The sequence below is a fragment of the Callospermophilus lateralis genome, chromosome 5, assembly GCF_048772815.1.
Source record: "Callospermophilus lateralis isolate mCalLat2 chromosome 5, mCalLat2.hap1, whole genome shotgun sequence".
In the NCBI taxonomy this organism is placed as follows: domain Eukaryota; kingdom Metazoa; phylum Chordata; class Mammalia; order Rodentia; family Sciuridae; genus Callospermophilus; species Callospermophilus lateralis.
This window is the reverse complement of record NC_135309.1, coordinates 24,119,386-24,191,474: the sequence shown is the minus strand read 5'-3', so window position 1 is coordinate 24,191,474 and position 72,089 is coordinate 24,119,386. Positions and strand designations below refer to the sequence as shown.

The 72,089-nt window shown below is 35.4% G+C and overlaps 1 pseudogene; it reads left to right on the top strand.

Moving 5' to 3' along the window:
- The first annotated feature begins 1,278 nt into the window (after window positions 1-1,278).
- Window positions 1,279-1,737, top strand: LOC143400325 (peptidyl-prolyl cis-trans isomerase A pseudogene; annotated as a pseudogene).
- The last annotated feature ends 70,352 nt before the right edge of the window (window positions 1,738-72,089 follow it).

Sequence of the window (72,089 nt, the reverse complement as noted above, 5' to 3'; positions counted from 1 at the left end):
AGGAGAGGTCGCTGGGTTTATTTCACATGTTGCTCTTCTCTCCGTTGGGTAGAACCATGACTAGCGCTTCCCCTGTCTTCAGTAGGAAAATGCTGTAGTGTTCATTGAGGTAAAGCCCTAAGAGGGTAGGGACCTTTCCTCAGGCTGAAGTCTCAGAAATTTCTTGTTCTTATGCACGTCTACATGCAACCTCCACCAGTTTGTCAAAATTGCTTCTAAATGTTCTTTCCAGTTTATGAATCCAGCAGCTTTTCTCCTTGCAAGCAGAGCTCTGCTGTAGGAGGTCTATGGGTAAGACTTTCTCTACAGAGCTGGAGAGAGGTTTGTCTTGTAGTCTTCACGAAAAACACCGGCTTTCAGTTTGTCCAGCTGACTCTTGTTATTGCTAAGAGCCACAGCCAAGTAATATGATGCATGGCATTTTTGGTTGAAAGGTGACACCAGCAAGCCATTGAGATGATATGATTATGTTAAGATTTGCATTCATATGGATATTGGACTCTTGCTGTCCACCTCCGCCTGCTGCCTGCTACGGGACTCCTGGAGAGTTCCCATTGGTTGGGGAAGTGCGGTAGGAGGGAATTCCAGAGGAGGAACCACCTCTTGGGTTCCGGGAGAACGCCATGTGGAATCTTCCCGGGGCTCCTAGGCATTGGCGGCAGTTTCAAAAAATAAAGTTTGTTCCTGCTTGAGTGGCTCCTGATTTTGTGCCCAGCCAGACTGCGGCAATAATGACCCAGGGTCTTTGAATGCTAGAGCTGGAATCTTAAATCCACCACCTTTCATTAAATTTTTATTTTGAGTTAAAGGTAGTTTCATGTGTAGTTTTAAGAAATAATACATTCGGCTAAATTGCCTCCATTGCTAAAGTTGTGTAAAACATGTGGCACGGTACTTCAGGATGGGAATCCACGGGGCTATAACTAATACTTTTATTCAGAATTCTCCAAATTTTCTGCTGCTCATTCATATGTGCGTGTGTGTTTGTGAGTGTGTAGAAAACTCTATACAATTTTATCAACTGTACAAGTTTGTACATCTACCAAATTCAGGATCAACTATTTAAAAGGCTTCGTGAATAGAGGAAAATATTTTGTAGCTGTAAGAAGGTTTAAGATAGTTAGTGTTACTTAATTCTATGCCTGTTTTTATGTATTCTTATATTGGATTAAGAATAGCATAGAAGATTTCAAGAGGCCACTTTTGCCTGTGGTTGTTCTCTATTGGTCAACCCCACCTTGTTCTTTGACATCGCTGATGACCAATGACCAATGACTGATGACCCATGACCGTGAGGCCTTGGGCTGCATCTCCATTAAGCTGTTTGCAAAGTTCCAAAGACAACAGAAAATTTTCATGCTCTGAATACTGGAGAGAAAGGATTTGGTTATAAGGGTTCCTGCTTTAACAGAATTATTCCAGGATTTATGTGCCAAGGTGGTGACTTCACATGCAACAATGGCACTGGTGGCAAGTCCACCTATGATGAGAAGTTTGGTGATGAGAAATTCATCCTGAAGCATACAGGCCCTGGCATCTTGTCTATGGCAAATGCTGGGCCAAACACAAACAGTTCCTAGTTTTTCATCTGCACTGCCAAGACTGAGTGGTTGGATGGCAAGCATGTGGTCTTTGGGAAGGTGAAAGAGGGCATGAACACTGTGGAAGCCATGGAGCACTTTGAGTTCAGGAAAGGCAAGACCAGCAAAAAAGATCACCATTACCGACTGTGCGTAACTCTAATATGTTTGACTTGTATTTATCTTAACCACCAAACCATACCTTTTGTACCTCAGGAGAGCACCCCTCCACCCCATCAGCTCATGATATCCCATAATCTTTATGTTCTCACATTTCCCTTATTTCCCTCCCAACTGTAGCTGGATTGCAGAGCTAAGTTTATGATCATGAATAAAAATTAAATGACAAAAAATATTATAACGTCCATTACCGTCTGTTGTATTAGCTTGAAAATCCACCCTGTCTATATCAGTATGGCCACCTTTGCTATTTTGTTTGTTTTTAAGTGACTGATTTCTTAGAGTATTCCTTTAACTTTTATACATTTCTCCACTTTTTAATGTGTTCTCCTTATGAGGACTTATATCTGTTCTCGGTTTTTCAAGTATCTATCTCTTAATGGAAAAAATTGGGTACCCGGTTTTTAATATAATGACTACAATAGTCATTCTTATCCCTCAGGCTCACAATGTGGTTATTATTTCTCACCTTACTTGCCCTTATTCCATTTCTTACTTTGGCTTTTGTAATGAAGTTTTTGTCACCCTTCTTAACATACAGATTGTATTCTATTTTTCATTTTCAATAATATTTACATTCTCATTCCCCTTTCTCTTAATAAGACAGAAACAGTTTTCTTTCTATTCATGTACAAAATAGTGTTTTCAACTGAGAAGTTTTAATGGCTAATATTTAACTGAGTGAAAAGCTTAAACATTCCCTTAATATCTCAATAAGATAAGGTCCTGAGATGCTATATTTCCCATACCTCATCTTCTTCCTCCCCAAGATAAGACCTTTGTAACGAATGGCTCTACTCTCATTCCTTTTGCCAATCCTAATTCCTTTTTATCTTTTAAGAGAATTTAGATCTAACTAGGACTTCTCTTAAAATCTTTATGTCTTATTTCCAAGAGTCCTCACTGTGCATTGCATATATTTGTATAGTTTTGGTTTATGCTTTGGGATCTTATTTGTATCTTGAAGTTTGCTTCACCACAACTCTAATGTAATTCACATTTAATAGTTTCCTTTAATTAATTTTGCTAATAGTTAATATCCGGAAACATTTGAAAACTCCAGGAATCTGTATTTTTTTCTCTTTTCTATATTGAATCTTTTATTATTACTTTATTGTTATCATCCTTATCAGTTTGACTCAAGGGTTCATCTCATTCCTCCAAAGGTTGCCTTCCTGAGGATGTGTTTGGGATTGGTTTTTTTTTTTTTTTTTTTTTTTTTTTGATCCTCTTCCCTCCTGTACTTGGCACCTGTATAAGTATAGTTCTTCTAAGTTAGCTCATCAAGTTTGGTTGCTATGGTGGCTTCAATTGTGGGAATCCTTAGCTGGTGTCATGGTGTGAATTTACAAGACACTTTCTATGGCACCTGGAATAAGTTTCTCTACTCTCTGTTCTTTTAGTTTGATCTTAGCCTCAGGCCATTTCTTCAGCTGCTCTTGGCCTTGGGCACAGTGGGAATGACATAGCACATTATTATGCAATGACATACACCTGCCTCTGGAAGTTCACATACTCAGTATTAGTATGTTCACTGGGGACGCTCCACCTTTGGGTCCTGGCCCTGCACCCCAGGTTAGTGGCACAACTGGCTTCCCATGATAGGAAGAAGAATTGATACTTTTGAGTCCCTGGAAATTCCCTAACCTTTGTCACAAACAATTACCTTGAGGCTCAAGTAGCACTGTGTCTCAAAGGATGCAGAGGCTGTATGTGGCAGGAAGGGACCTAAATCCAAGCGCCAGGTTTTCAGGAACGCCCTGTGTTGACTATGGCACATAGATGTGTTGCATTCTACTCCATACTCTTACAAATGCTTCTTTCTGCTTCTGTTAACAAAATTACTTTATCTCTTCAAGTATATTTTTATGCTTATTTTAATTTATTGATTATTCTGTCCCATTGATTTTGCTTTCCTTAACATTATATAGACGTTCAGCTTGTTGTCTCTTTTGTTGTACTTGCTTTCCTCAAATGTCTGAATAGTTTTGCTTTGTCTGCATCTTATTTTCCCCCAAAGGCATCAACTATCTTGACTAGACAATTGTTTGAGGTGGCAAGGCCAAGGCCAAGGCTCTGGTGCATGCTATACTCTTAATAGTGCTTGGCTTACCATGCAGAAAAGAGCTCAAGGGACCCAGAGCTGGACTTGACCACTCTTGTGGATATGACTGACCCTTCATCTTCTGGAAGCTCTCTTCCTCCCTACCTTTATCCTCACTCTCTTCCCAAGTAGTTTTTTCCTTAGATTTTGTGTCTTGGAGTGAGATGGAGGAAGAGGCAGGAAGAAAGAGTGCTCCTGAGCCAGCAGATACAGATGCACCTGTTAGGATTTGTTCCACAGTCTAAATTAGACTCCTAAACCCCCTCAGGACACTCTGTAGATCCATGTAACACTGACCTGGAGGGGCTGCTTCACAGTCCTAAAATGGAAAAGAGGCAAGAAATAATTCAATCTGGGAATATCACAGAAAAGAGGGTAGAACTCATGTGCTCTGACACAGGCTAAAGCCAATAGTTACTGGGAAAACCCAGTAAATCATACAGACTGAGGATACCCAACCTCACCAATCAACCTTAACGTCACTAAGCTGAAATAACCAGAACTTATCTCTCTCCTGAAATAATGTAATAAAAGCCAAGACTGCCACAAAAAGTACTGTTTATCCAAAATAATTAAACTCAGTAAAACCATAAGACTTAATCATTGGTTTGTAAGTAATGCAGGAGATGGAGAGACAATTAACTATCATGTTTACCAGTCAGATGAACAAAACAGAATTTTTCATGGACAAATAATATGATTCTGCACCAAACATATGCATCGAAATCTGGGTAACTCTTATAGGTTTATGACCGCTTTTAATTTAACTAAAGGACCAAGTAAAGGGTAGCCTAGAAAGACAAAAAAACTTTTTGTTAATAATTGCTTTACTTCAGCCAAATATCAGAGGAAAAAGCAGTGGTTTCACCCCCATCCTGTTAAGAAGCTAAATCCTAGTCTTCTCCATTGCCAATATGGAATGAGGGAACCAATCTGCAGCCTGCAGGATGTCATAGAAGATCAACAGGTAGCTGGTGAGCAACAAAGACCTATTCATGTGAAACAAGGGACAAGACCTCAATCATTCTGTACTGGCACTGATGTTGAAGAAGGCCTAGGGGAACTGGGACATCTACCATCACTAGCACTAAGAGGAAAATCTCAAATCAGAAAAGTAAACTTCTTAGACAAAGAGCAGAATAAATTCAAAGTAAGAAGAAGGTACAAATAATACAAACAAAAGCAACAATCAATGAAATTATAAATAGAAAACAATAGTGAAAATCAACGAAACAAAGAGCTGTCTCTTTGCAAAGATCAGTAGCTTAAATGAATGTCTAACATAACTGACACAGGAAAAGGAAACAGAAGCTACCCATACCAGACATAAAAGAGGACACTGCTATAGACCACCACCAACAAGAGGGAAATTAGGGATACTGCACACAACTCTGTCTGGGAGTCTGACTAGTTTGGTGGAACGCACCAGTTTCTCCAGAAGGCACACCACCACTACTCATGCAACATGAAGCAGATAATTGGCACAGATATCAAAGTACTAAAGATTAAGTACTTACACAAAATCCGAACCAATCATTGATTGAATAATTCTATCAAACAATTAAAGAATTAGCACTAATTTTATAAAATAAAATCTTTACTAATGGAAGAAGTTTGGAGACTTCTCAATTTATATTATCAAGGTTATAATATCCTCTTAAAAAAGCAGAGAAAGACAAAAGAATGAAAGAAGAAAAGAGACAGCTATACATCAATATAAATACAGATGCAAAATCAAAAGAAATAATCAGCAAAATATAATTTATCAATATATAAAGACAATTAACATCATGACCAATTGGGTTTATTCTAAGGATGGAATATTCGTTCAAAATTCAAAATTTATTAATGGAATCTACCATGCTTACAGGCTAAAAAATTAATAATCATATTAATTGATGCAGGAAAACAAATTTGACCAAATGCAGCATTCATTCATGATAAATATTCTTTAAATGTAGGAATACTTTGGAAGTGTATTCTACTGATAGAGAAGATATACAATGTACTTTCAGCTAATCTTACACTTAATAGATTAAAACAGAATGTCCCTACTAAAATTAGAGACAAAGAAAAATGTCCCTTCTCACCACTCTTGTTTATCATGGTGTTAGAAGTTCTATACAGTGCCACAAGGCAAGGCAAGGTGGATGTAAAACCATCCCTGGGGAATGTCAGAGAAGAGTGCAAGGAATATACAAAACAAAATAGGAGCATAAATAAGTGAATTCAACAGGCTGCAAGATATAAAATGAGTATCTCCAAAGCAATTTTGTAAATACTTATTATTAAATCTACCAAAACACATATGCTAAAAAGTGCACAACTGATGAGATGTAAATAAGTAGAGGGACACATAGTGTTCATGGATTGGATATTTGACAAAATAAAGAATTAATTCTAACCAAATTTATGCACAGTTTCAACTCTAATCCGGCCAAAATCCTACTAGTGAATTTATAGACATAGACAAGATTATTCTAAAATTTATATAAAAGTCATATAAACCGTAATAGCTAAAGCCATCTTTAAAGGAAATATCAGAAATAATTCTGATTTTTAAGGTTTAATTGATGACTAATAATCAAGACTATAACATTTATGAAAGAATGAACATGTATCTCAATGGAGTAGAATTAGATACCAAGAAGTAGACCCAAAAATTAGGACCAAGGATTTTTTTTAAATACATAAACAATTAAATGAAAAGAGATAGACTTTTTAATAAAAGGTGGCAGAGCACTTAGGCATCCATAGGCAAAATATTGATACTTGACCTGAGACTCACATCTTGTACAAAATTTAGTTCAAAGTAGATCATAGAGTGAACTGTGAAATGTGAAACTATCTTTTATGAAAATATATATATATAAGAATCTAAAAACCTAAGGCCTGATAAAATGTTCTCTCTTTTTTTCTTATAAATTGTCTTTTTAAAAATTGGTTCCTTTTGGTTAATTTGTTTTTTTAGTTATACATGACCATAGAATCCATTTTGACATAATTAGAAAAGCATGGACTCTATTGTGTTTTAAATCAGTCCCCAGAACCTCTCCTTCTCCCCTTCTCTCTCCCAACCCTGTTCCCTTCCCTCTCTTGATCTTTCTGCCATCTACCAATAGTTATTAATTTTTTAATTTATTTCTCATGGATGTATATGATGATGTCTTGACACTAAATGCTCAATCCACAAAAGGAAAAAATTAGCATTGGACTTCATCTAATTAAAAACTTTTATGGTGCAAAAGTCCCTGTTAAGACAATAAAAGGACATGCTACAGACTGACATAAATGTGGTCACCCATTATGATGAGCCAAAAAGAAAACTTTAAACTATTTCTACTATTAAATTTATTTCCCTTTGTTTATATATTTTATAATATAAAAATAAATCTCTATGAAACCAGTCATTCCCTATATTTAATGAAGTTATACCTAAATTATGAAGATTTGGGGTAATATTGAGACTAGGATCTACAAGCCGGAAGGTGAGAATCCAACTCTTCTCTCCATGTTGGCTTTGCAGAAACATGCTTTATCTACCTAAGCCTTTTTTTTTTTTTTAAATGTCCCATTACTGTGTAATAGAGGTATTATGCAAGACACAAGTGTGAGCCACATGTACAATTTTAGATTTTCTACTGTCCATATTATCATTTTAAAATTTTTATCATATTTATTTCAAACTAACAATGGTAACCTTATGCCAATAGAGGGTACAGCATGACATTTCAATACATGTTTCAATCTGTGATAACCAAATCATCATAATTAGCATATCCATCACCTCAAACATTTATTATTTCTTTGTGTTTGGAATATTTCTTACATGTCAATCAAACATTTTTTAAATTGTAAGTTTTCTTTTTATTGATGTGGTTGAACATAATTTTATATTCACCGGCCATCTAATAATACTTATATATATTATATATTATATTATATATTATTATATCCAGTTAATCTGTCTTTCTTTTGAGTTGTTTTTGATTTGTAGTTATTTTTAATTCTGGATACTAATTTATTTCACTTTAATGATTTACAAGTATCTCCTCTTTGTGTGTGAATCAATATTTCAATGTGTTTTGACATATAGACATTTTCTTTCATGACTGACGATATTATTTATTTACAAGTGTTTTCTACACGGAGAACATAAAGATTAGCTACCATGTTTCTGGAAAGTAATCATTAAACAAATTTTCTGAAAGAAGGCCTCTTTTTAAGACTATATCAAGCAGCTATTCCTTAAAAAAAAAAAAAAAACTGCCTGAACAAGTAGGCTAAAATATTGTGTAATAGGAATATGAGTTGTTTCAATGAGAACTGAGAAAATGTTTTATTTATCAGAGGATATATCTCTTGCAACACATATTAAAATGGTAGGCATTTTAAATTTAAATAATAAATTAATAAACACTTTTCATGGTTTGAAGAAAGAATAACATTCAGTGAGCTACTCTTCAAAATCTATAAACTCCATATTACTGGACTCCAGATGTCAAACCTCAGTGAGTCCACATCTTGTAAATATTTTCTAGCTTGATAAGGTGCTATTGAAAAGGAATTGATATTAGCTTGTTTTGATTCACCTAAATTGTCCTCTTGACAACCCACAGATACTTTATTTGAGACATATTAAATCAGAATTCCAGTGGAAATTACTAAGGTCAGAAATCTATGTGAATGACTAAAGATGGAACTGATTTTTCTTACAGAAAGAAATTTTTAATCTCAATAATCTTGAAACGTCAGTCAAGGGACAGAAAAATGAAAACTCAGGAGGGGAGACTTGGAATGTAATGAGAGAAAACTTTCTCCTGTCTATGGGTAGGAGATAAGTTATTTTGCAAAGTATAGTGACTCTTAGGGCATTTCTAGTGGTGCAAGCAGACTTGAGATCCCCTTTGGGTCTGTGGAGATAGGTTGAAGATGTGGAGACGTAGTCCAGGCAGAGATCCTGGAGATTCTGGAATTTTGTCTGTGGTTTACCTCTTTGTCATGGGTTTTTGGTCAGTTCTCATGAGGAAGAAGAAATTGGATTCTTTCACAACATAATGGGTAGAAAGGAAGCAGACCTTCCATGCCTAGGATGAATAAGGAAAGCTTTAAAGTGGGTAGCTTCCATGGAGCTCATGGAGAGGAATCCTGGGTGGTTCCTACATGCTGCAGATCAGTTCTCTTCCTTTCTCTTTGATACCAGCTTGGGCATAGGACCAGGAGGTCAGAGGTAAATAAACCACCCCTACTGGAGATAAATGGGGACCAATTCCGGACAACACAGAAATGGTTCACATACATATAAAGAGAGTCTAAGTTTTGCCTTTAAGGCACAGGGAATGCAAATGCAGTGGGTATGAAAATGTGGGTGCCATTAGATTCTTCTGTACTGGGCTTTTCTCCAGACTGACTTATTTTTGTCGGAAGGGAGCTGGGCCTGGGCTAGAGTTTAGCAGCCTCATTATTTCTGAATTTCCTATAAGCACCATCTTCTCTCCAGAATCTTCACACTGCATCCTTCCAGTCTACACCTGCTATTTCTTTTCTTTCCATGACTTATAACAGCTCTCCAAGTGTGAGAGGCATCTTAACACACTGATAAGTGGCAGAAAGAGAAATTCCATGGTTGGGAATGGGGAGGAGGGAGGGAAGGAAAATGAGAGGGAGGAGATAATAGCATAGATTAGCCTCTCTTGCTAAAAATAAGACATGTGATGCTCTGAAAAGCAGATTTTTAACTGCTGAATCCAGATTTCTAAATGGACTACTTCTCTGTAGGACATCAGATTTTTGTAAGAGAAATGACTTAACTAATTACGAAGGATCTCATAAAACATGGGGCCATTTTATGCTCACCACACACTACAAAGGGAAATCTATGCTAATAAGAATGGGCAAATCATATTCTCAATTTTCATAAAAAGAAAAAAAAAACAACATGTAGGCTTCTAAAAGGAAAAGAGTTATGGTTTGTTCCTTTTCTCCTCCCTGGCTGTTTTCTGAAGGAACTTTTCTCTGGTGTCAGGTACTGTGTTAAGCAGTTCCACATTGAAGTGTGGTACTACGTGAATGACTCTGGTCCTTGGGTAAGCACAGAGGTCTGCTCTTTGATCACTTGATATAGGGACTTACTTTTCTTATCAAGTCATCACCTTACAAATAATCCCAATAATTTTACACAGAGATTCTACGTAAAAGTAAATTTTAAAACAAGGCAGATTTGGGGCTGAGGTTGTGACTCAGTGGTAGAATGTTTGCCTAGTGTGTGTGAGGTCCTGGGTTCGATTTGATTCTCAGCACCACATATAAATGAATAAAATAAAGGTCCATTGATAACTAACGAATATTTTTTAAAAAGGCAGATTTAAAATGTAGAAGAGAAGTTCACAACATAATTAAAGGATTTTATTCCAAATGGACAGAATATTTTCAGTCCTAAGAAGCTGTTCACTGTCCTTTCCTTCTTGGAGTAGTGGCCTTTGCTGTGTCCTAGTGTGAACTACAGGAGATAATGGCCCGCAGATTCTTGGAAACCCGGGTGACATTTTGTTCTTATAGAGTCAAAGCAGTGAGCAATGTGATGCCTCAGGGTTGCCTTGGAGGAGAACGTTTTAACCTATGTTTAAAAGAATCTCTAGAAACTGCTTCCCCACAGGTAAGAGGGAGAAGGGGGAATTGAATAATTTTTATTTTCCTAAAGTACATACATTTCAGAAAATTCAGGAAACAGTGGAGATATAGAACTGGGCCTACCAAATCAGCATCCCTATCTTTTAGATCCCAACTGGTCCAGCTTTGAAATTACAGAGGCACCCCGATTCTCTATCAGAACTATAACATCTTAGAACGAAAAAGACAAAATTAGTAGTGGTGCCCAAAAGCCACTGGCCAAACTAATGGCTTTAAACCTTCTTCACTGTGACAAACTACCAAAATTGTGTTTTATATACAACAATGACAACACACACACAAACACACACACACACACAGAAACCTATATTGTGTTTGCTGCACTCACATGTATCTTTTCAGTTCTATTTCATTAAAATTACTTATGATTCCATTAATCCCAAAGGACTTTAATATTATTTTTGGAAAACAATTTTAGTAGTAAAAGAAAAATCCCCAATAAGATACACTATAGGTCTGAGTATTTATAGGACATAAAGGGGGCACGCAGGAAGAGGGGAATGGGTTTGAAAGTGTTCGGACTTCCCTGCACATTGTACCCTTCTTTAATATTCAGCTTCTGTAGGCACTCAGAAATCGGACAGACTCTTTTAGCTAGCTTCACTGATAATAAAGCATGGTTTGATCCCAAGGAAGATCCCAAGGAAAAGGCTTACCTTCAAAAAAAGTGATTGCAAAAGGTATAGAAGAAAGAAAAAAAAAGTCTGGATCTATGGAAATTATGGGAAGTTCTCTAGGGAAATAAAGGAGGAAAAAAATAAATGTGCTTTTCTTATTCATCATGGTAAGGAAGGTCAGAAAATCTCTGATAGCACAGTAAAGGCACACATTACAAAAATACATCCATCCAGGCTACCGGGTCCAAGGATGGTAAAAGAGAAGAAAAAAGAGAAGGGGAAGAGGTAGAAAAGAGAACAGAGCTTCTCAGAGTGTTCTGCTAGTGAAGAGATATGAATTAATGAATCACGAGGTGGATTATAACGAAGAACAAGATGAGTTTAGGGAAACAAACAGAGGACAATATAGGAAATGGTAAAAAGAAAAAAATGAGATTTTCCTCTTAGTGAAGGGGGAAGCTTCTGGCAATGTACTTGAGTTTAGATGATTGTTTCATTTTTTTTCTCTAATTTAGAGATCACCAGCTACTTTTCAAGAGAATGATATAGAAGATATTGTTGGCTCTGTAACTAAAAGAATAGTGAAAAGTTGACATGGACTCATGTTAGAGCATCCAAGATGGTGAAAACCCTAGAATGAATGTCCAGTTAAAAACACCAAAGGACCTGGATGTATTCATCCCAGAGAAGTAAACGCTCGATACAAAGCCTCTAGCGACAAACAGAGATTACTTAAGTTCTTTGTGAAATGTAAAGATGAGAAAACTCATTTTTGCTGTTTGAAAGAGTCACACTCTAGCTGAGCGCAGTAGTGCCTGCCTGTAATCCCAGCAGCTCAGGAGGCTGAGACAGGAGGATGGCAAGTTCTAGGATAGCATTAGCAATTTAGCGAGGATCTGAGGAGTCAGCAAGACCCTGTCTCAAAACAAAAAGGCTAGAAATATGATTCTGTGGTTAAGTGCCTGTGGATTCAATTCCTGGCACAAAAAAGTAAAAAGAAAAAAAAAAGTCTTGGGCTGTGGTTGAAGCTCAGTGGTTAAGCGCTCGCCTAGCATGTGAGAGGCCCTGAGTTCGATCCTCAGCACCACATAAAAATAAAATAAAGATATTGTGTCTATCTACAATTAGAAAAAATGGAGATGTGAAGATTGCTGAAAGCACCTCAGACTCTAGAACTCAATGATTCCATATTTGGATGGAGGAAACATGGGAGATGAAAGACCAATATAGATTTTACATTTCTCCAAAAGTTATCACCTTAAGGTTTGCTCTTTGATGAGTGACAAAAACATGTGGGATGCCTTAGAGTTGTGATTCATCTAAACAAGCATGTCAAAGTAGTCCCAGCTTCGCTGCCAACCCAGATGTGTAGTTACTGGTCTACTGAAAGATCTGGGCATGGATTCCAAGGCCAGGCTTGCAGTGATAAAGAAGCCTGAGGTCTGTCAATGTGTATGGCAGTGAGAATGTGCTCTTTATGATGAAAATATCTCCTTGAGGGTGATTGAACTTTTTGCTCCTTTACTTAGCTCCCCATTTTGAAATATTAAAATCAAAATATTTTTCTCCTAAAACACAAAATGACAGAAATAAAACATACTTTTAGAATCTCAGGACATTTGTTTCCTAATGCTTTATATATAGCTGTTCTAATGAAGTGTGTCAGCAATTTTGAAAATCTATTTGAACTCTGCAAGAGTCATGATTCAAAGAGAGAAGAGCTTTATGTTTGGAGAGCTGATTCTGAACTTGACTACAAGCCAATAGATTAGTATTGGGTTCATTGTTCAACACCTGCTTCAACACAACCACTGTAACTCTCTTTCATATTGTTATGAGTCACCTAAAAGTATATGTTTTTTTGTAATTAAAAATAAAAGGGGAAATGAACCTTAAAGAGTAATTTCTAATTTACCCCTTATTGTTTTGTAAGACAGGAAACCTTTGTTATATTTTGTTTTCCATTTTTACTCAAGTATAATTGACAAATAGCAAGTGTATATATTCAGGATTTTCAAAATAATATTTTGATGTATGTATAAATTTTGAAATAAGTAGCCACAACCAAGTTATCTTGTTTTATGATGAGAAGACTTACACTTTACTTACTTAGCACATATTAAGTTTCTAATACATTATTATTATTGAGTCTGCATGCTGTACAGTAGTTGTTCAGAATTTATAACTGCAAGTTTATCTTTTAGTTCCAATATCTCCAATATTCCATAAATGTAGGTCCTTGGAGCGGTCCTCTTAATGCCTAAGACACAGCTGCATGATAAGTTGTTTACCTTTGCAAAACAAATGGGCTTCTAAATTATGATTTGATAAGAAATTTAACAGAGTAACTTAGTACCTTAAATAGTAGTCTAGATATAATTTATCTGTTTGCTAAAGGTTTATGCTAAGACCTGAGAACACAAAAGGTGAATTGCATTCAGAGTATTCTAGAAAATACAGTTAAGTATTTGGGGGAGAGAGTCAGTCTTATAGACACATGCTCTCTGACCAGATAGCAAGCGTAATTATCTAGTATAAAGGAAATTCCTTTTTTTTATGTGAAAATGATATACTAAACCTAAATTTCCTGTACCAGTAAATGTATTCTTTTCTTTTCTTTTTAAGTTTTATCTCAAGTAAAATTAATTACTAATGATCTATTAAATTATACACTATATTTTATTTTTGGAAGAGGTTCATTTGCAAAATAACTCTTTAGGCAGGGCAAAGATGCATAAATTATGTTAGCATATCAGGCACTACTGAGAGGATACCTGGATGAGTTTTTTTAAGACATTCATTATAAATAGTAAGTCATGAATTTGTGATAATCACAGTAAATTTATAAGAATCAAAGCTAGTTAACTTTTCTAGCATTTATATTTTAGAAACCTAAAACAGCATGCAAAAAACCCCCACATTATAATGTATTTGTAATTTATGTGTCTTCATATTCAGATGGTAAATTCATAAGAGTAGGCACCCGTTTATTATGTTGATCACTGAATCCTTTGGGTTTGGAAAAAAATACATTGGATCCTGAAGAACTACTTTTTAAGTAAGAAGATGACTGGCTATTCTAGAAATTAAAGCAAAGGAAAACAACCCAAAGAAACAACTCACATGTTGGCAATCCCAAGGAATATCCTAGGGTCTGGACAATCAATTTTAATTTTACAATTGTGGAAAATGAGACTATGGAAAATGAATATATTTAGGATAGTAGTAATTACTGGATAATTAGGCTATACTTTTTATGGTAGGAATACAAATATAAATTAACACAGATATTTATTATGGACCAAAGTTTTATGTTTAAGAACTCTGATTTTGGATGAGTCTTATCTGGCTTCAAATATCTGCTTATTTGCCTTCATAAAATGGCTAGCTCTGTAATATCAGGCAAATCATATATCCTTGAAAATCTCCATTCTCTCATATGTAAAATAAAAATAAGAGTATCTTCCTCTTAGTATATTTGAGAAAATGAAATGAAACACATACACACACGTGCACGCACACACACACACATATACATAAACAGGGTGAACGTATATGTGGTATATATGTACATATGTGTGTACATACACACACATAGTGATTAAACTTGGAAACAATAGGTAGTAGCTCTGATTAACATGACAAGAAAATTTAATTTACTAATAGATTATATATTCAAGTTTGTTGGAAATGTATTACTTTATATAAAGTACTTTATATAAGTCTAATGTATAGAGAAAATTAAGTTTGAAATATTAGATGCCAAAAGAAATAGAAGATTACTTAGAAACAAAGATTTTTAATTCCTGAGATCATGATGCCAATGAGAAAATAGAAATGTGTTAGTAAGACATAGTGTGCACATTTGCCAAAAAGTGAATAATCACTTTAGGTAACAGGTCCTAAAGTTTTTGAGAGGTGAATACTTTGTTTTCTTACTTCTAAATGAACACAATATTTTGTCCCCACCCTTCCCTGCATCCTCAGTGAATAGATATGTAGACACCGAAAACAAATAAAAAAAGAGATTGACATAGCAATTAGTACAATGCTCAGCACAACAGTGACAACAACAATAATGAGTGTGATAATAAGGCACTCCACAAACATGTTTATCCAATTAAGGTTAAATATATAAGGATATATTTAACAGTATATATATATATATATATATATATATATATATATATATATATATATCAGAGTTCAGATGAGACAGTTATAAATCCCACAGGGAAGCAACTACTACATGCAGAAACACTATTGATTATATTAATTTATCTTCAGGGACTCATTTTAATTTCAAGCTGATGAAATCTATTTCTCTGTAAAGCTAAATTGATGAAATATCACAAAATGAGAGTTAGAGCTGAGCATCACCTCAATTGTGTCAACAGAAATGGGTTTTATGGAGTACTCATGCAAGGACAATTTCTTCCTGCTTCTGTCTTCCTGTCACTTTGAGAATTATATCTGGGAGAAAATATTGATTGTGTAAATTTTCATCATTATTTTTTTTTCCCTGCCTGGGGATGGAACCCAAGCCTCACACATGCTAAGCAAGGGACTAGTAACCCCTGAGTCACACTCTCAGCCCTGACTGTGCAGGACAGCATGGAGGCAAACTTATCTAATGCACAATTTCCATTATTTACATGATGTACACCACACACCACAACACACAGTCAGGGAATAAAAGTTGCTTGGCTGTTATGATTGTGATACTGTACTTTGTTCGCTTTGGGTCTTGCTTAAGACAGAAACTGGCAGAAAACAAAGTGTGACAAGTTGCATATGCTTTGTTTTTATTTTATTTTCTATAATAAAGGAACCTATAAAATATGAAGTACTCCATACAAAGTTTCCTGAAAATGGAAGCCTGAAATAATAAAATATGAAGAGACATCTCATCTCTTCCTATCCTGGGAAACACATTAGACAGTGTGGGTCATGTTGGAACAGATGAAGTCTCAGTCTGAAATTGCTGGAAATTTTTCTAATATTTGTTTTTGCCCAAATAGGATTAAAAAAAAGTTTTTGACTTAATTTACATGACACTGCATTGCTTTGTCATGGTGAGAGCTCTGACATGGGGGCTCTTAGTAGACTGAGGGGTCTACTTGTTTGTGACTCAGAGCAGAGAAGGAAATTGAACAAACCTCCAGTAACTGATGACACCCATCATGTGTCTGTGTCTGCTGTCATTCTAAAACTGACACAGGATGTTGCAGTTTCACCATTTTCTTCCATCATTCAACAGAGGACGACTGATTTTTCTTAGTGCAACAAACTTTTCATTTTCCTTTATTACATGCATGCTAACAGCCTCACCACTTCCCTGTTTTTGTGAACTCCTTTTGGAAACTGCAAAGGCAATTGAGATTTTTGAAATGACAGAAAGTTTCTTTGCCAAGCAAAGTTTTGACTGTAAGAAAAGTATGGGCCATCTGTGATTTTGGCAACAAGTTTGCTTTGCTGATTTTGAAAAAGAAACTCTTCTTGTCGTAACCCATGGGTATCAACTGTCATGAAGGATATTGCCAGCAATCATCAAATAAGTCTTATTCACTGGCTTAAAAGTCACCAATTAAAGTTTTGGGAAGAATAAAGTTTTCTACAAGATAGAGGATCTATGGATTCATTGCAAAATTTTTATGGGTATTCAAATGAAATGCGAGCATAAGTTTTACTGTTTAGGACAAGACCAATATTTAATGTGCAGAGCAGTTTGACAATTAGAAGTTCACCAAGTACTTGGATTATTTACTAAACAATATGAGCCACACAAAGAGAAGACATGTTATTTTATTAATCAAAATCATCAAATCAGCTGCCTCAAGTGGTACCTGAGGTCATTACTTCATCAATCTGCTCTTTTACAATGGAGTATTGATGGCCACCGATACTAGATTTTCCTGTGTTATAGAAAATCATTTTTAGTAGCAAACCCTCTTGATTTCTCTGCAGTTAAAAATGAGGATATGGGATTAGTTTTAAACTTATCTGCAGATTATTGTTAGGTGACTTAAATTTGATTTGAATATTTCTCTTCCTTTAGTACATCTCAGAGTAATAATGACCTAAAAGTTGTTGAAAATAATCTTGTGAGCAAATGAGACACTGCAAGTCAAATTTCTTTAATGAGCCTTGTAAAATTCTGTTGATCCTTAATGCATGAACATCAATGACCAAGAAGGAAATTTTGCAAATTTTTTATGTGTATGTTATTTTTTAATTTATTTTGTCAGTAGAAAGAGGAATTTATAGCAAATGAATATAAAAAAAAATGCATTCTTGCTGAAGGAAATATTCTGCCGAAAATTCAGCTTATCTTTGAAACAAACACTATTGGCTTTTCAAAATAATGTAGTTTTTAGCAGGATTGAGGTTTAGGTTTTATTTTGCTTACTTTATTCAAGTTTATTTAAATGCTCTAAAAATGAGAGCAGTAGAATTGATGTTTGTGATGAGAGCTTTAAATCCATGTGAAAAAACTAAATCTGTAACACAGTGAAATAAACACATAGAGTATGCTCCCAGTCCTGGAAAATATTTTCTCTAATCTTCGCCTAGTTAATTATTTTATGTAAATTTTAAATAAATCATCCCCTTCTGGAGAAAGTGTTTCCTGCTTTTCCTATCCATGAAAATTCACCAAATTACATTTCCTCACGACCACAAACAAGTCATCAGAGCAAGTATTTATTTATTCATTTATTTTTGTGTTGCTGAGTATCTAACCCAAGGCCTTGTGCATGCTAAGCATTTACTCTACCGCTGAGCTGTACCTCCTGCCCAATAGCACTTAGCATAGTTACAACCTTACATATTTGTGTGAACTCGGTAAATAACTTCTTCTCTTGTGTTGACTTGCACTCCCATGAGAAAAAAGTCCTCTGCCTATTTTGCTTTGCAATTGTCTTTCCAGAAGTAAGTGTGCCTGCACACTGCAGGAAAGTGGCAAATTTTTGTTAAAGAATAAAGACAAATCAAACTGAAAGATCCTTGAGGTTAAGGAAAAAGTCATGGCTCTGTGATAGAGAAGACTTTCCATGTTTGAGGCCATCATCTGGCTCAGATTCTAGAAAGTTTTAGGAAAAGGAAGAGAGAAACTCAGGAGAATTGTCAACCAACTTTGACCAGATAATTTTGTTAAGCCATTAAAATTGGGATCTACTATAATATTATGTATTTTAATGTTATATATACATTAAATATATATAATACATATAAGAGATACATTTTATTTTCTACAAAATTTAAAGATGCAAATGTTCTTTAATGCATCATTATTTTTCCATATACAGTCTAAATATCTGATGAAATAAAATCTTACATAATTATCCCAAAATGAACATGGTCCTGACTTGCTCTCCTCAAGATTCCATTTCCGTGGTTCTTAAGAGACACACTCCTTTTCTAGCTACTTACCAGGGGTCATCAAAGTTAGAAAACTTTCTCTTTAGTCAAAAGAAAAATGTTTATTTTTTTCCTTAAAGTATGAAGATTTTGAAAAAAAAACCCATCTAAGCTTGTTAACATGAACAGATTTTTCTAATACATAAAGAAATAATTTTGTGACATTTTTTAACTTTTTACTAAAACTGAAATGGCTGAAACCATTAAAATAAATAAGGTGCCAAGACTGGAAAATCACTGACAGCTAATTACTTTGATAATTTGGCTCATAATTGCATGATTTTTACCATATTACAAACAGTAGGTGACTTTGCCAGCTGGGCTTTTACTGTGTATTCAAGATGTGCAATTATTAGAGAACTACCATAAATCAGAAATGATCTGGACATGCAGCAGTGAGCAAGGGTGCCCAGCACCTTCTGCAAGATGGGGCATTGTGCCCTGTCTTATCTAATTACAAAGGTAATGGCTGCTTTGCTAAACGCCCATTTCACCCTGTTTGAGTTAAACACAGCTGTTATTACAAGAAGCCTTAGATCATTACTAACTCTTATGGCAGCTTAATCATGCTAGTACAGTGTTGAGATGGGGAATTCAAGTGACATTCTTAAGTCTACTTAATTGTTAATAACAGAAGACACACCTCAAGGAGAAATCCTAGAGATGTAACAAGAAATAATTATTCCTTTCTGCTCACTGGCCATCAGAATTGATTCATGTTTACTTCCAATAGTTTCCTCCGCCACATGGAATCCTCAACTTCTAGATGAATGTTTCTGATCATACTGAATACACATAGGAAGTCTGAGAGGCTACATGGACTCATCAAGGCCATAGTCTCTAGCATAGTTACATGTGGTGAAAAATAGGGTGATTTTGATGAATCCATCATTGCCAACTTCAAAAGCTCCCATTTTCAAAAGCAGTTATCAAATATTATAACAATATTATTAAATTATATATGTTTGCAATCTATCAATAAAATATAATTTTTGGCATTTAATTTATAAAATATTACCTAACCTATTCATGTTTATTTAAAATGAATATTGTACCTTACTGAAAATAATAAGTCATATGATAAAATTAGTAAGAATAACAGTGATAATAAAAGGTGTCATTAGCAGATTCTTAGTGGATCTATTTAAATATGCTTTCTAGCTATTTTAACTGCATTAGCACAAAAATAACAATGTTTTGCATTGACAAGATTATGTACATATTCACTCAAGGCAGACTAACTGCTAAAACCCCAAGACTTCAGAGACTTAACACTATTTATTACACTTGTCCAATAGGGGTGTTCTTTAGCAGTCAGCTTCTATCGTGGAAACCCATTTTGCAAGTCCTTCAAGTATTCCCCATTTATCCAAAAAGGTTGGGTATGTGCCTATGGGGCAGTATTTTACTGGACAAGCCTGGAAGTATTTATTGCCATATCCATGCATGATCTGCTGGACAGATGATAATCACAGGGCTACTTCTCTTTTTAAAATTATTTATTTATTTATTCTAATTAGGTATGTATGATAGCAGAATGCACAACTTTTCATTTCTCTGGTTGTACACAATGTAGCATTGCACCATATGTGCAGTCATACATGAACCTAGGGTAAGGATGTCCATCTCATTCCATCTGTCCTGCCCCCATGATCCTTCCCCTCCTCTTCCTCCCCTTTGCCCAATCACAGTTCCTTGGAAAACTTGGAATGGAACTACCATTTGACCCAGCTATCCCACCCCTCCGTCTATACCCAAAGGACTTTAAAACAGCATACTATAGTTATACAGCCACATCAATGTTTATAGTAGCTCAATTCACAGTAGCTAAACTGTGGATCCAAATTAGAAGCCCTTCAAAAGATGAATGGATAAAGAAACTGTAGTATATGTACACAATGGAATATTACTCAGCATTAAAAGAGAATAAAATTATGGCATTTGCAGGTACATGGCTACTTCTTATTATAGATGGGAAAATGAAGTGGTTTTGATGAATCTTCCACATTCATATTTGCCACTGAAAAAAAAATGATAATTAGAAAATCATGCCATCTCCCTGAATCAAACAATTGAGAGTCTAGGTGTGGTTTACAATCAGGTGTGGCATTTCTGGCTGTGATGATGTAACTGGAACTAGACTCAAAGTCCCATAATGAAAAGTGGATAAAATATATGAATAAACTGGTTGTGAATATTGACTGACATGTTAGTTAGGACTGTGAACCTTGAAAAGAAAGTACACAGTTAATGGCACCTCTTTCCACATCATCAGGTGCCCAAGTACAGGAGTCAAACTTGACAGCCGGCTTTCATTCCCTGTTCCTAGCTACAAACAATTCCATAATAGAATTTGTTGATTCTCCTCTTTAAAAACCTCTTAATTTCCCCTCTTTAGAGTGTGTCATCTGGCATTACTTCAAAATTGTCCAAGTTGGTCTCCCAGACTCAGGCTTGCCCTTCCATAATCCATTCCTTACTCTTCAGCTAGAATGGTCTTCTTAAAATACATGTGATCACATAAGCCTTACTAATTCCTTTCAATGGGTCCCAATTTATCCAACATGGAGTGTTACCTCTTTGCCACAGTTTATAATGTCCTGCATGACTGGACTTCTAACTACCTCCCTAACATCATCACTAACAAATGTTCTTCTGATTGAAAAGGAAAAGGAAATGATAAGGTTTCACTGATAACATGTTAGCATCCTAGATATGCAAAGCCAAACAGATTTTGAAATCAGAATCTGCCTTTAGGTTGTACAAGAGTTTATACAAAGAACCTAAAATTTTATAATATCATATATGGCATGGATTTTCAAAAACTCTATTTGTGTAAGTAAAACAATCATAAAATGCTAGGTTACCTAACAGAATTATTAGGCCTCTATTTAGGTCTTCTTGATGTGTAATATGTTTGGTTATCAAGTTTGTGATTTTTATATGTATGTTCTGAATTGAAGCTTAAGAAAAGCCCTCTTTTCCAAGGAAATGCTGTGAGCTTAAAATAATTTATTTTTCTTCTTTTTTTTATTAAAGGAAAAAGATCCATTTTTGTTTGTTGGTTTTGGGAGTGATTGATCAAAACATTCCTTGCAATATCAAATAATAGAATGGCTGGTGAATCAAAATTTTAGAGAGAGATAGAGCTAAACTACTAACATACAAACATATCTGTGAAATAATTATTCTGCTTTTTATTTTTAATATAAAGGTATTATTTTGTTTCAATGTTCACTGACATGTACTATTATATTAAAAGTGTGTGATATAAATTTTTGGAAAATGGAATATTTTTATATATCTCTATAATTAATAGTTACTTTTGTAGGTAAACAAATAAATCTTTTAAAATAGTATATAATTTAATTATTTTTAGTGACCCCTCTACCCTCAAAATTAGTTCATTGTGTAGACAGGACTAGGAAAGAAAACTTTCACTGAAATTGTTATTTCTCTTTCCGTCTTTCCACATAAATATAAAAGAAAATATTTTGAATACACATCTTTTGTCTTCTTTTATGTTTTTTTAAGATTGATGTGTTTTTTATACCTTTATTTCATTTATTTATTTTTTAATGTGGTGCTGAGGATCAATCCCAGTGCCTTGCACATGCTAGGCAAGTGCTATACCACTGAGCCCCAACCCAAGCCCCTTCTTTTATGTTTTTAAACTCAACATTTATCAGATACTACCAATACGCTGATTGATTTCATAAACCAGAAAAAAGTCTGCTCATTTTCTGTTTGCTTGTTAACTGTGAGGATTAATACACCCACTGAAAAAATGTCCTGTGCTAGGCATTGGGACAGATAGGAAGGTAAATGGCTAAACAAATTCTCTTCTTTGTAATTTAATTTCAATGGTAGCATGTGTGCAAATAGAGTCAAGATTTCTAAAACAAACAGGTGTGTAGCAGGGTATTGATAGGAGTGGTCATGGAAGAAGCTTGGAAATGACCAGGAGAAACATGGAAACAATGTAAAATCCGAGGAAACACTTCAAAATATGGTACGGCAAATGAATTTCTGGATAGAACTACAAAGGCACGGAAAACAAAGCAAAAATAAACCAATGGGATTACACCAAGTCAAAAAACTTGTGCACAGGGAAAGAAGCAAACAAAGGAATGAAGAGACACCTACAGAATGGGGAAATGTATGTCCCAACTATTCATTTGGCAGAGGCTTAATATCTAGAATGTATGAAAAACCCAAAATTCAATACAACAACAAAACAAAAACAAAAACAAATAATCTAATGGAAAATGGGAAAAAAATCTGAAGTCATCTCTCAAAAGAAGAAACCCAAATGGGCAATACGTATGTTTTTAAACGCTCAATTTCACTAGTCATCATAGAAATACAAATCAAAACTACACAGAGATACCATTCCATACCATTTAGAATGGCTATTATCAAAACAAAACCAAAAAGTAATGAATGCTATTATGCATGTAGACAAAATGCAACTCCTACATTCTATTGGTGGAAATGCTCATTGTATAATTACTATGGAAAATAATATGGAGACTCCTCAAAAAGTTAATAAAGAGAAGTATAGTATGATCCAGCTCTAGGACTCCTGGGTATATATCCAAAGGAAATGAAGACAGCAAATGAGAGAAATATATGCACGCTGATAGTTATTGCAGCACTATTTAGTTGCAAGGATAGGGAATCAATCTAGGTGCCCACCAGAACAATGAAAGAAAACATGGTACAGATGCACAATGGAATATTATTCACCTATAAAGATGAAATCCTTATTTATCTCAAAATGTATGTAATGATAAGACATTAAATGAAATAAGACAAACAAAAACAGATATAGCATATACTCTCTCATATGTGGAAACTAAAGAGAAAATAAAAGTAGATATGAAAGTAGAATAACTATCACTGGGGACTGAGAATTGTGATGGGGATGGAATGTGAGGGTGGAAAGGGTCAATGGATATGATCAATGCATAGCCTGAGCACGTATAGAAATAGCACAGTGAATTCCATTAATATTAATGATTAACATCTTAATAAAATAGATATTAAAATAAAAGATTCATCATATATTTTGATAACTTATTATAATTATTATATGCATAAATTCTTAACACTATGAGAAACAATGAGATGATTTTTTTCTTATTAGCATTAATAAAATGTAAACCAATTTTTTGACATAAGCAATGTCTCAGACTGTATTTCCAAAGTTCTCTCAAAGGATTAAGGCCAACATGAAGAAAAAGTTGATTTTTAATATTAGATATGAAAGCTATGTTTCCAACTAAATAAATGAATCACTTAAAACATCTTCAGTAGAAAAGTAGATTTTCACTGATATTCAATCCATGATTTGTGCTACTTTTGCAAAGGTCTCTCCTGAAAATGTTGTTCAATGTTTTCCCCAGAGTGTAATAAAATAATTTGCTAATGGATGTTTTGTTGATTTTTATCCAAAGATAAAGAAAGACATAATTGATTAGCATCTGCATGTAAGAAACAGAAAAGAGTTTTCTTTATAAATGATGCTCTCATAACACAAACAAAAGATGTGATAAATGTTTTTTTTCATTTTTTTTAATAGAGAGGACACTGCCCTCCCTTGTGAAAGATGTACAAGCATGAGAACTGGGACTTGGCAGACCATTGTGCTTCTGTTTAGAGAGGCCCCTAGCTCACCCTCCTTAGTCTTGAGCTGTGAACAACCAAATGGCTTTTAATTCTAGATCAATACTGAGTCTTGTCCTTGCATGTTCATATTTGCTTACATTATAGCTTTAGTCTCATGTCCTTTGAAATAAGCTGTTATCTCAACATTACTTTTGAAATAAGAGTGTTTCTTCATATACTTTTGGAAAAATATTTTTATAACAAAAATAGTTGTACATGATCATAGGACCTATTTTGATATAATCTTACAAGCATAGAATGTATCTTATTCTAATGAGGACCTCGTTCTTGTGGATGTACACAATGGTAAAATTCACTGTGGTGTATTCAAATATATATGTAGGAGAGTTATGTTAGATTTAGTTCACTGTCTTTCCTTTTCCTATTCCCCCTCCCTTCTCTTCATTCCCCATTATTCAATGTACTAAACTTCTATTCTTCCCCTCCCCACCTTTATTTTGGATTAGTTTCCACATATTAGCATTGGCTTATTTAACTTAGCATCCATTTATCAGCAAATGTCATAATTTTATTCTTACTTATGGCTGAGTAATACTCCATTGTGTATAGACACCACATTTTCTTTATCCACTCATCTGTTGAAGGGCACCGAGGTTGGTTCCATAGCTTAGCTATTGTGAACTGGGCTGCTATAAACATTGATGTGGCTGTGTCACTGTAGTATGCTGATTTTAAATCCTTTGGATATAACCAAGTAGTGGGATTGCTGGGTCAGATGGTGGTTCCATTCCTAGTTTTTCGAGAAAACTCCAAATTTGTAAGGACACAGAGAAGTATGCATGTGGACATTTCCCTTATGCTTTTACCACCTCCAGTGCCACTCCTAACTTTATTGTTGTAAACACAATACAAAGCAATGGAAGAAGCTGATTATAAGATGACATTAAAATGATACCATATATGAGAAATGTATGTGCAATTGACTATTAACTTTCATGTGTACCTTTTTTAATGCAACCCTGTGAAAAGGTAAAATGGTGATTTAGAAAGAGAATGGAAAGGGATAAATTAGGTCACACAGGTAATAAATATAGGACAAAATTTTGATAGAGATTTTTTCCTCTAAAACTACTGTCAAACAAACATAGATACCCATACACAATCTGAAAACATTCAGCATACTATGGGGGAAAAAAATAAAGTTCCTAAAAACCTACTGGTAAATGAGATGAATTTTAGACAAGGAACCCATCATTTCATGGTAAATAAACCTCATTATTACCAAGTGAGAAAATGGTCATATAGCTAAGAAAGATTTAGGGTTCTGCTCTGTACTGCTGACTCAAGAAAGTGGGATTGCAGGGTCAGATGGTGGTTCCACTCCTAGTTTTTAACCTCAAGTTAATATTGGACTTTGCCCACCAAGTAAGACACAATCTATTGCAATTAATAATCAATTCCTAAACACTGTTAATTATGTAAGATATCCCTGGAATTTTACCTCAGGATTCCCAAAGGTGAGCATCATGCAATACATACCTTGTAAGATATTAAAACAAACAAAGAACTTTGCATACACAGATTAAAAAGAAAATGATATACCATCATCTCTATCCTATACATTTAGAAATTGCAGTGGACACAGTATATTAAAGGCTCTGGGAACTCCCACAGCAAAGAAACCTGTTTAATGTGTTTATACTAGTTTATCTCAAATGCATTGTCCCTTTGGTCCCATGATTGAAGTGACACTAAAAGGTTTAATAAATACCATTTAAAAAATGGCATCTCCTTGTATTAAAGGATTTGTAGTAGAACCATAGGAAGTCAAAGAGATGAATATTATTCTTCCATGTTCATTTTATACCTTATCCTTGTTCTTGACTTTGTAGAAAAAGGCAAAGACTTCTGTGGCCACCTTGTTAAGAACTCTCACTTTGTTAGATACTAAAACACTCAAGAACACCTGGCCAGTGGAAAATGCTTCTAAATTTCCATTATCTGTGCTGCTTGACATTTTTCATATCTAAATGAATATGGTCAGTCAATTAGGTAATCAATCAGCACACATTTTCCTTCTTTAAAACACATTCTGCAGGAAAGTGAGAGAATCTGCCTCCAGGAACCTGCAATTTAATTGGGACCAGGGGGGCATGGATACACTGACAAATTATATAACCATGCAATGTTAAACATACGTTATCAGAAATGTCACAAGGCAGGCATGATTAATTATGGAGTGAGTGTCCTGTTGTGAGTTCAGAAGTAGTGAGGTTTTGGTGAAGTCGTATTAACCTGAGAGGCTCATATAGGATAAAGCATGTATTTGTGGCTGAGTTCAGGCACAGTTTGAAAAACAGCAGAATGCTTAACAGCAAACAAAGACACTAAAGTGTTTGCATTTTTGAATTACAACAGACATTTGCTGGTTAAAAAAAATGATTTTAGGAAACTGGCCACTTCCCACATATCAATAAAATTAGCTTTGAAGGAAAATATTAAAACATGAAATGAGGGACTTAAATATGTGTATTAATTAACTGAACACACCATTCAATCATAGTTCATTGTCTTTGCTTAATTTTTTATTGGTTCTTTTTTAGTTCTATATTACATTAGGATTTATTTTGACATAATTATATTAGCAAGTTCTAATTTGCTCTAATTCTGTCCCCAGTATTTCCCCTTTTCCTTCCCTTCCCCCTCCCCCTGTTCCTGTCCCTGTACTAGTCTTTCTTCTATTTACTTGTAGTTTTCTTCGAGTAGTTTTAAAGGAAGTGACACACATAAAGGTCTCCATAGATGGAGTTAAATGTTTGGGTATGGAATGAAGAATTCTAAGTTTTGTCCCAAGTGAAATTAAAAATGACAAATTCATACAGAGATATTTCTCTGATTTCATAAATCATAAGTAAATTTTGTAATCAAAACTACTTGGAGGGATATAAAAGTATATAGCCAGATGGAATAAGTCTAACAGTACAAGATTTGCTATCTGGAAGTTCACATGCATTTACACTCTTGAGTATGTAGGTATCATTGTTTGGTGCACTATAAGGTGAATGTGTATACACAGGCATGAATACAGCCTGTACAGATATTTTTACACAATTTTAAAGTTTTAAGCTTTTCTTTAGAAAATTTACATTTCATTAGATCAAACATCATTATCATGCAACATAAATGAGAGTTAGGCAGAACTGACTCCAAGTATACACAGAACTCCTGGTTCTGCCTTCTACACTCTTTTGACAATAATGCATTCTGAAAGAGATGGCACATTTGAATACATATACATATATGAAATACAAGATAAGAATGTCTTATTCTTATATATGCTCATAGAAGTTTGATCTAAAGTTATATGGGTACGTAGTAGGAATTGTTTATTAAAAATGCAACAAAATGCTCCTCTTTATTAAATCCAAAATCTTACCACAGTTAGAAAAATTTCTTATTAGGACCATTCAAATGTTAATCTCATATTAATTTGCCAAACCTAGACGTGGTGTAAATAATTTAAAAATCTATTCTGAACCAGAACCATTCACAGTGAGTCAGTAGCTTTAATCACCTTTCTCATTTCGGATGACTCTAAACCCTCTATTTCCTGCCAGAGAATGAACCTGACTGTCAAGGAAGGAGCATTGTGTTGGAATAAACAGACTACAATTAGGACCCTTGGATGATCTGCTTTTGTTTTTTTTCTAGAAGGTTGATGAGATGTTCATGTATTCATTTGATCAAAAATATTTATTGAACACCTGCTCTAAGCAGGGGGGGTTGGCAATGGAATTGTCCTCATGGAATTTATTAGTTTAGTAGAGAAAAATTATCATTAAGCAAATACTTTCCCCAAAATCAAGGCATTAGACTCTGATATCTGTGCAAAAAGAGAAGCAAATCAAAATGCTTCCTGCTGCCATATATACCTAATTAGAAAAAATAAATAAATAAATAATTTTAAAAAAATAAATAAAATTATTTTTTTTAAAAAAGAGAAGCAAAGCATTTAGAAGAGTAGATAATAAAGGGGTCTCCTAAGTAAATGTTGAAGTCAGAAATTAGAATTTGAATCCAAATGCTCTTGTCTGCTAAACTAAATTTGGCTGAGGAGAGAAATTTTTCTGGATGTGTATGTGATGTAAATTTATGCAAATACTTTATATCCTGACTCTTCACACCCCTTTTCACATAATTTCTTTATTGGGCTCAGTTGCAGTTAAATAGTGTTTACACTACTGAGAAAGGCTTAGGACTCCATGAGCTATGGACTGATGAGAAAGTTTAGAGCTAGCTTTTTGTCTTTTCACCTTCAGAAAAGTCTCAGTTTTCAGATTACTGAAAAATGTGTATATATTTCTTTCAGCAAATATCTTACGTTTCCTAGTGGAGCATTCCAGTTATATTTAAGACAAATAAATTTAAATAGTTTGGCAGTATTTAATTCATATCTAATTTATTTTATTTCCTAGTTTGGTGGAGATGGAAGTATGTACTGCAAATGACAAAGTGATATCATCATTGCAAAAGGATGATTTGCTATTAAGTCCTCTGAGTTTATATATACACACACACACACACACACACACACATACATACACACACACTTGTGTGTGTGTGTGTGTGTGTACATAGTGGGAACATAGTAAAATTGTAATCCTTTGCCATCTGTGAATTATTGATTTGAAGAATTTAAAATCATGTCTAATTAAATATCTTAAAATATATGTTTATGGCAGTACATTTTACTAATTTATTCTGAATTTGTTTCCATTCTTTAAAGCACTTTTCTCTTTGTATTAATTTATTGAATTGCAGTCCATTTTTCATTTTACCTCTCTTTGTAAGGTTTACAGGAAAAAAAGAAACATTGCACACATATAAAGGGATGTAATTTGTGAGGTTATAAATGGCATCTTTTTACTGTAATAAAATAAGCAAACAATAAATAAAACTGAATTAAAGTGAAACCCATTAGTGAGATAGGAAACAACACACACAAAAAAGGACTCAGAGGATTTAATAGCAAATCTCCCAAGAGTTCTTTTGTGTAATATATGTTTGGCTGAGGTGGGGAGCCTTCTCAAAGTGCCCTCCAGCACACAAGGTTTCCAGTTGCCAGATTGAGGAGAACCATATTTTCCACCTATATGACAGTGGCACCCTGGTGTCTTTGCAAATTCAGAAAAGGTAGGAATGTTGAAAAATATTGAAATAAAGTCTAATTTTAAATCAATTCATTTTGAATTCTATTAGTGACTTTCATCATGTAGACACCGGCTTCTCTTTGTTCTGGGCTTTGAGTTGCAAGACTTGGGTTCTGTTGTCATATTGGGGTTGGGGGTGTAAAAATAGGGAAAAAAGTGAGGACTATAAGAAGTCTGCTTGTCGGAGTTCAGACCAACTCTCCACTGTGTACTTGCTGTATCACCTTAGCAAGCACCTTAGCTTTCCATATCTCAGTTTTCACATCTGTAGAACATTAGTCCCTACTGTAAAAGGTCACTGTGAAGATGTTTTGAAAGATAGCACATAAGGTGCTCCACACACTGCAACATAAAATAAGCTCTGGATCATGAGAAAAACTAAAAGAAACCATATGCTAAATAATAAATAGGTACAAGAATCAAATAGAAGCCCAAGAGAAGACAGAGCTGTAAATAACACTAGCAGTTGATATATTTTGGTGGTTTCTACACATGAAATAAAGAGACTTAAATAATAGACTTTTAAAAAAAATTATTTTTTAGTTGTTGATGGATCTTCATTTTACTCATATTTATAGCGGTGCTGAGAATTGAACCCAGTACCCCACACATGTGAGGCAAGCACTCTATCACTGAGCCACAACCCCAACTTTTAAATTATATTCACGATTAAAGAATGTGTTTTACAGACAAAGAACTTCTTATTGGTTGCAAAACTCACATGGGTGTTATTAGTTACTAGGTGCTTGACATACTGTAGGAAGTTTGAAAGCATGTAGCTGGGGAATGAGACTACAATAGTCTCTTAGTAACTGTTGTCATGTGATAATATCCTCTGGTGAAACTTAATATCGTATTTGATACTAGAAATGGATTCCAGAGTTCTGGTGTTACAACTTTCAGAGTTTCAGTTCAAAACATTTTTTTTTCCTATGAAGAATTCTCATTATCTAACTCATTGTTGTCCATGAGTTGGGTAAACATGAAGTCATCCATTAGGTGAGAAGGTGCAAATGAACTGTTCAATTCACCCTGAACATAAATGCAGCTGACTCTCCTTGGTGACAGAGTATAAATAGATCATGTTATATAAATCACAGTGAGTTTTTTTTTAACTTTCAAAAGAATTAGCATTGCACACAGCATGACTATTTAAGAATTTCCTCTACGAAGAACTTGGTGTTTAAAATCTACTCTGACTGACACCCATCAAAATCAAGAAAGCAAACAGAGATTGAGATCAGCATTTTGAGGAGTCTTTGTAGGTGAACACAGATTGGTGCAGTTAGAGGTACAAATGACTTGCACAATGATGAGAATGAGCATCTGGTTAAATGAAATTTCCACTAAAGAGAGTCTAGCATAACCTATTCCTTTAGTTATTAAAAGGTGGCTATTTTTACTAATTTAGGAAAAAGGCAGATGGCCGTTTTTACTAACTTTAAGGAAATAGAGTAGTACACTGTATGGTCCTTAAAATTCATAATTATTTTGAAAATCCTAACTGCATTATTATGTGCTTTTAATAGCAATAACCATAGGTAGATACAAATCCTGTAAATTTGCATTAGCTGTGTAGATGTTTCATATCTCAGGTGGACTGAAGGGAGAAATGCTTTAGAAATCCATGATTCATACCAAAATTTATAATTCCCTTTAATATCAGTAATGGTTCTTCATTATTTACCTAAAGAGCATTTCTATAAGTGTCTCAAAAGGAATTGGGATGATCCAGATGAATGGGATCTTTCTTTATCCTGTGCCACTCAATTTGACAATGACGATCTCAACTTCCTGAGGGATCAGATGGGATGTTGGCCTTGTGGTATTGTTGGCCATTGGGCACCATATTGGACACTTGAGGACCTGGGCCTTTTGCCCTGCTGATGATGTACAGCCCTCCCTCTCTCTGGGTGTGTTCTGCATGAGCCAGATTGCAATCTCATGAAAGGATATCATATTATTCCCTAAGTCTATTCCATCTTTCTGTCAAGCATTCTCATCATTTTCTGGGACATTTTTGCATCATCTATAAACTTAAGTGGAGTCTACATAAAATATTCTGCTCCTATCATCTGACTGTCTTATCAGCGCTGCTATTATGAAAGACAAGCGTTAATTATGAATACAAGAATATTATTAACTGAAACAGTTGTATTTTTTCACTTCAAGCACATTTTAGTAATACTTGCAAATGTCTGGACACATTTTAACTTCATTTTTTCTTCTTTGTAAGAAAATAATTTAAATAATACATCAGAAAATATGAGGTCAAGGAGTAGGGGGATCATACTATTGAATGAATCTCATTTTCGAATAAAATCTGAGATTGACTGGCCATATAATTAGGTAACTAATTAGAAAAAATAATTAGTGTCTTAAGATTTTCTGTTCATTGTGTGCATTGGAGACTATTTCCTTAGAACAATTTTTTAAAGAATATTCAATTTCTAAGAAAAAAGTGTGTGAAAGAGATAGCTGAGGATTATAAAATATTATCTAATAAGTAATCTTTAGCACCCATTATTTTGTGCAAATTAAAAACAAATAGGCAACAAAGAAGTTAATTACATTATAGTCAGAATTTATTTGGATAATTAATCAACTGTATGTGCATGTTTTTGATAAAATAACACAGGAGGATAAAATACAACTGGAATATGTTAATATTTTCTGCTAATGTAAAATATTTTTTAATTGGATTTATCCTGAGCAAGAATATGATAATAAAGTAAGTGAACGAGTTTATCCTTTAACACAGGGTTAACCTTGTCGATTCCAGGATTTACTGCTTGTCTTGTTAAAGAACTTAGAATAAATTAGAAAAAAAGAAAACAAGTGGAATTAATTCTTAAAATAATTTTTTAATATATTTTTGAGCTGATGAAAGAAACTCTCATTATGGTGATGAGATTAGAAAACTACCAAACAATAGAGTTAATAGGGTAAAACATTCCAGTTACTTTTTTTGAACATTTTTATTTAAAAGGGCAATGCAAACCATTTGCCTGAAAAGAAATGAATTAATGAAATACACTGTTTTAATGCACTCCCCCCCCCCCCATCATTCTTTAGCTGCCACAATGCACTTCTGGAATGACTGAAAATAATACCAATTCATCTTATCCATTTCCTTGACTTTAGTCAGTATTCAACATAAACTATTTCATTTGTGGATATAAGTATGAATCTAAAAGATTTGGAGAAGGTTGGAATTTCTGTAGAATAGATGTCAGTGTTTATACTTATCTCTCATAGACAAGAGATATCAGATTCTGTGCTCTACCCAAAGGAAACCCAAGTCACTTGACATTGGCTGCTGACTCTTTTCTAACATGACATGGTGTCAACTTGGCAAACTCAAAATATTCACCCATCTAGATTCTCTGGTAGATTCATCAACAATTTTAATAAAAATAAAAGATATAGTGATGTCATTTTCCAAGGAAAAATTAAGACCTATAATATTGAAAAATATTTCATAAATGTTTCTAATATCTTCATTTAAACACAAAGCAATACATAACCATTAGGTTTTCATAAAGAAGTATTTAGGAGAAAAAGTGAAGGACTCCTTTCCCCACTCACAATCCCATCTTTTCCATACTTCTTTTCTTAATTGATATGTGTTCTCCTGATTTGTAGTCAATTAATTAATGTGCTAATACCCTATACCCACATCTAAAACCTCAGGGTGTTTTAGTATGCAAATACAAAAGAAGCTAGTTTGTGCACTAAGACAATTTATTGGCTCATGTCCCTAAAATCTTAGACAAAGGTAGTATTTGAGGATGATCTAATGCAGTGCCTTTAGCTCTGTTTCCTTGTGATTTTCTGTAAAACGTTTTTGCTCTGTGAATTCAGCTTTAACATACAGCAGCACCCTGAAAAAGAGAAAGTCACTTTCAGAAACCCTCCAGAATAGGGAGAAGAACACTCCTAGAAGGCCCCAGGAAGTTGTTTTTTTTTTTTTTTTTTTCTGGTGGCAGAGTGGATTTTTTCTGGGTCACTTTCCGAACCACTCATGGGCAAGAAAGATGGATTTGCAGAGTCTTGGGTGGATGGGTCCCTTTCTATGGCAACACATGTGAGTCATGAAAAAAATGTTGTGAATTCCTCAAAACAACTTGGATTCTGTTAAGAAAACAGAAGGAAGCTACAGATACTAAGTGGACAATTTGCAACCTTCACTGCACACGTACACATAAAGTGTTCCTTGCTGTCTCTCTCCAGCTGAACATAACAATGTATCTCCAACATCTGTAACACCATCATGTACAACTCTATTTTTTTAATTCCATCACAAGAATGATCATATATACACACAATATTTAACCAGTCTCCTAGAGATATGAATCTCCCCTTTTTTTATCATTTCCATTTACTAAATTTGGAGGAGGCCCACGTTAGAAATTTTTTAATAAACCTCATCACAATGCTAACACCCAACAAACAACAGAATGCCATGGTATCAACATCTTATGAAGCAGTCAGATTAGGCTACTGTAGGGAGTAGCAACAGCAGGTGCCAAGTGCTATGAGTTTTGTAGGCAGCATCCAAATAGTACTTAGAGTAGTTTCATGGACCATGTTTCTCTGGTACTCTACAAACAGGAAAATGTAAATTCTTATCAGTGACAGAAAGGAAAATTATAGTGGCAGAATTCTTTACCCAAAGACATAAAAGTCTAATTGAGACAGAATTTACTCTGATAAGTTCATTTTAGGTAAATTATTATAGCATTTATTTGAAATATTTAAAAATTTCTAAAGTTTCCAAGTAAATAATGTTTAATTTAGTCTTTATTTATTGTCAGTGCCTAGAATCTATTTTCCTTCACTGAATTGTAAGACCCATAAGATCATGGACAATGATTGTTTTATTTATGTTTGTATCCTAAGAGCCTGGCACAAATGCCTGGTCTTTGAAAAAAATAGATGCTCAATAAATATGCACCAAATAAATAAGTAAATGAAATAAAGAGCAGAAGAGAACAGCATGTACCTCATTCTTTACTGGGGGTGTCAGAATAGAAACAAGTGAATGTCAACTAAATCAATAGGAATGAAGAATCATTGAATCTTTCCTGAGCCTTCTCTGATATCTTACCTATATGAACTGAAGAAAAAATCATTTTACTAAGGAAATGAAAAAACTCACTTTACTAAGGATTATTTTATGGCAAGCATGAGTGTCACACTAAAATAATCTTAAATAAAGAGAATTTTTCATAACAGGACATGCATTTCATGAGGACTGAGGCACAGAGAGAGCCATTTGGATGAGAATTCTAAGAAGAGGAAGACAGAGGTGGACCCAGCTGGCTCCCTCCGTTTCAGGAACTGATTGCAGTCTAGCACCCTGCCCTGGCCAGTCCTGTTCTCTCTGGCTGCCAACTCACTTTTGAGGCTACTTTGTCCACTAAATCTGTTACAGCTGTGAATCCTTTCTCCCTTCTTGGGTTCCTTTGCCCCTCTCTTTAAAAAGGCCCTGTATTCCAAATGCTGATTAACACCATCAATACCCTCTTTTTAAAATGTCAAGTGAAGAACCTTCTCTGGAAGTCAGTAGCTAGTCTCCCCAGGGACCTCTATCCAGGGTCCTGTAGCTTGCCAACCTTTCATCAGGGTCCAAACAGATTCTCTGAAAAGAAATCATGGTGAAGTGAGCTGCACAAAATGGATTTAGTATAAACAAAAGATTTCATTACAGCTGTCTTTCTAGATTATAAAATCAATATACGATTAAGTGCAACTCATGGGTATCTCCATAATTACAAATCATTATCTGTATTCTTGTACATTTTCCATATATAATATATAAACACACACACATATTTCCAAAACTGTATAAACATTTTTAAAGAGATGTGAGATCACAGTCTGTTTATTTTTACAGATCCCACTTTCCTGGTAAGCAACTAAGTAAATAATGATTAATTTAGTCTTTGTTTATTGTCAGTGCCTAGAATTTATCTTCCTTCACTGAATTCTAAGACCCATAAGATCAGGGACAATGATTGTTTTATTTATGTTTGAAGAGTCTAGCCTTCTCCTCTCCTAAAATGTTAACATAAATGACTGTATGGTATTTTCTCTAATGAATATATCATCTTTTCTGACTTGACCTCTAATCCCTTTATCAGATTTGATAACGCAGTAACATTGTTATAAATTCTTCTACCTGAATATTTCTATGCTCTTTGATTAGGTCCTTAGGGTGAATTTCTAGACATAAAATTTCTGGGTGAATTGGCATGAACTTTTTAAGGACTGTCAAAATATATTGCCAATTTTTTTCAGAAAAATTCATGTTTACTTTTACTCCCAGTAACCATATAAGAAGCCATATTTTTCACTTTCAAAATTATCCTTGTCATGGGTCTCTGACCCTTAGAGACTTTCTATGAAACACAAAGAAGGGATTTCTGAACAGTGAAAGAAGGGTTATTAATGTCTGAAGTATTGAAATATAGTCTTAATTGAGAATTAAGACATTTTTATTTTGGAATTATTTTCAAATTTGCAATAATGTAAGCAAACAGCATAATTAAAATTCCTTAGCACTTTAACATCATAGAAAAATAGACCACAGATGATCAATGCAGCCCTCATATTTTTCATTCATTTGTTTATCTACATTGTTTCATTCTCAATAAATCACATAATTCAGCTTTAGGCTGTGCTAGGTACTAGGAATTCAAATATGAATGAAACATTTTACATAATTCCAAAATGCATGATAGGAGACAAACATGGAGGCTGCTCATTATAGTGCACTAAGTGATGTAAAAGAAAATTACACACAGAGCTGTGGGCACTAAAAGGAAAAGAAGGATGACTGCCCCCAAGAAACAGGCAAGAAAGGCTTCCTAGAGCAAGAAAATGATATTTGTCTAAGAATTTAAATTGCAATTCTTGTTACAAAGCAAAGAAACTGGTAGAGTCTGTGCCCGGAGAAGAGAAAGAAAAGATAGATTAAGCCAGACAGTGAAGTGTGTCTGCCACGTCAAATAGCTTAGAATTTATCCTGAAAGCAAGAACAAGCCAAGGAAGACTGGGGCAAATTAGAGGTTGTTGGAACCATCCAGGGAAAGATGAAGAAGTACTGATAAAGCTGAAGCCCAGAAAACAGCAAAGAGACTTGGTGATATTTAGGAGATAAAATCAATGATGCTTATCAACCAATTAGAAAATGGAGAGCTGAGTTTTTTCAATGGGTGTATTTGTAAATGATGAATCTGTGAACATGATATAGAGTAAGCTGAGGTCAGTTTGGGCTTTATTAATATTTTTTGTTTGTTTTGCTTTTGGTGCCAGGGATTGAACCAGGGGTGCTTTACCACTGAGCCATATCCTGTCCTTTTTTTTTTTTTTTTTTTTTTAACATTTTGACATCTCGCTAAATTGCTTAAAGGCTTGCTAAATTGCTGAGGCTATGAGGCTATCCTCCTGCCTCAATCTCCTGAGCCACTGAGATTACAGGTGTAGGCTATGACTCCTGGCTAGGCTTTATTAAGTTTTAAATGATTGAAAGATAGGTCTAATACAAATCTGTGTGCATAAATTTGGAACTCTGTAGAGAAGTGGAAACTGAGGATAACAATTTGAGAGTCAAAATCACATACATGAATCATCAAATATCAACAGGGACTAAGAAGTTAAAAAAGTATATGGTAAAAAAAAATGAGGCCCTAAGAGCAATAAATGCTTTATGAATTCTCCAAAAGAAAGGAGCCATTAAATGAGATTGAGAACCAATCAGTGTTTCTAAAAAATTGATGCTGCTAAAAAGAAGTGTTTCACTAACTCACTAAGGAGGCAGAGGCCACGTTTGTCAAGTCAGCAGAAAGATCAAGTAAAATACGGATTAAAATTGCTCAGTATATTTTGTAATTAGGGGTCACTATTGATCTGAGCTATTTACAGTGGCTAATGAGGAGGACTAAATCAGATTGTAACTGACAAACTAGACACTGGTAGGTAAGAATTATGCAATGAAAATAAAAACTATTGTTCTGAGAATTGATGATGTAAGGAAGACTATGTTAGATTGTTTTAGGGAATTTCATTGGAGTGAAATTACAGAAGAGGACTATCTGAGAATGGAGAGTTTGAAGAGAAAGGAAAGAAGTTGGATAGTGCTCAGAGAGAGAGAGTTCTCTGGACTTTCATCATGAGAGTCCACGGAGTTGATGCTTCCACCTAAAATATTGAAGGCATCAGGATGTTTTGACGTGCCATGACAGCTATGTGGCTTTTAAAATTCCATACAGTTGAAGGTAAGTTCTTTTATACAGTGCATTTGGTAAGTAACGTGGGTATTCTTTCTGATTGGTTCAGTAACTCCTGGATTTCAACTTTCCTCCCTGGTTAATTTGTTGAAAGTAATTGATGGGTCCCAAGCACGCACACTTTGTTCATTTCAAATGTCATAACTGGCCTGGAATGAAATGCAGGAAGGAACAATAACTGGATGAGATTGTCTCAGTAGAGGCAGCCTGGAGACCCTCTGGTCTATAAAACCAATGACTGAAGAAACCCTGACTGTCCTTCTCCTTTATCCCCAGGATGGAGCCCATTTCCTGTTACAGGTCTGACCTATTAAAGCACCTGAGTAGGTGAGCCAGGGGAACCCTGAATGGAAAGATGAGGACCAGAGAAAGCCAACGTTGTCCTCAATTTGCATATTTTGGGAGTCAACAAGAAAGGATGGTTTAAAGCCTACAGAGTTGTTTTCTAGAAGCAGTTTGGCACTGGAGGTAAGGTAAACCCCATGTGCTAACAAGGGAAGAGGTGAGGCCAGCCTGAGGGTTACTCCGTGATTGTTCACCTTTTTCCTTTACTTCTATGTCTGTCGGCTTCCTACATCATTATCTATGATCATCAACCCTGCCTTCTACCCTTTCTCTCTCTCTCTCCTTTGCCTCCTTTCTTCTTTGCCAGTAAACTTTCAGTATTTATTTTGGTCAATTTTTTATATGAAGAAAAGTAACTGCCTCCTCCTGGGTACCCTTCTATTGCATTAGCTAAAGAACAACCACGGGACATCTTTCCAAGTTGTAACTGACAGGCTGCCCCACACCACCATCAGAAGCAAGTCCGAAATCCTTTTACACCCGTGCATTGTGTGGATTTATCTAATGTTCCCTTATTTTTATTTTTTGGATCCCTTTCCCTCTTCCTCACCCCATTGTTCTGTTCTGTTGCTCTGAACCCAAAAGCCTGTGTTCCAGCATAGCCTCAAATGCTCCTTGCAACTAATTTGACCTTTTCTTACAGGTCACTGCTACTGACACAGACCGTGGCTGCTTTCCCAATTCTATGCATGCACTGCAGTCTGGTTCCTTATAATGAGTATCAAATAGTTGTTAATTAACTGTGCATGTTTTTTTTTTCCTTGTGTAATATCTTTCTGCCTCTAAATAATATAAACTTTGCAAGGTCAGGGATGAGTCCATTTATTTATTACTATTTTCCCATTACCTGATAGAGTGCTTGAACAGAATAGCCATTTAAAAGATAAATGTGTTGGAAAAAAAATACATATGTGATGGATATTGAGAAAAATAATATCCCCTTATCATTAATGTAATTTTAAGTGATTTTTCAAGGAAAACTATTCAAGATCATGGTTCAGAGAAGGACATTCAATTCCTCCTCAACCTCTCATGCATGTAAATCTGATGGTCAATATTGTGGTAAGAATGGGGAAAGTAGAATTTTAATTAACTTAGGCCTTAACTACCTAAAGTTCACAATGTTCCAAAGTTTAATGGGCTCTTAATGTTCAATGTTTAATTAAAGAACCAATTTTAACTTAGAAAGTACTGGCAATCATCTTCACTAAAGGTAACATCATTGCAGGTTTTGAGCATGTTTCAGTTGTAATCCATTATAAACTCTCAGAAAGGATGTTACAACCTCATCCTTTAATATTGAATAATGTTTATTTCTTTTTCTGACGATTAAAAGTTTTACTCAGACTCTGTCCTCTCAATCTGGATACCAGAAATTAGAAACCATGTTGTGTTATGTAAAGAAGGAAAACAAACTAACTGAATGTATTTACAATAGTAAGAACTAGGTCCACCCAAAGAATAGCTTTAGTAAATTTCATTGGAAAAGGAAATTGATTGTTTCTGAAAATCTCATTCCCTTAATATTGTTTTCAATGTTAATAAATTATATATAACCAAATTACTACTGTACCCCTAATTTTTAAGATTAAAGAGTTAGCCTACATGGTAGAGATGTTCCTGTTCTCCAATTTTTTTTTTCTGTTTCCTGTATTCATAGTACACTGCTTCTCAGTTGTTCTATTATTTTGGTGTCGCCACATGGCTGGTTGTAGCTCATGGCATATGGAGTGTGAGCAGAAGTTGAAGTGCACCCTTCCACACCTGCTCCAAGAAACCCCTCAGTTGTGAACACTTCATGCTTTTTCTTCATCTTATGTGAATGACATGGCTCTAGAGCAAACAGACAAATAAAGAGTTTTATCAAGAAGCAGCTTCCCTGAATAACCCACTCAGAAGATTATCAGTCACAGTGAGCCACTTCTGGTCACATAAAATGGAGTGGAATTTGGAATTTGGATGCTTAGTAGTTATAGAAACTGGCAGTACCCTTACAAATACAGTGTGCTTTCCACGGCAGAGAGAAGTGTTGACTGATAGCTTTTCCAGCATCTGAACTAGTGAGAACATATGGTGGGTGCTTTTCATTTTGTTTGTTTGTTTTCTCTTAATTGACCAACATCTGGCAGTTGATGGCAACAGTTGGAGTCAAAACTGCCCTACATTACCTATAGCAGGAAGTCAGGCTAGGATAAACCGCACACCCTTTTGGGGTCAGCACAACTCCCTGTAGAATGCTGAAGGCAGACCTGAGTACACATCAGAGTGTAATGATGGTTGCCACGACAACCGGGTGGGGGCATTTATTTCTGCTGAAAACATCTAAAGTACATGCTGCACCTTTTCCCAAATTGAATGCTCTATTTAGAGGTAATTTGCACATATTCCCAATCCCAACCTGCTACAATTCCCTGCTGAGCTTCCTTCTTAAGATAAAGGGCAAAGGGCTTCAGCACAGACTTGCTGTCAGTGTTGGCTCCCTTTGCCCTTCAATCTGTTAGGAAGATGACACACACACACACACACACACACACACACACACACATGCACACACACTACTACACAAGGCTTCCTGAACAGAGAGAACCTGAACCGTGAAGATGACAAGAGTATAGACTGCTCCCTGAGAGGGTGAGGGAGGAAGTAACTGCTCCAGCTCATTTTATTTCTCTGGATCTGATAGTGAGCTCTTCCAGGAGTAGCTTAAAAGAAAACACAGTTCCGTTTTCCTTTCTTAAACAGTTGACACAATGCTATTCAGAGAATCTGGGGGTTGAGGAGATAGCTAAGTTAGTGAAGCTCAGATAGAACGATTCTTTTGTAAAGCAGCCAGTATTACCAGGGAATGATTATCTCACTCCCTTTGCTTAAAATAATCTACTAGTTCCCCTTTCGGATAAATGCCCAAATTCTTAAAGAAGCCCACAAGAGCTGTCTCCCCATCTCTGCCTTTCTTTCTATCAAGTGCTTTTTGTTTTCCAAGACAAGCAAACATCTCATAATATCTGTACCTGCTGTTCCCACCACATGGGATGTTCTCAGTGCACCACAATCTTTAGCTAACCATCTCTCCTCCGTGAGAACACTAGTGAGACGGCTACCCCAGATTTCCCATGACTCCCAGGACCCCTTTCACATGTCTACCCCAGATCATATTTATTATCTCTTCAAAATATATTCTGCCTTCTAGACTCATTCTGGAAAAACCTGCCTCTACTGACTATTTACAGAGTAGAATGCTTTCAACCCCATTGATGTCAAATTTCATCTTGAGCCTTACTTGATACAAAAAAATAATTATATGTAAGTGGAAGTAATTATGTCGTGTCTATAAGAGGACCTTAAGGACTTTAAAACTGATACAGCTAAGAAAGGAGCACTTTTGGGGCCTGTATTCCAGAAAGAAGGACATGAAGCTGTTGACTCAAATGGTATATTAACTTGAGCAGTAAATAAATAAACTTTTTTTTTTAATCACAAGCCACTGAAACATAGTGTATATTTGTTACTTCAGCATACCATAGTGTTATGGAGCGACCACTCAGAAAACACCCTAAGTCCGAATTTGAAACAAATCAAATACTTTTATTTCATCTGTCTTTTCCTGGCCAGGAATGCTTCTCACAGAGTTCAAGTGGCTTTCTCTAAGAAGCAACTCAGGCTTCCCGTGGTTCCAATATTTAAGGAAGAAAACCACATCCTGTGGAATTTTGCAACATTGCAAGCAAACAGAGTATGGGGCTAAGAACGCAGTTAACAGAACAAGTACAGACAACCACACCCTGGGGGCTTTACAATTGTGGGCACACAAAGTGCAGGTGGGTTCACAAAGCACAGATAAACCTATTTCTTTATCACCTTAAAAATAGCTCATATAACAGTTTTACATGGGAACCATAAAGATGGAGTCACTGTGACTATACTTACTTCTATAGCTATTTCTTATATTTAACTATTGTTCTATTGACCTATACTTACCCGTAACTTAACCTATACTTATTTGTAACCTATGGGCACACACTTATCACCTTATATTGTCTATGTCTTATTCCTAACAACCTTAAATTCTATGTCTTACTGCTATATTACATTATTATACTGTTACTTCTTCTAACTGTTGCTTCTTCTGTCTTATAACTAGGGTAAACTAAAGTAACTTAAGACCAATAAACCTATAACACTTATTTTATAATCCTATTATTCCTATTACTTCATTAATCTATATTTCCTGATCTATAACCTATAACTTATTACTTGTATTTATTAACTCAGACCATAACAATAGTGAGAGCTGACTAATACATTGAGATAGCATGCTTAAAAAATATACCATGATACTAATAAATACTTTCTCTAAAGTCAAATTTCCTGGAGTCAATATCGGTTCTGCCATTTGATTCTTAGATATTTAACTACATTGTTCAATCTCTCCAGCCTCCACTACCTTACCTATAAAAAGAACATAATAATTGGATACCCTCAGAAGGTGGTACTGAGGATTAAATGAGGAAATACTGTTGAAGTATTTATACTAGAGTCTGGCACAAATCAAATCCTCAAGGAAGGTTATTATTAGTGATCATAGGACTTGACAAAATTTACAATGATATTTTGCTGTGAGTATTTGATTAATGTCTGTTTCCCATTGGACTAGTTGAATCTTGAAAATGGAAATCTGCCTTATTTTGTTTACTTTTACATTACCAGTGACTGGCACTGCCACATAGCTAAAACATACCTGTACAATTAATAGAGTAAATGAAGAAAGATAAAAGCCCTAAGCTAACATCAACAACTTAGAGTATTAAAAAATAAAAATGGTCAATTTTTTAAATTACTTATAAGAGGAGTAAAACTTCAAGCAAGCTTAGCTTTATCCATTTAATTTTGTAAAATATTAATGGAAAAAAACAGACTTGGTTGAAATTCACAGAGTACAGTATCTATACTGGTTTGCGCTAATGGCCTATTGTCAATATCATGGCTATTCTTCTATAACATACAGTTGGGTGATAGGAAAAAAAGTGATCCTTTGTCAAGATGTTTTATACCTCCCCCAACTTTAATAATTATACATCTGATTTTTGAAATTCATGATGGATCAAATCAATCCTAGTTTCATATAATGCCTGTTCTCAGACTCTTGCATTGGCTTGTTCTGCCTTTGCTAAAGGACATTTCCTGCTATACAACATCAGCCATCCTTTTTCAGATAACCTCCCATGACAGCTACTTAATTTCTATCCCTCCCCTAATAACTGGCCTCTATTTTTCTGGCTATTCTTCTCCTTTGTTTAACACTGTGTGCTGGGAAATGCCCTGTCACAAAAGCTTGAAATCCAAGAATTAGATTTCATAGCACAATATAATTGGCTGGACTGTTAAATTAGTTAGGTATGTATTCATGCTTGGTTGAGTAACCTGGAGAAAAAGACTGGTGGACAAATTTAATATGGTGAAATTAGATCATTGGAAGTGGAATGAGCACTAGTGAGATCAGAGTTGACAACAGGGCTATCTTGGTATGGCCCAGTGAACTAGCTTTGAGCAAAGGAAGCATTAATACTAGAAACTAATATTAGGGATAGAGATTGATTTTGAAAGTGGAGCTCAGGTTCTAACTGTGCTTAAGATGCACCGTCCATAGACCCATATCATTGTATTTCCATAGGTTGTTACTTGAAAACACTGGCATTTGTGTAAAAACAGGCCCTTGAAATCATAAAGCTGAGATTTCTTGGTGGGAGATACATCATGCATTGTCCAGTATGGAGAGATAGACATAACAAATGTCATGCTCATTCTTGATCTTGTTTGTTCACTTCCTATTCCAAGGGGTGCTTTAGAACTCTCTAAGGGTAGTAACTGGAAATACCTCTAAAGGACAAGAATTAGACACTTTAGCATACTCCAGGGACACAGCTACATCATTGTTCATAGCAGCACAGTTCACAAAAGCAAGACTGTGGAACCAACCTAGATGCCCTTCAATAGACGAATGGATTAAAAAAATGTGGCATTTATACACAATGGAGTATTACTCTGCATTAAAAAATGACAAAATCATGGAATTTGCAGGGAAATGGATGGCATTAGAGCAGATTATGCTAAGTGAAGCTAGCCAATCCCTAAAAAACAAATGCCAAATGTCTTCTTTGATATAAGGAGAGTAACTAAGAACAGAGTAGGGAGGAAGAGCATGAGAAGAAGATTAACATTAAACAGGGATGAGAGGTGGGAGAAAAAGGGAGAGAGATGGGAAATTGTATGGAAATGGAAGGAGACCCTCAGGGTTATACAAAATTACATACAAGAGGAAGTGAGGAGTAAGGAAAAAAAAAACAAGGGGGAGAAATGAATTACAATAGATGGGGTAAAGAGAGAAGAGGGGAGGGGAGGAGAGGGGAGGGGGGATAGCAGAGGATAGGAAGGGCAGCGGAATACAGCAGACACTAGTATGGCAATATGTAAATCAGTGGATGTGTAACCGATGTGATTCTGCAATCTGTATACGGGGTAAAAATGGGAGTTCATAACCCACTTGAATCAAAGTGTGAAATATGATATGTCAAGAACTATGTAATGTTTTGAACAACCAACAATAAAAATAAAAATGAAAGAATTAGGCACTTTGATTTTTAATTCATGGTATTTGGGGCGAATCTTCTATTTTTTCTTTGATTTGGTCAAAACATTGCAGTGTAAGGATGTAAGGAGAGGTACAAACAGGGAAGGTGAGAAGGAAAGGTCATAGAAAAATGCTGTTTATCAAACAATTAACTATCAATGTGTAATAGCTAATTGGCCATTAACTACATAATAAGGGTTACCCCAAAATGTTTATTTTTGTTCTGAAATATTTATAACTTATATTTGGAGTAAAATATTTCCACAAGAAGCTTTACAATTTATACAAAATATATTCTAATTAATAAAGTTAGGTTCATAAAATAATAAAACAGTCATATAATGATAAAAAAAATCTCCATCCTTCAATATTCCACTATTTAAAGAAAAAATTTGATATTGTATACTAGCTTTCATATTACTGAAGGATCATTTTGACTTTTGCATGTTTTATTCTCTTTCATCAGTAAGATTATAATCTTAATTGTGGTAAAACTACTTAAAGAAGTGCCTGTCTTATAGTTCATTTTTTCAAATGACATGGAAAGTCTACATAAAAGCACTTTATTAAAATATTAGCTTAATCAAAACCCCATTCTGATGCAAAATATAATAATGGAGAAAAATTTGGTAGAGAAAAGAAAGAATTTATACCAATAAATATAAATACTTCAAGGATATTTAGATGTATGCTAAGGTCTGAGTCTATTCTCCATTCTGGCTACTCTTATCAATATAGATCTGATTTCCTTAAAAAAACAAATGTTTTCCTCCTAAGGCATTTGCTGTATTATATTTTTTATCTCCCCAAAGAGAGCTTGGATATTGTGATACATTGCACAAGCCTCCGGCACTCCTGTGTCCTATGGGGTGCAGTCTCCTGTGCATTCTGGTTGCATTGGGCCCTTACTGACTGTGGGAATGCTTAGTCTGGGCAGGATACCAAAGGGACAAAAGCACAATCCTGAGCCTTCTCCATAAACTACTCCATCCGTGAAGCCCTGGCACCAGAGAATGAAATATCAATTATTATGAACATATTCTGGGCACTTTAGAGTCATTGCTTATTCTTCGATGTGCAATGGGAATTTGTGTTTTTAGGAGAAGAGAGGAAGTTGGCAGGTGCAATGGGAAGTATTGCAGTCAAAATTTCCTTTTCAAAGAGAGATGATGTGTGTACAGAGCATGTGCAAAACCGCTTGCATTATTTAATCCATTCCTCTTGGGGTGGGGAAGCCAGTTTACGTTTTCTGGAGAACCATATCCATTGATGACCTCTTTGATTTCATTGTACAGGAAGCTTAACAAACAGCCGATGGATTTATGTTTTAATGGAAAGCATAGCATAACCTTCAGCAGAAAACCTCCTTCAGAAAGAATCTATGTGCTTAGACTGCCAAGTGCATTTAAATGTTGCAGACAGTCTAAGAAAACAGGACATCTGTGTTGCATGTTCTCAGGCTGAGTGTCCTCTGAATTACCCCCTTGGGGACAAGTCTGTGCACAGCAGCACGCACATGCTCCTCGACCTCAGCTCCTTGAGCATCTCTCTTATTGGTGCTGTAAAGGCTGGGAAGAGACTTTTTGATTTTAAGATGTTTTTCCCCTCTGAGGGATTTATGCAGTTGAGAGACACTCCTATTCGATTCACACATTTTTTTCCCCCTGTGGAGGGGAAAAGCAAAAATAAAATAAAATAAAATAAAATAATAATAATAATAAAAATAACTGGTTAATACAACATATCATGTAAAACGATTACTTTCCCTAATTGTAAAATTGAAATTGTGAGCTATATAAATTGGAAAACTGCAGAAGGTTAGGACAAAGAATAGCTATCAAAAAGTTACCTGCAATTTCACTACCACAGATAGTTTTAGTTCCTTAATGCATGTGTGCTTGTCTCAAAGTTTGTTTCTATATAATCTTCTTATATAAAAACACAAGAGTATGTATTTATGAAGAAGCACCACATTATATCATGCTTACTTTACTTATCCTTATGCCTTGGGCATTTTCTCTTGTTAAGGTATCCGCCAATGTCCTTATGAAACTGCATTTTATAGCAAGCCCAAATATCTTAACCATAAGTTTTTCCTAGAAGATTCTGGCATTCTCAGTGCCCTTGTTTATGTGCCTGTGGTGGTGGCGGGGAATGAAAACAGCATGGGAACTGGGCATTGGTAGTGAATGCTTGTAATCTTAGCAGCTCTGAAGGCTGAGGCAGGAGGAACCCAGCTTTGAAGCCAGCCTAAGCAACTTAGTGAGGTACTAAGCAAGCAGCAAGACCCTGTCTCAAAATAAAACTTAAGAAGATCTGGGGATGTGGTTCAGTGGTTAAGTGCTCTTGGGTTCAATGGTTCAATGCCCCCCATCCCAAAAAGGAAAATAACCAGCATGGGGTTGGGGGAGTTAGGATAAGTTTTGGGTTGCTTTTGTTCAGGGGCTCAGCTTTTTGTTTTAAGAGTCCAGGATAAGAGAGAGAGAGAAAACAAAACAAAACAAAACAAAACAACAACAACAACAACAACAACAAAAAATAAACAAACAGGAGGGAAAGTAGCCTACCATATGCTTCTCCCCAAATTGTTTTCTAGTAACCAAGTAACTTGAGTTTCTACATTGCATTTTTGACCACCTGTTAAGACATCAATCCTTAAAAGAGATACTGTTTGAAGAGCTAATTCATACTTTATCAAGAATGACTTTTCAGGGAGCAGGCTTAGATGCCTATCTCTCAGGTCTGAAAAGGATTAGGGAGAAAGTGAGAGGGGTGTGAAGTTCAGAATCCCAAGCAAAGGCTTCCTTGAGAGACTACACAGAAGCTGCAGGATTTGGTTGACAGAATAGCATGATCTGAGGCTCCGAGCCTCTCTGGGTGTATTGTACTTACTAACTTGCATTAGATACAAATGATTTTTAGTTTAAAGGGTGTTATAAAAAAGAAGCAGAAGGAGTAAATAAAGACCTAGCTTTTTTCAGTTTTATAGTGAGAAGAGAAAATTGTTGAAATAACCACCTGGTTATCTTGTCAACTGAGATTGATGGGATCTTTGCTTGCTTGTATTATATGGATAGCATCAAAGTGGTCTACTGCATTTTTCAAGCAGTACCAAGAAAAACATGTGACCAAATAACAATGCCCGTGAGTCACATTACTTGAATGCAGTATAGATGCAAGAGAAGAAAATTGAAGAAAAGAAACAGAAAGTATAAGCTGTAGGTCCTTGATCTAATTTACAAATGCTTGATTTGAAACTAGGATTTGCAAACTTAATCTGAACTTTACTTCTCAATCAATGGGTGTAAATTAAAAGCCACTTCCCCTATCAACCTAAGACACTTCTGCACAGTAAAGAAAATTATTAACAGAATTAACAGGCAACCTACAGAATGGGAGAAAATATTTGCAAACTGCTCATCTGAAAAGGGATTGATATCCAAACTATATGTGAAACTCAAAAAGTTGAAAACAAACAAGAAAGCCTAAAAACAATTCAAGTAGGAAAAAAAATGGGATAAAGAACTAATTGTCAGAGAAATGCAAATCAATAAGACAATGAAATATCATTTCACCCTGGTTAGAATGAAGAGTATCAAAAAGACAAAAAAGTAATTTGGTTTAGTGGAGCAGGCCTAAAAATCCCAGCTACTCTGGAGTTGAAGCTGGAGGATTGAAAGTTTGAAGTCAGCCTTGGCAACCAAGCGAGACCCTGTATTTAAAAAAAAAAAAAAAGAAGAAGAAGAAGAAAAAAAAGTAATGAAGATGTCAATCTGTGCTAGAGTGCTCCTGAATGCAATTCCCAATACTACAAATAAATAACACGTGCTGGTGTGGATGCAAAAACAAACAAAAAGGGAAATTATAACAATATTGGTGGAAATGTAAACTAATATAGCCATTTTGGAAAACAGTATGGGGATTCCTCAGAAAAATAAAAATAGAATTGCCATAGGATCCAGAAGTTCCACTAGTAGGTATCCATAGTCAACGGAGATGAAATCATTACGTCAGGAAAATATGTGAACTACCTTGTTATGATAGCACTATTCACAATAGCCCAAAGATGGAGTCAACCAAGATACCCTTCAGTAGCTGAATGGATAAAGAAAATGTGGCATATTTACACAACGGGATAATATTCGGTCATAAGAAAGAATTAAATACTGCCATTTATAGTAACATGTGTGGACCTGGAGGTCATCAGTTTATGTGACTCAGGTCAGACAGAGATAGACAAATATCACTCGTTCTCATTCATTTGTAGAAACTAGTAAGTGAACCTTGCAGAAGACCAAATGGAACAGTCATCACTAGGACTGGAACAGGCAGAGGGAAGAGGGACAGAAAGCAATTAATTAAGGAGCAACAGAACACAGAGTAGAATAATTACTTTTGATTCTTCTTCAGCACAGTTGGGTAACTATTGGTTAAAACAACCTATAATGCATTTTGAAATGACTAGGTAACAAAAGCACAAAATTTCCAACACATAAAATGATTAATGATTGAAAAGGTGGAAATGCTTATTATCCTGATTTGACTATTGCACATTGTGTACTTGTATTTGGATTACTATAATGGAAACCAGAAAAATGTACAAATAAAAGTAAGTGAATCAATAAAAGTGATTATTCTCTATTCTTGTGGCATTCCAATATAATATTTGGAGATAGTTGTGGGCATCAATGTCATTCTACCTCTAAATATTATACTATCAAGTGCCACAAGACTTTCTTCCACACTTCAATATGTGCTCTGATGTCATCTTCTCAATAGGGTCTTATAGCTCTATTTAAAATATCAAGCTCAGCAAGGTGGCACACTCCTATAATCCTAGAACAGGAGGCTGAGAAAGGAGGATCTCAAGTTCAACATGTGTGGACCTGAAGGTCATTAGTTTATGTGACTCAAATTGGACAGAGATAGACAAATATCACTTTGTTCTCATTCATTTGTAGAAACCAGTAAGTGAACCTTGCAGAAGAACAAATGGAATAGTCATCACTAGGTTGAGAGCCCCTGAGTTCAATCCCCAGTGCTCCCAAAACTTAAAAACCAAAATAAATAAATAAATAAATAAAACATCAGCTCTTTATCAGAACTTCCTCTCCCTTATCCTTGCTATATTTTTCACTTAATACCTTACAACATTGAATTCCATTTTGTATCATTCATGTGATTTCCTTCCATGTGGATACATTTTCCAAAAAAAAATGCAAAGATTTTCTCCTATACTACCAGCACCTGGTACACAGTCTCACACATAGTAGGAATGCAGACAAATATGTTGAGTGACTGCCACTAATTCAAGGTTATCTATATTAGCTAACTGAATAAGGTTTAGATTAATTTAGAGAATTGCTCATGATCTGGGACTCTAACAGAAGGGATAAGGTAAGGCAATCCTTTCAATCTTATAATATTCTAATTTCCAATTTAGACAATTATTGTAAAATGTACCTGGTGGCATTCATGTCAGACTGAGTAATTTGTAGTAGATGCGGGCATCAGTTTCCAAAGCATTTCAAAATTTCTTTTTTGCAAGATTTATATATTTGAAAGGTTGTTTTTTCTTTCAACATATTTTCTCAATAACAAAGGGATTTTTCCCCCTTTTTCTTTAAAAGAACACAAAGGAAATTTTGATAGAGTTTTATCTAGTTTCAGTCTTTCACCAGAAACACCTGAAACAGGGAAATCAAAAACAAAAAGAATTAGGTCCTGAGAAAACAACAGCATGTCAATCTCTGATTTCAAACCTTCCTTTTTTTCTTTCTTGGTTTAGCATACTCTATGCCACCTGTGTTTATCTGCCTGCATTTATTGTCAGTGGGCACAGACTCATAAAATTTGTTTTCAGAGATATTTTATCTACCTTAGCAATCAAAACTGTTGTAAGAACTTGTTTTTCACTTCAAATCTGAATAGGAACGAAATGCCAAATAACGGATTGTGCATTTCACTTATTTATTCATTCTGCATCTTTGTGTGTGTGTATGTATTTAGCGAAAGCCCACCATGTAATAAACCTATGCTTAGCTTGCGCCATCTTCAAGGCATATAAAGAATCTTGGTCCTTAAGCAACCTACAGTCTATAGCAGAGAAGAATTTGAACCTCTTACTGTGCGTGACTGTACCCTGCAAATTCCCTCTGCACCTCTCCTAACACTGCTCTCTCCATGGAAATCCTGGAGCTATGAAGTCAAGTCGTGACTCTCTGTGGTCCTAAGGGGCAGCTATGGTGGAAATGACTTTTAAATAAGGCAAGAGACCATAGGTGCTCTTGGAGAGAACCAATTAATGTGCTGTGGGAGTAATTAACAAGACAAAATCCAAAGGGTGGGATGGAAGTGGCAGGAAGTGCAATGATGAGATCTATTTTCTCAAAATTTCAAGAAGATTATTTGGTTTAAAGACACTGTTAAGAGTAATTGGAAAGAAAAAAGTAGAAATATTTTAAGACCATTTCTTCTTCAATATGTTTGTTTTATTGATCAAGAAACAAAGCTCAAAGGAAAGAAGTGAATGAAGAGCCCATGGCTAGATAAACACAGTACAGAGTTCTGACCTCTTTTATTAGCTAATATTTATTATTAGACATTACTTTCAGGAGAGAATTTTTGCTTTACTTTTTTCAACAAAACTCATTTTAAGAACAATTTCTTTCTTTCTTTCTTTCTTTTTTTTTTTTTTTTTTTTTTTGGTGGGGGGCGGGTGGTTACTGGGTATTGAACTCAGGGGCACTCACTGAGCCACATCCCCAGCCCTATTTTGTATTTTATTTAGAGACGGTCTCTCTGGGTTGCTTAGTGCCTTGCTTTTACTGAGGGGGCTTTGAACTCAAGATCCTCCTGCCTCAGCCTCCTGAGTCTCTGGGATTATAGGAGTAAGCCAGCACACCCAGTCCAATTTCTTGATTATTTAAAGTGGTTTTGGAACATAAGAAAATTATAAGGTGATGTGGTATGAAAAATCTGTAAGTAAAATAACATTCTAAAAATCTGCTCAGGAAAGAAACTATTAAAAGAAATCCTCATGCAGTTATTCTTTACTAAATAACCTACACTAGGATTTTATATTTTTATTATATATATTTTAAAATAATTTAACTAAAGCAGAAATTGCATACCATATCAATACTGGGGGAAATCATTTTAGTTATATAAAGAGAGTGAAAAACTGTTTATTTTTAATACAAATAGACATTACTTTAAAAACGTTGCATCTGCTGTGACAAAAAAGAATCAGAGCCAGAAAAGTTTTTCTCACTATATTTACAGCAATGATTAGAAAGCATACGGCTTCCATTTATTTCCATGTCTTATTTCTTCCTACCTGCCTGTCCCCCATATGGTAGAAGTCTATGGGAGAAAATATTTTATTTAAATATCTCATCATTTAAAAGCCAAAGAACATTTAAGTCACTTTTTGAATACCAAAAATAAATAGATAGATAGACAGATAGATAAAAATAAAACAAACAAACAAACAAAAAACCACCTCAGTTCTTCAATCTTGAATTTACCTTGGCTATGTATGTAGAATTCAAGAGGACTTTTTCTAGGCACAGGAATTTTATTTAAAAAAACTTCATTATCTCAATACCAATAATATGCATGGATGCTGTGTATCCATTTTTGATCTCATGACCATATAACTCACAAACCTGACTCACTGATTCATTCAAGAAACACCTTGAGCCCCCCCACTAAGGAGCAGGGAGAGAACAGTTTGCTCCTTAGGTGGGCTCTCGAACAGCCTATACCTGCCGTGCTTGCTCAATTTCCACTCACTTGACTCCACACCCCACTTCAACTCACCCTTTTAAAGATAGTAATGTGTTGGGAAATTATGTGTTTTTTCTTTTCACACAGAAATACAATAGAGTCCTGTGAATATAATGCTTCTTCTTTGGAGACTATCACTGGCTGCAGGCAAAACAATTCCCACTTTCAATCTCAGCAATACAGTGTATGAATTACTGTAGGTAAATGAAGTGACCAGGTTTGTGTTTCGCTTATTTATTTTTTTACCAAAGCTTAGCAATTTTCTGTTATTTCACTGCTTTGTCGGCACCTAGCTTGCCTTGCCCACAATGTTATAGACTTATAAGAAAAAACAGATCATGTTTTATATTTAATTTGTATCTTCTTGGGAAGCAGTTAAAATTCATCTATTAAACAGAATCAAGAATGCTATTTGAAACAAAAATTAAATGGGAGATTTTATAGTTGTTTTATTGTTACATGGTTTTCAACTTTTAGATTTCCAAAATTTTCATTAATTCAGGTTAGGTAAGTTTGTATTTATTATTTAGAGAAACAACCATGACTGAAAAAATAGACAAAACAACAACAATTAAGACAAAAGAAGACTCACAGATTTTTTTTAACTACATGTGATTCAGAACCAAATAGGAAAGGACTGAGGATACACAGTAGCAGAAAAATATCAAAATATTTTAAAATGTTTAATTTAATACAATAATTGTTAAAGACAACAAGTTTGATGGCCTAACTGTACACTGAAAGATCCCTCATGTTCCATCAGGTCTTTGAGCTTTGTGAGATTCTAAGCATCCCACATCTTATTCTTCCTGTTTTTCTTAATTTCTTTTTAAATTTAATTTGTTCTAATTAGTTATACATGACAGTAGAATGCATATGGACATATCATGCATAAATGGAATATAACTTCTCATTCTTCTGTTGTGCGTGATGCAGAATCAGACCAGTTCTGTAGTCATATATACATAGGATAATAATGTCAGAATCATTCTAATACCCTTCCCGCCACCATACCCCCTCCCTTCCCTTCACTCCCCTATATCTAATCCAAAGTAACTCTATTTTTTTCTAACCACCCCCTTTATTGTGAATTAGCATCTGCATATCAAAGAAAACATTTGGCCTTTGGCTTTTTGGGAAGGGCCAACCCCACTTAGCATTATATTCTCCAGCTCCATCCATTTACCTGCAAGTGCCATAATTTCATTCTTCTTTAAGGCTGAGTAATATTTCATTGTGTATATGTACCACATTTTCTTTATCCATTCATGTGTTGAAAGGTTGGTTCCATAGTTTGGCTATTGTGAATTGAACTGCTATAAACATTGAGATGGCTATGTCAGCTATAATATGCTGATCTTAAGTCCTTTGGGTATAAACTGAGAAGTGTGATAGCTGGGTCAAATGGTGGTTCCATTCCAAGTTTCTGAGGAATCTCCATACTGCTTTCCACAATGATTTCAACAATTTGCAGCAATGTATGAGTGTACCTTTTTCCCCACATCCTCACCAACATTTGATTTGTGTTTCTCTAATTCCTAGAGATATTAAACATTTTTTCATATATTTGTTGATCATTCGTATTTCTTCTTCTGTGAAGTATCTGTTCAGTTCCTTAGCCCATTTACTGATTGGATTATTTGTGGGGTTTTTTTTTGGTGATAAGTTATTCTTTCTTATGATAGTAACTCAACTTCTCATCATGTAGATGAATCAAAGAAATTGATATTCTTGAAGTAAAGCTATGAATCTTTAATGTCAATGATAGTAAAAAGACTGCAGTTCTGACTTGTTGTCCTTAAAAATCTAAAGATATTTTGAAACTATCAATTAAATATAAATTTTCATTAAATTGCCACATATCTCAAATATTTGTTTTTGTTTATGGGATATTGAATTAATTTTAAAGGCAAATTACTACATTGCTTATTAACTCAGTTCTGGATTTCCAGAAGTGCCCATTATTTTAAGATATTTAAAAAGAGGGAAAGAGATTATTTGTGTACATGGGTATTTATTTTGCTGTTTGCAGAAAACATTAAAGAAAACAAGAAATAAAACATTAATGGAAAACATACTTAAACAGTGAAATTATTGTTACATGTTTTTCAAGTTTTAGATTTTCAAAAGTTTCATGATTTTAGATTAAGTATGTTTATATTTATTATTTGGGAAAACAACCATGACTGAAAAGTAGACAAAACAACAATTAATAAAAAAAGCTAACTCCGCAATTTGGGGCGGGGGGGTTACAATGAATTGAATCCAGGGGCACTCAATCACTGAGACATCCCCAGCCTTTTTTTTTTTTTTTTTTTTTTTTTTAATTTTTCACTTAAAGATGGCGTCTCACTAAATTGCAAAGGATCTCACTAAATTGCTGAGAATGGCTTTGGACTTGCAATTCTCCTGCTTCAGCCTCCTGAGTCACTGGGATTCTAAGTATACCCGACATCAAAAGATTTTTTTTTTAGACTATTTGTGATTTAGAACCACATAGTAAAGGACTGAGGATGAATTGTAAAAGAAAAATATTGCAAAATATTTAAAACTATTTAATTTAATAAAACAATTGTTAAAGTTGACATGTTTAATGCCTAAATGTTCGCTGAAAGAATGCCTGGCTCATCATGATTTTGAGGTTTGTGAAACTCAAAAGGTACCACACAATCTTATTCTATCATTGGCAGTCTCTATATATTAATCTGAAAAAAATAATATGAATTAGCAATAATTCAGCTGACGGCACTCACGTCCTTAGGTCTATTCTTGAATCCACTCTCTCAAGATGTTATCCTCACACCCACATATGGAATTCACGCTCTAAAATGATCCATTGTAATACCAGCAGGGGCTGCAAGTATATTTGAAGGTGGGTTGGAGAAATGGGATGAACAAGATCAAATGATTTTCAATGAAGAAATGCTTTGGTTAAAAGTATAAATGACCTTGAGTCTAAGAATGTTGCATAAACTGTCAGGAGCATCCTTCACAACTCTCTCTCTGCAAAGCTGGCAATTATCATCATAGAGAAAGTACAGTTCCCTGTGGTTCAAAACATTTTTCAAGATGTTGACACTTTCAGATTCACACTTCATCTTATGTCTCCTGAGATACTCCACAAGTGTTTCCTCCTTGTACATACTTGTGGTGGTATCCATACAGGGTGATATTGTTGGGATAGAATAGACCTAAGGACAATGCTTGTTTTTTACTCCATCAATCTTACAACACTAACTCAACTTCTCATCACATGGTTGGAAGGTATAGGAAGATCCTGAGGGAGAAAATCAGAATTCACGCTATTTCTAAAATAAATGTTTTGTTTTGCTAAAGCAAAGTAATATGTATTCCTTTGCTTTGGATTTCAGAAATTGCATCAAGTTTTTAGATTATTTGGTCAGAATAAAATTTAAAGCTTTCTTATTCATGTTGTGCCAGTGTAAAGCTGTTAATACGCACAATTTGCTAAGGGATTGTGTTCTAAAAACACTCCAATAACTCTGAACTTTCAAAGTCAGAAAAGCTTTTTAAAAAGCACATTTTCTTTCTGCACCTTATGCCATTCAAATTTACGAAATGCTAATGAAATCATTTCAGGAGTTGAGAATTGTATTTATATTCTAACAAAATACCAAGTAGCATCATTCAAAATTTTAGTCACATAAAGGTTTTGACTGTACAATACCCAGCAAATTGGAAAGACTAGAGCACATAGTCAAGATTCTGTTTGAAGGAGAGAAATCTTCCTCACTCAAGGAAAGAATAAGGATCCAAGAGTGTACTTGCACAGCAAATGAGAGTCCAACAGAGGTTGTAACTATGAGGCTATTCTATACTCATGGAATGGACATTTAGAATCTTTATGAAGTAACCACATGAACTTCATAAAAATATTGGTCCCAGATGTATGGATCATGTTATTACATATGTGGTGTGGAAGGCATCATAACATAGTGGTCAAGAGCTTAATCTCATGTTCTGAACCTTTAGAATCTGGTTGTGTTAGACATAGCTATGTGACCAGGGGGAAGTTAAATTTCCTCTCTGTGCCTCAGTTTCCTTAGCTGTGAAGTGGGATCATTGCACCATGGTGTTGACATGGAATATTTAAAAAGTTAATATTTATCAAGTTTTGAACACATTGCCTATACATAGTCATTTTGCATTAATTTGCTAAATAAAATACAATGGAACAAAGTTCATATAGCAGCTCCCTCCTCAGTGTCATAATGTATGAGTGTACTTATTAAAAGCTGCAAAACAACATAACAGCTCTGTTGTGATAATAAACAATGAAAAGTATCAAGAGTTTTCAACATCACTTATTTTCCATTCATGTTATAGGCAGAATGGTTTCCAATTTTGGTTCTGACACTTATCAGAAAAATGGCCTTGGGCAAGTGACTTAAGTCATCAGGTTCCTCACCTGTACCCTTGGAATAATGACAGCTCAAGTGAATCAGAAAGTGATTACAAGGAACACGTGCTAGCACATGCAACATCCTTAACACAGTGACTGGGACACTCTAAGAACCCCACAAGTTAACTTTAAGATGAAAATCCTTTTCTCATTTTACAAACGAAGAAACTGAGTCTTAAAAAGTTGAGGTGACTGAAACAAATGTCACACAGCTAACAAACGATGAATCACAGACTTACAATAAGGTTGGATTGAATTCAATCCCCTCTGTTTTGCTTTGTTTGACCATGCATTGCATTTTGGGAACATTCTAACTCTGAGCAACACCTACCATTATGCCATTACAAAATGTGATCAAGAATTTGGGAAGAATTGGTTTTTTCCCTAATGTGTATGTCTCAGTGAGACTTTTAACTGACCACATTCATGTGCACAGAGACAGTATGAGAGAATGAGTTTGCAAAAGGTAGCAATGCTGGTCAATTCCAGTGAGCTTTTATCTATTTCTCAGTTCTCTTTAATCTTAGGGAGTAGGATGGAGAAAAGAAAAGCAGGGTAGGAGACTAATATTTTCAAGTGCTAAGCTCCCTGAATTGTACAGCATACCCTACACTTCGCTTATTCTCCAGAACATCAACTCTGAAAAATAGGTCTCAGTTTCTACACATTTTAAATCTTTAAGTATGCCAATATTGTTCCTGGACTGATCATCACTGATGTTTTCTCCATAAATCTTTCAGTTTACATTGTAGTAGAAGTGAAAAATACTGTTTTCCGCTTTGCTAAAATGCCTTTTCCTAAGAAAGACCTTTCATATTCAAAATATGCAAAAGATGCTCCTTCCTACTCATCTCACCCATCACTCCTTGAGATTGTAACAGATATCTACAACTTGCATCCCGAAGCATCGTAAATGCAGGGGTACTCTACTATTTTTCTTGTTCACTGCTTGCTCCCTGATGTCTAGCACAGAGCCTGAGTGAAGGAAAGAAGGAGTAAGTATAAGATTTTTTCAGGAATGTATCCAAGCACTCACAGCTTGCATGTTGTACAACTGGAATTTGATTCCAAACCCTGGGTGTATCCCATTGTGTCAACTGTTCCCACCTTGCTTCCAATAGTTCATGTCATTGTGACCATGGAGCGCAGCATGAAAGTATTAGGTTGAACCATATGGAATGTTTTTCTGAGTTGAGTGACATTTAATCTATAACATGAAGTCTATAGAGGAGCTACCCTGCTAACGGGAAGGATATTTTTGTGCAAAAGAGTCGGTAAGTTCAAAGGTTCATATGTTAGAGAAGAACAATGGTTATTCTAGAAACTGACTGTTTTAGTCAGCTTTTCCATCAATGTGACCAAAAGACCTGAAGACAACAACTTTAGAGGAGAAAAAAAAAATAATTTGGTGCTCATGGTTTTAGAGGTCTCAGTTCATAGACAGCTGACTCCATTGCTCTGGGCCCAAGGTAAGGCAGAACATCAAGATAGAAGAGTGTGGAGGAGGAAAACAGCTCAAGACATGACAATCAGGAAGCAGAAGAGAATAGCCTCACCAGGGACAAAATATAAACCCCAAAGTCATGCCCCCAGTGACTCATCTCTTGTAGTCACATCCTGCCAGCCTGCAGTCACCACCCAGTTAATCCATTCAAGTGGATCACACCGATTTTGTTAAAGCTCTCATAACCCAATCATTTCACCTCTAAACTTCCTTGCATTGCCTCTCATAAGATCTTTGGTGTGTGGGGGGGCACCTTGTATGTAAACCATAATGTTGACTGAAGGCCAATATTGTCAGAAGTTAGTAAATGACTAAGAAAGTGTTTGAAATGAGATTGAAGAAACAGGCAAGCTGGGCCATGTGGGGGAACTCAGGTTTTATTCTACATGTAGAAGGAAGCCATTGGAGATCTTCAATAGAACAATAACATGATTGGATATGAATTTTTGAAAGGTCACTCTGGCTATTGGACAGAAAAGGTCAAATATAAATACAACAATTATGTATATGTGCATACACCTTTGCACCACACACACTGCGGTTGCAGGAATATGCAGAATAGGAAAAGGGAGTATCTTGTATGTCTAGGCATGGTAACAGGAAATTTTGCCATCATGGGGTAGCATCTCAAGTCTCTGACAGCAGATGCTTATTATCTCCTTCTATCATTGCCCACCTGCCTGCCCTCTGAGGTAGTGTGAATGATCTCACATTGAAAGCCACCTCGCCTGCAGACAGTAACGGCAAAGTGAATGAAACTCTGCTCTAGCAATAATTTTGTATGTTAGACAGAGTCAACAGCCACTTGTATACTTCCTATGGTTAAAAGGCAACTTTTCCTGTATAATACTGTCCTGTTGCTAACGATGGCTTTCATCAGCAATTGCTACTCATTACACACACACACACACACACACACACACACACATACACAGTACTGAGGCAATAACGAATGTATTTACCACATTCTGTGATTTTTTCCCCATGATTTTGGATCATTTGAGACTTTTCTTTCTTTTTAAATTTTGTTTGGCAAACTTTCTTAAAGTCTTAAAACAGGTCGTCATTCTCTTCCTGAGAAAGCCATCCCTGGTACTTTCTTTGATGGAGGCAATCATGCTTTCCTCTAAAGTTTCTCTATACCTTAATCATAGATATATCAATGCACCTGTTTATTGAATTATGTTTACACAATACAAAAGTAAGCCTTCTGTGGAGGAACTGCATTTCTTTTGTTTTATGTTTCATGTGTGGTCTCCAGGTGGTCTAGCCATTAAACAAACGTATTGTAAGCCAGGTATAATGGTATAAGCCTATAATCCCAACCACTTAGAAGGCTGAGGCAGGAGGATCCCAAGTTTGACACTAGCCTGGACACTACTTAATGAGACCCTTTCTCACAATAAAAAAGGTGATTGGGAGCTGGATAGATAGCTAAGAGGTAGAGTGTTTGCCTAGCTCGTATGAGGTCCTAGGTTCAGTTCCGGATAACCAGGAAAAAAATATATATACATACATACATATATACGTGTGTGTGTGTATTTGTGTTTTTTAGGTTAAATTCCTAAATCTAGATATTCTAAATAAGTAATATACACAGGGAACTAAAACAAATTCATATTATGCATGAAGAGTGAAGCCAAATTAATTATTTTTAGTCTTTTGTCAAATCCCTGTTATAGAAAAGGAGCTGGAGCTTCACAAAACAAAACCCAGATTCTCAGCTGAATTGCAAATATTCTTAGGTACTTTACATTTTTTTTTGTAGCTTTGAGAGTTTACATTTCTGGCATGTATATGATAAAGGATAAAGTCCATAAAAAAGGCTTATTGTTTTAAAGGGAGAGTTGGAAAGGAATATGCCAATGTCCTGTGGATACTCTTTTCTTTATTGCTTTGGTTTAAGCAATTTATAAATACTGTTTCTACTGAGGGCCTCCACCACAATTTATAAGGGTTTGGTCTTTATTCTTTTATTCAGGAGGCTGCTGACCTTTGAAATTTAAGAAACTATGAGTTGAAAGGAAGAAAATGCAGTATTTATGATTTGAGAAAGCAGAGTGCTATCAGAATGCTTGCAGCTCTCATAAATGAGATCCTGCTTGTGAAAGTACTTGGGAAAGATCTTTTAAAAATCTCCATTCTTAATTCCGGTTATAGGAAATACCTCTTAGGCTCAAGTTCCAAGGAATTAGGAAATAGCATAGGTTTGCCATAAACAGCTTGAGTCAATGTATTTATTATTCGATTGAAGGTTGTTATTTCTTTTCAGATTTCCTCACCTCTTTTCTTGAGGCCACAAAAATGTCTTAAAATAATAAATGAACATGGTGTTCTAATGACTTCATTACTTTAGAAAATAACTAAATGAATTTGACGTGATTATGTGAATTCTGCTAGAGACTTAGATATGTGTAGGCCGTGTGATTGAATTGTTCTTCTCTGTTCAATTCTACACCTAAAACATTGGAGCAACCCTAGTGAAATCTCAGCATTCATTGGGGTAATGAATAATGTGCTATATACCAACTTAAATTAAATGCAAGAGACTATAATCTTATTAATAACCATGTTACCTTAAGTTTCAGTATATATATGTACATACTTCATTCTAAGTTTTTTTTTTTTTTAATTCCAATAACCACTTCTATTTATCCTATCCAGATCCTTCAACTGTTAGAATTTTCGTAACCACTATCTTTTATTTTTTTCTTCACCTTTTCAAGAGTAAAATGTAGACACAACATTTCCTTATCTCAAATAGTATGGTCTACATGTTTCTCAAAAATACTCTTTTGGACAGTTATGCAGTAATCCCCCATATCAGGAAATCAAAATTGGCACAGTAGGCCCATTCATCCTGAAGCTTCCATTCCAACAGTGTCAATTGCTCCAACAGTAATTTTTCTCTTCGTGGTTTTTGTTCTACCCAGGAAAAACAACGTTGCATTTGATGGTCCAGTGTTCTTAAATTCCTGCCTGCTGAAGGAGTCCCTCAGGATTTCCCTGCTTCTCATGTCTTTGGCAGGTTCAAAGGGAACAGTCCTTAGCTTCTGGGTCACATCTTTCATCCTGGGTCCATCTGACTTTTCTTCCTGTCCTGAACTAAGGTTAAGTTTCTCTGGTAGGAGTTTCATAAAAATCATACCGTTCCCTTCTTAGCTCAGTTCCATTAGGAGGCAGAGGATGTGGTACCAATGCTTTCTCTGGTGACTTTAGCATGAATTACTTAGTGGTACTAGACACTGCCAAGAGCTCACCTCTTACAATCTCCAGTTTCTCATTTTAATGGACTAGTATTTTAAATATAATATTGGCTTACGTGCATGTATCAGTCAGCTTTTGTGTTGCTACAACATAACACAACTTATAAAGAAAACAGGTTTATTTAGCTCACAGTTTTAGAGGCTCTAAGTTTATGATCAAGTGGGAAAGGCCTTGGTTTACCTTCTGGTGAGGGCAGTGGACTACAGCACATGGTATGAGGGCATGTTTATGGAAGAGTGTGCAGTGGCAAACAGGGAAGGAGGGAGGGAGAGAGAGAGAGAGAGAGAAGGAGAGAGAGAGAGAGAGAGAGAGAGAGAGAGAGAGACACTAGTGTCCCACTAGTGTCCCACATTCACTGTTTTTTTTAACAAAATCATTGTATTTTATTTTTTATTGATTTTTAAAAAATACACAGCAGTGGAATGCATTACAATTCTTATTACACATATAGAGCACAATTTTTCATATTTTTGTATATAAAGTATGTTCATACTAATTCATGTTTTTATACATGTACTTTTTTTTTTTTTTTTTTTTTTTTGCTGTTGGTTTTTGTTTTTTGCATTATATACCACAATCACTTATCACTTTTGAGGGCCCATTTCCATGACCTTAGGATATCTCACTGGGCTATACTTCTCAAATGTTCCAGTACCTCCACAGAGGACCAGCCTGGTGTCTAAAACTTTAACCACAAGGGACCCCTGGAGGACACTCAGCTATACCCAGAATATAGTAGCCTATACCGCTTGAAAAAAAGAGCATTTCTTCTCTTGCTTACGTGTTCTTGTGAACCCATGTTGCTAGATTTTCCCTCCTGTCCCTCTAGTGGGATTGGGTCATACATATCATGCCTTATCACTGTCTATTCAAAAGTGAAACTGGGCCTGGGGATGTGGCTCAAGCGGTAGCGTGCTCGCCTGGCATGCGTGTGGCCCAGGTTCGATCCTCAGCACCACATACAAACAAAGATGTTGTGTGTCCACTGAAAACTAAAAAAATAAATATTAAAAAATTCTCTCTCTCTCTTTAAAAAAAAAAAAAAAAGTGAAACTGACCATAAACCTCCCCCTCTTTTCCCAGCTCTATGGCGGTGATTGAGGTTCTGCAGCTAAGAAGTCAGCAGATGAGACAATCTCCTGAGGCTGCCGGCTGGAGTCATGGATTCCAGAAGCATTCTGAATTCTCTGCTCTACAAAATGCATACATTTATTTTCCATCATAGCAGTAGAAAGTAGATCAGTATATAAGGTTAGAGTTCAACTTTTACCCTAAAAGACCAAAAGACCAGGAATGTCAGCATTATTTTCTCTTTAAGGAACTCCTATCTAGATTCCGTGCTAAGTGCTTCTTATTTATATCCTTTAAAAAAAAAAAAAAAAAAAAACCATGAGTGGGACTGCTTTTCCTTCCCTTCCCTTATGAGCTTGTCATTATCTTCCTCATCAAGAAGTCATCTCTTGAATTGCCAGAGAGCCAATTAGCATGATTCTGAGAGCAATTTGTCTTTGCATGGTCTCTAAAAATGTGCTTTATGAAAGAAAAGTGAAAAATATCCATTTGATTAATTTAATTACTAAAGGTGAAACTTGGAAAAAAAAATGTGAATGCTTTTCTTCCAGTAGATTGGCTCTTTTTTTCCCCCCCTGAGGCAAAACTTTTACATCCAAGAGTTCTCAAACAAGTACCCTGCTGTGATATAATGTGATCTTATGAAACTGGGTTACCAAGTATTGCTAGAAACAGAGAGAAGATTCTTTAATCTTTTAACCAGCAGAGGCTCAACTGAATATGATAAAGGACACTTTTACTATTTGAAATAATGTGTCCTCATATCTCCCTACCTTAAGTGAAGTAACTGTGTAAAGTATGCTGTCTGGTTCTAAAAATCTGATTTGAACTACTTTGCATTTAATTTCTAAGTAGATGACCTTTCAGTCTTTGATCTGGGACAATGGTTCAAATGTTGTTTCTTTAGCTGATTTTGGTTAGGTTTTTAGAAATCAGAATTAGATCTTCAACCAAAAAGTAAAAAAAAAAAAAAAAAAAAAAAGTGTCCTAATTCATTTAGTCATCTATCTACTTTGTAGGAGGGGCACAACGGGAATTATAGCACAGGACATTGGCCTAGAATCAGTTACCCATGAGTACATTGCTCACTAGTAATTTGGAAATTGATTCAGAGAGCCTCAGTTAGCCTCTGTTACTATGTGACATTGAAAAGTTAATTAACCACTCTGAGATGTTTGTTGCCTACTCTGAAAAGTGTAGTCAATGAATTACGTTTTCTGTAAGAATCATCATTACATAAACTGATTAATTTCAAGATATAACAGATTTTATGACTTTTACTAATTCTAAGCCTAAAGTCAGGATGTGTCTTAGACATGACAGAATTCCCATATTTCTTGAAAAACTTTGTTCCATAAATTTCTTAATGGTACAGTTCCATGGTTTTTTATACTACTGTTTTCTTCTCCATTTGTGAAAAACAAAAAATGTTTTTCATGGTTCTTTATATACCACCCAATGGTCTGTTCCTTCCCTTTTGTCTCATGCATTTTATGGAAATAACAAATTGCATTTAATAAGACTAAGAGAAAAAAAGACTTCTACCATTTTTAGTAGTGTGGTTTTTTTTATTGAATTTGTACTATAGAAGGCCAATACACAACCTATACTAGAATAATAATATTAAAGCTAAAGTAGGGTGCATCACTAGCCACTTTGAATTCTCTCTGGAAATAAGCTGAAGGTAAAATAGAAATAAGTGAAAACATACTTTTTTTTTTTTTTAAAAAAAAAGGTCATTATAGAGAACTATGTTTCTAAGACACCTACCTAATCATTATTTCCTAATTAAAATATTTATGTATTAAGCTCACCAGGTATGCAAAACAATCACACACCCCTATCTATTTATTCAGTAGCTGCTATAATCTGATGGAGGTGGTGCTTCTTAATGCCCAATTTTCCATGAATTCTTGGGGATATTCTCTATCATGAAAGGATGGCATCTCATGGACTTGAAAGAAAAAGCATCCCTAGAGACAAAGGCAAGTCTTTATAAAAGAATGTGCAAGGTGGGCAAAGCATGATGGATGCACCTGAGAACTTCCTTCTCACACTGACTGATTTTTCCCAGAAATCCTTTGGGTAACATGGAGATACTAAGGTTTGTGGATAGGATAAGAAAAAAGTGATAGCAAAACACCACCCCTACATCTCCAACCTTCCCTGCAGGAAGCCCCTGAGGCAATGGAACTCTTCAGCTGCAAACCTCACTCAGAAGTATTTTCCAGCCCTTCTTAAAAGGTTACAAAGTAAACATTGCACAGTGCAGAGCTGGAATTGTACAGAACCTCAGGAGCACTCAAGATTTTGATGGTAGGACTCTAGTGCCAAAGAGCTAGTGAATCTGGACATGAATTTAAATCATTTCAGAGATGCCAATGGATTCTAAGGCTGTTGTTATATCTCAATGAAATGATTTCCTTTGAAATAAGAACTATGCAGCTTGTTCGTGGGTGCTGTCATCATTAGATCTTCAGTGTAAGTTATAGGACTCCAGTGACAACCTTGGCTTCAGTCAGAATGCCGGAGAGGGCATGGTGATAAATGTTGCAATAAGCTGACATGCACCAGCTTCCAAATGCCAGGAACCGGTGGGCTCTGGGAAGATGGAAGCCTTCTTGATTAGATGTTATGTGCTCTTACTTGGGTAGTGACAGGTCTCCAAAGCAGCAGAGAAGTTACCACTTCCTCAGCATGGGAGCTGCTGAACGCTTGTGGGAATACCAGATTAGATCAAAATGGTTGCCTGCATTTTTGTGCACTTAAAAAAAAAAACATTGATTCTGACAGCAACCTAGGAATATTAAGGAGGATATTTTTTAAACTTTTAAGTTATGAAATAAATTTCTTCAAATATAGGCTTGCTTTGAGTTAGTCAGTGTCCTCTTATTTCCTACAATTATTGATTAGGTTCATGGAAATGACATTGTCACATGAATGAGATCATGTGGTCCTTTATTAGTCAGTCAAAGCAGTTGCTTCAGCAGAGGCGTCCATCCTCTTGATATTTGCAACTTCAGCCGACTCCATCTAGGTTCCTTGTATCCAATTTCCTTCCAAACTCACCCACCTATCCCAAACAGCCTCCCTTACTCATCCTCCACATCTATGCCAGAAAGGTCACTCAAGAACACAAATTCAATCTTGATTCTCTTTGCCTGAAGCTCTTAATGGTGCCTACTGCCTAGAGCCCAGTGTCTAAGTTGCTTAGACAGATATAAAAAGCCTTCCACAGTGTGGCTTTTATCTATCTCATTAAACTTTGTCTCTGTTCCAGGACCAGGCACCCAGCCACAAGATCAACTCTGTCGTCGTAATCTCCAACTCTATCAGAATGATGAAATTCTTGGGAAACATCTCATCTATGTCTCTTTTTCATTTACTATATTTTCTACTTGAGTTGTATTATCATTTTTCTCTTTTTAGAAAACTCGTATCAACCCTTCAAACTAACTAACCTCCTAGAAAGTCTTCCTTTTATAACAGATTCAGAGTAGATCTGCTTCTTCTATCTGATCATATCCTCAGCATCCAGCATAATGTCTGGCACATAGGAATCACTGAACAGTTCTTTTAGTTACCTACGTATTATTTATGACTGTGCTTTTCAAGATCTCTAATCATCAAATGTGCCTCAAACTTTTGAGAAAAAAAATGGAATATATAAAATCTATCAGGAACTGTGTCCAATTCCTGGTAAGTGGCAGAGACTTGGCTAAACACCCTAGGATTTTGAGTAAAACTGAATTCTGGCAGAGGTGCATCACGGCTGATATGGTAATGCCACAAAATCAATCCAAGTTTCATTTATAAGTTTTATTATGCTAACTTGTGGGTTTTATCCTAAAAACAATGTAATACAATCCAATGGCTGGAGCTCCACACACAATTTGCACACAGAAAAACCAAATGCAAGCAGCAAGATGGAATCCCTCCAAGCCATAGAGAGCCCTTTAGAGAACCTTTCTTATAGTACAGACCAAAATTTTATTTTAATGCCTCCTACAATGAAATGTAGGCTGAGAAATGCAGATACATAGACAGCATAGATTCAACAACACTCCTTCCCTAAATAAAACTAAATATGGTCCGATAAGAAAAGAGGATATAGACAAATACATTCTGCTAAATTTATTTCAAACTATGAAATGTTTTTCAAACTATGAAATTTTACATTGCCCTCTCTAGAAACCTGCATTCCTTTCAACACAGGTAAGGAACCAATGTCTAGAATATCTTTTTAAGATTTCTAGTGTAGCAACCTGTCATGGGTTACTAAATTTTCAAGATATGAATTTCAGATTTCCATGGATTTGTTATTCTGTTAGATAAATATCTGCTTTTTTCTGGTAATTTTATATGTCCCCTTTGACTTTGTGTATTTCTGAAGTGTTTTTTTTTTTTTTTTTTTTTTTTTTTTTAGGATTAGAATAATCCTTTCTCTTAAGAGATATATTCTAGAAATTCATCATTTTCCTCTAAAAGACTGAAGTCTAGAAGCACCTGGAATAAAGCATGGGTCAGCTATAACCCAAGCTAGAGAGTGGATTTAGGCCTTTCTGCCCATCTTATTATAAGACATTGTACATCTGTTTTCTGCTATGGCATCCAGTGAGGGGAAAAAAAAAAATATGTGCTGTATTTCAGCCACTGTATAGAGCCAGACTTTTCAAACAATGTAGATAAAAACCACCAATCATTTTGTCCCAGGATGGAACCTAACAATCTTTGCAGTACTGCAATTCTCTATCAACTAAAGACAAAGACAAAGCTGCCTGCCTTGTAAGGGAAGGAACATCTGCAGCACAAAGATGCCACATTAGAATAGGGGATGCATGTTGTGCAAATACTCTGGCTCCAGAGCCAGAGAGTTTCAAGGTTCCAATCCTGGCACAGACATTGGCTAGTTGGGGGAATCTCAAGTAGTGAACTTTACTCCTGGGATCCTGGATTTTCATCTCTGCAAAAAACATCGAGGCACTTTACGGAACGATTTTGAAACTTGGGAAAAGTATGCAAAACTTTGGACCTAGTTCTTTTTGTTTTTGAAATAATAATTTTTTAGTTGTAGTTGAACACAATACCTTTATTTTATTTGTTTATTTTTATATGGTGCTGAGGATCGAACACAGGGCCTTACACATGCTAGGTGAGCACTCTACCACTGAGCCACAACCCCAGCCCTGGTCTTAGTTCTTGACATGGAAGTGTCTCTTCATAATTTGTGGGTTTTGTTGTTTTTCTCCTTATTTCCTTCTACCTCCTCTGCCTTATTTTTATGTTGTCATTTTTAGTAGTATTGGGATTATAGAAGTTTTAGTAGTAACAGTAACAGTACTGGTTAATTGCAATTATTCTTAGTTCCATTCTCCAGATGTTTCTAGGTAAAAGCTTTTTTTCCCCTAATTTTGTCCTAGAAATCAATACACCTGCATTCTGTAGTGGAAATACTTTTCTTACTTTTAAAATGCTCATGGAATCAATAAGCTTTGTGTCTGTTTAAAATAATGAGGAAAGAGAGCCAATTTTACTTCATAAAGGAAAAGAGACAGAAGCTTCCCTATCTGATTGTCCATAATTTTCTATATGATCTGATTTCTTCAGAAATAGCTGCATTCATCCAATATCCCTTTTCCTCTCACTTCCTCTATTCCAGCCACTGTACTTTTTATTCTCTCTATGGAAAAGAGTTAAAATTGTTCAGTCCTCAGGGTCTCCACAATTGCTGTTTCTTTCTGTCTCCTTCCCCCTCCTTTATTCTAAGGAATGCTCTTTCCCCAAAATTCTACATCAAAGACATTATATCAAATGCTATCACTTCAAAGAGACCTTTACTGAATACCCTAATGAATGAAAATTTCCCTCATTGCACAAAGTTGTATTTAGCTTCCTATCATTTATAATCATATGGAGTTAAAATATATGTTTGTTAGGAGATTTGGATTTTACTCTGCTCAATAGTACCTATGTAGCACAAGAGGAGGGGGATTATCAGCCATAGTTAGTACTATATTCCTGGTATGTAGAATAATATCCGCAATATGGAAAGTGACCAATATATGTATAAATGAATTAATTCCAAGTCTGCCTTCACTAAACATAAAGGAAGGGAATCTCAGCCTATCTTTTTAAAATTCTTTTCCTTTCTAGATTTCTATTAATTTCTGTATCACTTTATTTAACTATGTTTCTGTCAAGAACTATGAAATCTCCAAGATACTTAACCCTACTCATCCTGCTTCAGTTTCCTCCGTGCTGGCTGAAGGTATAAGATTCCTGGGTCTAAGACACAAGATTGTGTTATTCCAAGGACAGCAAGCAGCACCTAAGTCAGTTCCCCTCCCTCACTTCCCACAAGGTGACATGGAAGGTCTTGATTGCACTTCCACCTGGAGAAGTATACACCAGGGGAGGAACTCTCCACTTTGGGAATCCACATTCTTTTTTAGAAGAAGCAACTTTCCTTCCTTTTGTTCCAGAGGGAAACACTATCTCTACACTCCAAGGCTGTAAGCAAATGTGCTCTTTGTTCTGGAGAGAAATATGATCTCCACAGAAACATCCACAAAAAAAGATAACCTGGAGTAAAGGAAGTCAACGCTTTTCTCATGAGATGTACAGAAAGCCAGACGCAATATTCTCCAAACAGGTTCCTCTAACTCTAAAACTTCAGCCCAATGTCTATGGTACTCTTCAGGACGATTCTTTCAATTCACTCATTTGCTCCTGGGCCTTACAGAACTGACAGTCTCACATTAATGAGCAAACATAGAAGGTCCAGCTGAGTTCCCTGCTCTAACCCAACACCATGAGCACAGCTCCTTAAGTAGTTTAATTTGCTGCCACTGTTTTTCTGTCTCCCTATGTATAGCAGTAAGGAGGTAGCTTTCTCTATTGAATGAAAATGGAAAACTGGTTATACTCTGAAGCCATTAGAAGTATTAAACACAGCAGAAATTAGAGCATGAAGGCATTGGGAAAAAAACGTATGCAAACAATTAGTACTGGTATTTATAATATTCAGAATGTCCCCAGTTAGCAAAGCTCCGATACCTTGGTGTTGGAAATGTGCCTCTGACATTAGAGCACAGTCACATTTTACATTCATTAAGTCAAGCTTAGAAGAAGAAAGTTTTCAGTCCAATGGAAACTTAGGCATCAATATCTGAGCTGTGAAGTTTTTGAAACTCTATGAAAAGGCCTTTTGTTTTATTCATAAGAAATATATGGGCTGATGTGTACAGAATCTTTTTTGCCCCACTAAATTTCTGCAATAATAGTCACAATCATTCTTATTCTACAAAGAAATGAGGAAGGAGAGGGAGACATACACAGTTTGCAAACTGCAATATTAGGATATTTTTTGCCTATACAGGGATTCATGGGGTCCAAAATTAGAAATGATTTTGCATTCTGACTGATATAACATCAGTGTCTTATACTTGGATCTTTCTTAGCCCTTGTGACTATAGTGTATGGTTTTTAAGATAGGATTATCTGGAGCCCATAATGGTTGTTCATGCTAATATGGAGCCCATAATGGCTGTTCATGCTAATATAGATTGGCATCATTTCTCCTAGAACATCATCTTAAATACATCCATTCAATCCTAAATTGCATCGTAATTAATAGTTGAAGTAGCTGAAATCCTAAATAGAATTGCCATGTATTCAGAGAGATGTGTCTTCCTTGGTGCACCATATTTACACAGTTGTTTTGCACATTCTCATATGATGGTGGCATAATGTATTCCCTAAAGAAAATACTGTGATTTCAAGAGTCCTCCACAGTGGTGACCTCAGTAAGGTTTCCCTTGGACTACTGAGGAAGAACTATTTACCCACCAACAGATTTAGAAACTGAGTGTCAGAAAGGTTTCCTTGCAGTTGTGACAATAGTGTTAATAAGAATAGTCATATCATCAGAAACAATTTAGAACACTGGTATTGAGCATTTATCTTGTGACACACTTTATACTAAGCACCTTATGTTATTTACACTTTATAAGAAAACATTTGAAGTGGTAATTGTTATTAATTTCTAGTGAAAATAATCAGAGATACAGAAAGGTTAAGTAGTTTATCTCAGTTCAGTAATTAGCTGAGCAAGGATATAAATCCACACTTGCCTGAAATTGCTTTGCTATACTTCTACTTCCACATTTATTTAATTGCATGAGTCTTGAATAAAATCTCTCTGGTATTTTTATTTCTATCCAAGGCTAGACATCCAGTCCCTTCCTCCAACATGTACCTCATTTGATCTCAAGAGCAAAAGAAAACCCCCTTTATAGCCAGTCTGCAGACTGACATATGCCATACTTCATGGGACCATAATCAAGTTAATCTTAATTTACCTATACTTCTGAAATGCAAACCTACTTAATCTGACTGACAATAAGAAATGCTAATTTCATCTACTAACCTCATAGTAAAATGTAATGATCAAAAGTTTTCTCTTAGAAGTGTCTCAATAAAATCCTGATAATATTGATTATTCATTGTGCCTGATCTTTTCATCCTTGAGAGAACAACACTTTCAACACAGAAAATAGAAGCCCAAAATGTTTATTCATAAATGGAAGAATTGTCTTAGTACAATGATTCGAGAATAATTGTACTTTCTTCTTGACTCTGAGATTAACTGTTTATACCTCTGAAAGCACTGAATTGATGTGGTATGGTTTCTAGAGGCAAAAATACAGAAAAGTGAGTCTTTTAAATTTATTCTCTATTTTGAAACATATTCTCCTCACTGAAGATGTGTGGGACAAGTACTTGTCAGTGAGAGAAAAGAACATTCTTGATAGAATTTTGGAGCTATTTATTAAAAAAAAAAACTGTTGTGCAAAATCGCAAAACTAAACTCATGTCTTTTATTGTAGAACATAAAAGGTGATTCATTTAACAATTAGACAATGCGAATTATGTGACTAGTGAAGGATTCCCAAGGGTGTAGACAGGGAAGTAGGCTAAGAACTCTGGTTCCCATCAATGTGATGTTAACGTACTTAAACATATGCTCCCTAGGGTATTTGCAGGCATAAAATGATTTCTCCCTAAAACCAAAAAAAGAAGTGACTGCAAGTCACCATACTAGTAATGCTGCAAAAATGAGCTGACATTTATAGTATGCAGCAGAGATTCTTAGACTCAAGTATATCTATAACACTGATTGACAGTTTCTATTTTCAATCATTTGTTGTTGAATTTACAGTGAGCCTATAAGCACATTATTTGGAGGAGTGACTAAGTATCTTATTTCTGAAGGAAAGTGTTACTCCTGGATGACTATATAATTAAGAAGACAAAGTGAGTATGAGCTTCTAGCA